Here is a 72,089-nt window from a genome sequence, read left to right as displayed (position 1 = left end):
CAAAGTCTGCTGTTACAATTTACTGGGCTTAATGTCATTCAGTTTGTCACAGAAGAGAGCTATGACATTTACTTAATTCCACACACAGATTCTCAAGTTCATCTTCCACCAATGACTGTTCTGTCCACAAGACAGCGGAGGGAAGACCCAGGAAAGGCCTGGGAGATGCCAGGTGCTCACAAACTGGTATCAGTCTGCTGGTTCTGGCTTAAAGGAAAACAGACATAGAAGAAACTAAAAGGACTCACTACATCTAATATCACAATGTTCTCAACTTTACCTTAGCGAAAAATAAAAGCGGAAAAGCAAAACTACTCCAGGGCATGATTCCAGGGCTAATCTGAAACATGAAATATTTAGAAGACAAAGCTTATTGTGAGTGCAATTAATATACACATAAAACGCTGGTTTCGCAAAACCCAGTCTTTGTGATTGCTTTTATAAAAAGTAAAATTCTCATGAGGATCACATACACTAACTGATTTTCAAATGAAGGGACTGGTAAACTTCAGGGCATATGATTTCTGCCACACACGAGGGGAGCAGTGAGAGAGAAGAGCTAGGATCAAGTGTGCTGAAGCTGTCCTAGGACTGAAATTCAGTTTCTGCCAAAACAAAAACACAGGAGGCTGTCAACTTCGATAGCAAGCTCTGCTTGAGAGCGTCAAGATGTTAAAATTGCAAAGGGGATTCTCCCTGCTATAAGCACGCATGATCCTTGCAAAAACATAGCTCAGCATCATCAAAAATCAGGAAAGAACACAAGCCTTCCAGACACGAAATCCAAGAGCAGAAGGGAGCAGAGTCCAAGCTTGCTCGGCAGAACTGTTCCCGGACAACAGCACAGAGGACGTCACAGGGAGGGCAGGGCAAGCAACAGCAGCTTCCGTGATGCCGCAAGCAGGGCCTGAGCCAGGGGAGCAGTCTCCTCCAACCTGACAAGGAGGCGCGAGGAGCCACAGAGAAGTCAATTCAGGGTCCTTTTCAGAAAGGGGCAACAATGAGAAAATCTGGTCTTACCCAACCACCCCCCACCCACGGTAACAGCTAAACTCGCACGTGCGTCTGTCACCTTCCCCACCCCCTCTTGCAGATGTTCTTCCTGCACCCGGGTGCCTGTCTCCGTGCTGCTCCTGAGGCCACACCTGTTGCCATCCAGTAGTGACCACGAATTCACCTTTGTCCGGGCGAAGCAAACGCAGAGTTCACACACTCTTGTACAGGTTTGCTGGCCGAGAATCTAACCGAGCTGTCCAATTCCAGATGTGCTGGTACCAAGGAGAACGCTCGATGTCCGGCATTTATAAACGGTATCAGTGGGTTCTCCTGGGACTCCCAGGCAGCCGCACGAGGGAGGGAGCTGTTGCCCTGTTACCCCGAGCCAAAGCAGCGCTGCGAGGCAAACACCACAGGCCACATCACACTCGAGCACCGACTCTTGACAGTTGCTCGTTTGTGTGTTCAGAGTTCAGGGTACAGGCGACAGACAGGCCTGATCTCAGCCATGGGACAGCAGTGATTGCCCACAAGTCCCGTATCTAAGCCCCGACTTGCCCATCGGCCTTCCTTCAGGAACAATGCCCACCTCACAGTGCTGCCATGAACGCTAAGTCAGCACGTATATACACAACCAGATTCATTGCAATTGTGCTTTCTACCCCAAGTTAATACAACCAGGTGCTATCATCGAGACTGAATAACCAATATTAGAACAGAAGGTCAGGCCAGCGATGGTGGCTCAGACCTGTAATCCCAGCACTTTGGGAAGCTGAGGTGGGTGGATCACTTGAGGTCAGGAGTTGCAGACCAGCCTGGCCAACATGGCAAAATCCCATCTCTACTAACAATAATTTATCCAGACATGGTGGCACACACCCTGTAACCCCAGCTACTAGGGAGGCTGAGGCATAAGAATCGCTTGAACCTGTGATGTAGAGGTTGCAGTGAATGGAGATCGTACTCCTGGGCTCCACCCTTCCAGCCTGGGTGACAGAGCAAGATTCTAATAAAACAATAAAAGGTCAAGATGAGAACTGATTGCCAAGGTCCACAGTCCATATACTTAAAACATAAAATTCATTAGCTAGTACTTGATCAAGTTGCTGCTTTCTTCATTACAATCTTGTATATCCTTCTAACACCGCTCAAAATGTTTACATTTGAACACACCTCGAGTATAACAAAAAATAAAGTGCCTGTATTTCACAAACGAGCAATTTCCAGTAAGGCTGCATCCTGTTCTAGTTAATCCTTTGACAATGTAAAACTGAGCCATCCTGACATAGCACTGACACATGGTACAAGAAGAATGACCTCCAATTAAATCGCTAGATTTAGAGAACACGTAAATATAGTTTATCACTAATTCACTAGCCATTAGCAAGATTTTAAAGGAAGAAAAATTATCAGGACTGTAACTAGGAATAAAGGCAAAAGTAAACATGAAGAAATTAGTCACGTTTAAATCAATACCCTTTCTGTGAGGCCATAACAAAGTATACACAGCAGGGGCACAAACTGTCATGCTAAAGTGTCACCAAGCTCTCTATGAAGGTGGTAAGAGCGTCCCAAGTCGCAGAGCCTCGTCTTCCTATTTAAACCCTAAACAGCCAACACCACTCAGCATGCAGTGAGAGCTCTGAAAGCTCAGAGGAACGCATGATGGGATGAAGGGCCCTAGCCCTGCCATCACCCTGCTGCTTATTAAAAATATAAAACAAACCCCTGCCTTCAAGGTGCCCAGATCTAACTAGTACAAGGTTTTGCTTTTAACAAGTTAACTACGAATGATGAAGACTCTGAACAGCTGTGTGAAAAGTTAGGCAACCTCATAAGAGGAACTTGGCTGAGACTAAACCCAGAGATGGTTTTTTAACCACAGAAGAGGAAAGAACTGAAGAACCTTACAGAAAGTTGACAGCAATTTCTATTTCTCTATGGTAGAACCTGGAATTTACCTTTGAGACAGACTGTCCTTCTATTCTGAAAAATCAGATTATTCTTGCAATCCTCCATCAGGACTGAAATTCCCAAAGGCATGGAACACCAAGTACTAATTTTAACCCCCCCCCCCCAAAAAAAACTACCTATGATCTTAGATGTGAGATTTAGTATTCTCAAATTCCAAATTTGGAAATATTTTGCACAAAGTCCTTATTTTCCCTCCTAAACATCTTCCTTCTCATCCTTCCAAACAATATCTGAAGATGAACTTACATATCGTTTTCAATGTTACAAAGAAGATACTACATTTGTCATGGACTGTTTATATTCACAACTCTAGGAGGGATTTTGCTACATCGTGAGGAATAACACGAGGCAGTTAATACGCCACGAATAAAGAACAGTAGAAAGTGGACACATTTCCTGATGAGTGCCGATTTCTCATTGAGCTGCTGACAAAGTTATAATACAGAAAGCTAGACAGCTGCTCTGTTAGTTCTACCTCACTTAAGTGACCGAGTCATTGTTGTTTCGGTTCCCTCTCTCGTCTGGGGATGAGACACACCTCACAGAGCTGTTTATGATTTCAGGAACACACACATCAATGAAGTGACTGTTCCTAAATCGTTGCAAAGGGTAGAGTAACCTGCCAAATTTCAACTAGGTTGTAACAAACAACTGTTTTCATCCTACACGCTCCGGTGCCAGCGAGATGGTGCGTTCTTGGATCCCTGCGGGAGCCCTATTCCTGGTGCCACAGAGCACACACACATTTACATCCACATAATGTACATATATGGCACACTGTAACACGTGTACCTGCATAGAGTGTACACACATCCGAATACGTAGAGTGTACATAAGTGCACTACGTGCGTACAGAGTGCACACACATCCAGATCCATGTAGGGTACATGCATAGAGTGTACACACATCCAAATATATATAGTGTACAAACAAGTTCACTACGTGTGTACAAGCATAGAGCATACACACATCCATATAGCAAATGTACATAGGTATGCTAACATGTATGTACATGCAGAGCATGTACACACGTCTATATGCATACAGTGTACACAGGTATACTATAACCTGTATGTACATGCATATGGCATACACAAGCACATCCGTATGTACACAGGTATGCTATTTGCTATATGTATACACATGCATATAACATTCTTATCCAATGTACGTAAGTGCACTACAGCATGCATACACATGCGCAGTGTACACATATGCACATGTATACAATGTACATCAGTACACTAACATATAAAACGTATACACATATGCAATAGTGTACATACATATGCAGCATGTATACGTATTGTGTACATATCCAGAAGTTTATTCAGTGTGCATAGTGTACATGCATGCTTGTGTGCACATATGTATATATACATCTGCAGAAATAATGTGCACATACCCACATGGTGCACGTACACAGGTAGGTATGTGGCATTAAATACATGCATGTATGTACACATGTAGAACAGATAGGTGTCCAACTAGTGTGCATATAATCATCCCCATACACACATATACACATGTACATGCATGCCTACAGCATGCACGTGTGTAGGACACAAATGTAGTGTACATACCTATACATTGTAAATACATGCACAGTGGAAATACACGTAGTATGTGTACACCACATACACACATGTACATTTATACAGTACACATATACCGAGACCCAGAACGGGTCATGAGTATTAACACGGCGCAAACGCTTCCAGTTCTACCTAAGTGAATTTTTTTCAAACTATAATAGAACTCATATAAAAAGGGTTTTAAGGAAATCAATACAGCTAGTGACAAAAACAGTGGGAAGGGCACAACCACTTTTCCCTCAGAGTTCTGGGCCTGACCGTGGAAGTTCAGAGGTTTCCTAATGCAGTACACGTCAGAACTGACTCACAATGAAGCACTCCTTAAAAATTAAAAATGTGTCCTCATATTTTGGCCTTTGAGACAAAGCCTCTTATTTAATCGAGTTCTGACTGAATTTGACTCACAGTACTCTGGCAGATTCTTCATTTTCTGGTGAGACAGACGAATGTCCCAGGGTGAGGACAATGCCAGCCGTTTCAGGGTCAGCTTTTCGAGGAGCGATATCTGGCAGAACACAATCCAACACCATAGGAGGATCCCCCACCCAGCCACTTAGACGCTTTCTGGTACTTACACTGTCTGCTTGTTTCCCTTTCTTGAATTCAGCTGGGGGGAGAAAAAAAACCAAAAAAATCAAAACCAAAAACAAACAGCCCATGTGTTTGTGTGTCTGAAAAGTGAATACATCCACATCCAACTTTCTAAATGATACACGGCAGGTGTGATGGTCACCAACCAGTGGCCACTGTTGACAAAATACAAAGTCATCTGCAAACATGAACGAGTTTCTAGGAATACAAAAGTCAAGGGAATTTACTTCACATATTAAAGCTCTCAAGGGTGCTCATCAAAAATATATTTAGAGGTTTTCCTTTAAAGATATTTTTGGGCCGGGCGCGGTGGCTCACGCCTGTAATCCCTGCACTTTGGGAGGCCGAGGCGGGCGGATCACAAGGTCAGGAGATCGAGACCACGGTGAAACCCCGTCTCTACTAAAAATACAAAAAATTAGCCGGGCGCGGTTGTGGGCGCCTGTAGTCCCAGCTACTCGGGAGGCTGAGGCAGGAGAATGGCGGGAACCCGGGAGGCGGAGCTTGCAGTGAGCCGAGATCGCGCCACTGCACTCCAGCCTGGGCGACAGAGCGAGACTCCGTCTCAAAAAAAAAAAAAAAAAAAAAAAAAAAAGATATTTTTGAAGATTTTTAAGTTGCAATACTTAAAAGCCTCTGGGAAAAGAAAGGATACAGGTATCTGGAAGATTTATACTAAATGATTTTCATGTCTTTTTGATAAAGTTAAATAAGGTCAGCCTTGAAGTAATGGGTTCCACTACTCTGAGGCTGTGGATGGAATCCACACCACCACCAGACAATTGAATGAACAGCAAGGCTGCACACACAGGACACAGGCAGTGAGCCAGCCTGACTAGTTGTCAGCTTCTGGGTCAGTTCTACCCAGTTCTGGCCAGGCCCCACTGGAGATGAAAACCTGCCCTTTAGAAGCCTTCAAACCCCACCTTTCAAAATCTAATCCTCTTCAACTGAGGCCCGAGTCCAAAAATCTACTGACATCTTAGCCCGCGTTAGGCCAGCTGTCCCCCAGCCTTTTTGGCACCAGGGATGGGTTTCATGGAAGACAGTTTTTCTGGGGGGTGGTTTTGAATTGCAACTGTTCCACCTCAGGTCAGGCAGCGGATCCTCATAAGGAGCACCTCCGAGATCTCTCACAAGCAGTTTACGATAGGGTCCCAGCGCCTAGCAGAACACACAGCTAATGATAGGGTCACAACACCTAGGAGAACATGCGGCTTATGATAGGGCTCCAGCACCTAGGAGAACAGGCGGCTTAGGAGAGGGTCCCAGCACCTAGGAGAACAGGCGGCTTAGGAGAGGGTCCCAGCACCTAGGAGAACAGGTATTAAAATGAGTTGTCAAAGCCAAAATCCACCGGATCTACCACTCCAAAGCAAACATACACCACTGCCCAATATTGATGTGAGCCAAAAACAGGGAAGTCCTGAGGGCCCACACTGACCACAGCCAGACACCACTTCTGCAAGAAGCAAGCACGCACCTAGAGATCACCAGTGATGACCCAGGAGAGCAGCTTTGAGCAGAGACAAAGGTGAAGGAGAGGCACATGGGCCAGGGTGCTGGGTGTGCCCGTCTTTGTGACCTCACTGAGATTGCTGACCTCTGGCCCTTGGTGTCCTTCCTGTGGAGGAGGTAGCCCCCAAATCCCTGCCTCCCTTCAGCACTGACTGAGGCGGCCATGAAGTCTCCCCAGGGCTGAGACTGCTTCTAAATCCTGTTAACTGCACACCCACATGAAAAACAAAAAACACAATATCAAGTATGCAGACAGGAAAATAAAAATACGTGAATCCTCCCTTATTCAACAGGCATTTAAAAAGTAACAGGAAAATTGTGATAGTCTTTAAACAACCACCAGCTATCACGTCCTCTTGAAATGTTTTAGCTAATCAGGAACATCTTTACCAAGCACTTGCGTGTTCAGGAAATCAGTTGACAGGTCCCAAATAACCTCGGAGCCTGCGACCTGACCCCCACTCACGCACATCACCTCTCCAGAGAAACGTGTCCTGGACACCTTTCAAATGGTGAGGAACAGGAACAAGGGTAGCTTTCCCTCAACACCACAAAACAAGCTCGACCCCGAGGAGCCCGGAGAACAGCGACGTTTGTTTAGATGCTTTCCCACTGTCCTTGTCAGAGCAAACATTCCCATCCCACACCGCCCAGTGTTTAACTCTCCCTGGGATACCAGCAGCCGTCAACCCTCAACAAGCTGGAAACAGAGGCCAAGCTGGTAGGAGGCCTCTCTCCATTCCTTACTGAATTCGCTCAGGACACGGATGTTCCCAAACACATATGGCCCCGAGTATTCCACACCTGGGGAACATTCAAACAGCAGACTCTGCAAAGACGTTCCCCTCAAGAGAAACTCAGTTTCTAACTTCCCTTAGGGAAAAACAGGAGACCCAGAACTTTCCAGAAAATCAAGTGTGAGAGGAAGCCACTCACCTCTGGCACTTCCTAAACCTGCCTTCCCGCGGGTGCTCAGGGATGTCCCCGCGACAGCCCCGTCCACCCAGGACGGCAGCAGGTCTCAGGCAGCCAGCACCTGGGCAGCTGGCGAAGCAACCCCAGGGTGAAAACGCCATCCCAGGCACCACTTCCCGGAGCCCCTCAGCAAGAAAAACAGAGGTGGGACAGAACCGAGGGCTGACTCGAGGCTGGGGAGCCACAGACCCGCACAGCTCAATCATCGGACATGCTCTTCTGTGGACAGAGCCCAGGGAGAGGCCAGCACAGAGACCCTCGTGCCGGCTCCACAGGCCAGCGTCCTCCAGGGCTGCAAGTTTGTGATCACAGCTTCAGAATTTGGTTCCAGAATCTTCCAGAATCAAAGACGCACCAAACTGTAAAGCTGCCAGGACAGCAGGGCCCAGGAGCAGGCTCAGGGGAGGACCACTTAGAAACCCCACACACAGCATACACGTGTGCATGCTTACTCCACACATGCCACCGCTTCACCCAATAGTATACACGCAAACGCATGTATGTACTCCATACACACCCTCAAATACACTCACCAAATATGATTCGTGTACACACTCCACACACACCCTCAAATACATACGACACACATGAACATGCTCACTCCACCCACACCTGCTAAATACACTCAACCACACATGCACAAACGTGACACACGTGCACACTCATTCCGGACGTCACACCCCTCACCAAGTACACAGGTGCACACACCTCCAAGTTCAGAACCTGTAGACTCCACAAGCTTTGGTTTCCCCCACTGTTTCTCTCATCACATGAGATCCACACACAGGTGTCATTTACTGACATCTAACACCCGGGGAGGCCCTTAGACAGAACTGCAGTCACAAGTCGGCTTCATTCAGGCACTCATCACCAGCCTCCTGAAGCCACCTCCTGTCCCCACGGGGAGCGGGGGCCGAGACCGGAGACGTCACTGGGCTCACAGATCCCCAGGCTGGCAACCCAGCGAAATGAGGAGGGCTGGGCCACGGCCCTGGAGGGAGACGGGTACTGGCTCAAGTATGCGGAACATGAGTCCTCATTTCCAGACAGTGTCACCTACGACAGCGTCAGGTGAAAGCCAGTGGTTTGGCATTCCTGGGATAGACAGTTCTGGAAATACAAGGGAAGCTTTTTACTCCTCCCCTCTGAACACATGAGGTCCATGGTCCCCTCACATCTAACACTGGGAATCCGAATCGGTGACTCCTTGTCCACCTGAGGACCACCCAAGAGGATCCACACACCTGCTACAACAGCAGCACCGCACCTGGTCTGCAGGGGAGCAAAGCAAATCCCACCTTTATGACTAAAACTGGATTACCCTGACACTGGCAGCCTGCAGTGTGTGTATCGTCAAGCCCCCACGTCTGTGCCACCTGCAAGAGGAACACAAGCCCTTAGTCCCAGGTTCTCAGGACGGCCTGTGAGGTGGATGCTGGCACCTTCCCATCTCCCAGGGGAGAGGAGAGAAGGCCACGGTCAGGGCTTGCATATCAGGAGGGTCGGGATTCAAACCCCATCTGCCTCACAAAGCAGCCCTTACCATTCAAGTGACTTCTATCATCAGCCTTAAAATGTACCACAGTTACCAGCAATTCTGAGTGCTGTTCCTTGGGACATCATAAGCAAACATTTTGTTAGAAAGGTTTTGCCAAATCTGCTTTCAAAATCCTATGGTATGAAATGACTAATGAAAATTTGAGCTATGAAATAAAGCACATAGTTAAATGAATCCCAAAATGACTATCGCGAAGGAAGTTTTAACTTGAAGTGAAAAATATCCTCCAAATGACATCAGCCAGAATTATCTTCAATCATTACTGATCCCATACGCTTCAGGAATTATACAGCATCATCTCAGATATGAACTTAAAACCATTAGCTGAATGCACATTTCAGCACAACCAAAGTTCTGCTATAATAAGCAGCACAGGCGTCTCTGGAGAGGATTTTAATTGGGACTACAAACGATGTGCACGATCGTGGTAAGAGGTTTCATGCTGGCTGTTCGCCAAGGTGCGACACAGAGAAACACCACTAACCTCAAAGACACCTGCTGCTTTGTAATGAGATGAGAGACGATGTGGACGGACTACTGTAGATATTCGAAAAGGAGAAACAATGCAAGGAAAGAATCGTATCAGTTACCCTTTACATTCTTAGAAAAAAACGATTTTTCTTTTGGGATGATTTTAAAAGAAAATGACATTTCTGGATTTTTTTTAACTTTTCTTTCTGAGACAGGGTCTTGGCTCTGTCGCCAAGATTGGAGTACAGTGGAGCAATAGCAGCTCACTGTAGCCTTAAGTGATCTTCCCACCTCAGCCTCCAGAGTACCAGGGACCACAGGCACGCACCACCACACTCAGCTAACTTCTGTTATACAGATGGGGTCTTGCTATGATGTCCAGGCTGGTCTTCAACCCCTTGGCCTCAAGTGATCCTCCTGTCTTGACCTCACAAAGATTTAGCCTAAGCGACCATGTCTTATCGGAAAACAGACATTAGAGCAAATGCATTTCTGTAAGATTTTCTACCTCTTTTCACTGGGGATAAAGGTAACTTGCCTCCAAGGGTCGGAGACAAAGACGTTACTGCAGACAAGAGCGCTGTGCATCCCGGGAACCGCTACACCACGAGGCACGGCCGTGCACACTGGACGCAGGAGTAACAAACGAGGCTAGCACAGGCCGATGCTGGCCCTCTCCAGAAGCTGGCCTATCCTTCCTCCTCTCATCAGCCCCCTCTCCCTTCAGGCCTCAGTGGCTGCTGACAGCGGAGAGGCCACAACTAGAGGAGGCTCTCAACTCCACCAGGGACAGGAGTCCCGGACGCTGGGGACTCAACTGCTGTCCTCCGCATCCACCTCCTTCTGGTCCAGCCTTCTCAGGAGCCAGGCGTGGCCACTTTGACCCTCTTTTCCCTTCTGTGGCTCCTACAAAAAACCAGTTCAGAGAGCCCAGGCTGCCTCACACTCCAGGGACACCCGGCACAGGCCCCCTCCATGTCCTTATCCAAGCTCCTGGGGCCAGAAGGGTCTTGCAATATTTCACTTTCCAGTTGACCATCCCCAGCCTGAAATCCAAAGTGCTCTAAAGAGCATTTCCTTCGAGTGTCATGAGGAAGCTCAGAATGTTTCAGGTTTTGGAGCATTTTGGAGTAGGGACTCTCAGCCTTAATTTGAACCTCTTCAAGGAAGCCACACACTGAAGCCCCCGATGTCCACCCTACACAATCCCAGCACACCATCTGAAGTCCTCAGCAACAGATTTTCTTTCTTCAAAAATAACCACAAGTCACAAACTCACATGCAATCACAGAAGGGGGTTGTGGACACCCACACAGATGATGAAATTTAACTGTCACATTTTTACCTAGGTAATTTAAAGTCATTCCGCAAAACACACCTGTTTTACTGAGTTGCATTTTAAGGTGAACACACACAAATCATTTCAGGGAAACAAACGTCACTTTGGGCTGCGTGTGGTTTCTTGACTCCCGTGAATAACTCAGCGTTCACCCTCACTTCTGGATAAGGGAGATGATGCAAAGAAAACTGTTAAAACAAAGACATGAAAACAAGTTTAAGAAGGGTTTGAAAGGTTCCTCCTGTCCTCCTGGAGGGGAGACAAGGATGCCTGGAAAGCTCACGGGGGACAGGAGCACAGCCTCCTCGGTGTGTCATGGACGCTGCCTCACCAAGGGGAGAGGATGACGCCTGGAAGGCTCACAGGGGTGGGAGCACAGCCTCCTCAGTGCTTTCTACACTCAGCAGCTTCAGAAATTCCTGCAGAAGCAGAACACATCATGAGAACTGAGACTGGAACACCCCAAAGAAAGGGATGAGGGGTCAAAAAAAGCATTCGATCATTACCAAGGAGCGCGGGCATGAAGCCGCTTCAAAGACCGTGTGAGAAGTCACTCATAGGCGTTTCAGAAAATAAGGGTAGTGCGAGATTGCTCGATCAGCTCAAACAGGCTGCCGTCCCTCAGGCCATGAAGTCCCTGAGATGAGCCTCTCACTGAGCAGAAGTCACTCGCATCTCTGCCAGAGAAAGTACTACAAGCTGACACATAACCTCATGAAACCTAGGCTTCAGCCGGTCAACAGTGAGTCTGACATGGTACATCCCTCCAGATAGTTAAAGACCCCAGGGGTTCATCAGACAACCTCGAAGGGCTGTGTCTGTCCAGCTCCTTTTCCAAGTTCTGGATGATTTTTCCTAATGCACTATAAGCAGCATGTTCCAATAGAGATGTAATTAACTGGATGGGTGTCCTCTTAATTTTGAAATTAGAAACACACTTGGCCAGGCACGGTGGCTCATGCCTGTGATCTCAGTACTTTGGGTGGCTGAGACAGCTGGACTGCTTAAGTCCAGGAGTTCAAGTCCAGCCTGGGCAACATTGCAAAACTCCATCTCTACAAAAAATACAAAACTAAGTCAGGCATGGGGACACATGGAACATGTGCCTGTGGGTCCTGGCTACTCAGGAGACTGAGGCAGGAAGATCACTTGAGCCTGGGAGGTTGAGGCTGTAGTAAGCTGTGCTCACACCACTGCCTGGGCAACAAAAAGGTTTTTTTGCCTGTCTCAAAAAAACCAAAGAGAAAAAGAATTTTATACCTGACTAGGCCAAAATAAAAGAGGCCTTCGCTGCCTACATAAAGGGCTTTCAGAATTCACTTCCATCCTTAGGAAAGGCGGCCAACACCAGGCTGTGTCCCTTAAGATGCCCTGTCTCATATGGGAAAAAAAATCAAGAGAAATCAAATAAAGGCCATAAAATACATCAGTTTCAACACTAAAATTTAATAGTATGCTTTAAATTGAAGATGAGTTAAGTCACATTTCCAAACCTCTGAAAGCACGGTTACTGGGAGGGAATGGTTTGCAACACACAAACGCAGCTCTGTAAAAGTGCCCAGGCTGGATGAAGGCTCAAACGTCAGTGCAAGGAGAAAGTCTGAACAAACTCTCTCCTGCCCTGCTGCTGTCCTCTTCCAAAACACACTGTTTATCTGTCAGTTTAGAACAAGGCCTAGGGAGGTGGGAGGCAGGCCTGGGAGGGTCACCTAGCATCCAAGCTCCTCAGCCACACAACTGCACGAGGCTGAGCTGAGCAGTACACACAAACACAACTAATTCTCCCCAAAAAGAAGACGGAAGGCAGCACACTGCCATGCCAGGCACCCTGCAGATGAGAAGATTGAGGGGAGCCAGAGGTACCTTTAATCTTGCTTGCATGGTGGAGGGAGAGGAATAACGCCACTCACTTGAGTGTTGCACAATTCTTTCTAGCACTGAGTGGCAGAAAACAAAAATTATAGATGCTTCCTCAGATAAATGTTTCTGAAGAACTGAACATAAATTACGTTCAGGAAATAGCATTATGAATGCCTCAAGTGCTTCTGTTTTCAATAATCCCAGAGTAATTCTATAAACCCGGGAATCAGTCTCACCCAACTCCAGGATCACGGCCCAGGTGACGTGGGCACACATATCCTGAAGCTCCAATACTCAACTAAAGTGGCGCGAGTGAAAATGATCCTGGGTATAATTTACACGGACACAGGAAGGTGGCTGAGCCCCAAACCCCTAAACCAGGAAGACCAGTGTCCTTCAGGGGCCTCACCTCTGTCCTTTCGCAGCCTCTGGGAACCACCACTCTGCTCTCTACTGACACAAACGCCCCTCCCAAGGTACAACACCAGGAAGATCATCATTCAAAACTGAGGAACGTGGCAGAACAAAGCTGTCAGGAGATTTTAATCACCAACACCACTTGTTACATGACCCAAAGATGATTAAAATCCCAGGCCCTTCAAGACTGAATGCTATCTATACTTAAATGCATTTCATCACCATATTGGGGGGTTATTCCTTTGTTTTGCTGCAAATATATCCAACTGCTGTAAAAGGAAAAGGCAATTTGTTAACGAAGCTTCTTGGAGTGTCTCAACAGGCCTCGAGGTAGGATAAAAGGCAGGACTTCCTGGCAGAAACGCTCAGCTCTGAGGTCAGGTGGAGTTCTTGAGCACCAACCAAGGCAAAATAAGGTCGAAGACCACACCACACTTTCCTCAATCACATCTTCATTCCACCTTTCCTTCTATTTCTCACGACTTCACTGGGAGAAATTGTGCTGAAAGAAAATGGAAACACACACATACATAGGAGACCCTACAGATGCTGAGAATGGGTGCAGCCATCACAGTCCGAATGTCCTTTCAGGGCCATCTGACCTGGCTGGGATCCAAGTATCCGAGGGCAGGATTGTATGTCAGACCCGTGAAGCCAAGATTACAGCCACTGAACGGCAGTTTTCCATCCCACGGAAACCGGCCTTGGTAGGGGCTTCCTCGGGGACCACCGACCTCAAGCCACCACCCGTCAACTACTTCAACTAACCTACATCATGGCAGACGCCTCCCTAGGCAGACCAGCCCTGCCCAAGTCCTGCTTCATGGCAAACCCTCCAGACAAACCCTCCAGAGGTCCTTGGCCTCTTCCGGGAGGCTGTGCTCGGAAGGTGCCCTCATTTACTTCTGTGGCTCTGAGACATTTAACTAGAGCCCAACACATTTCTTCCTGTTCACATAGTATTGAGTTAAAAGACTTTTATGAGTAAACTTTCACTGGGAAAAATACCATTTCCGGAGCCCCAGTGACCACAATGAAAATGTTTTTACCTTCCCTTACATGACATCGGCAACGCCAGGTCCAGGAAACGTTCTGGATCTCAGATAATGGCAAATCCACTCATAGTAAGTCTTGGTCTTGTTTCACAAGCTATCAAATGCTGCCCAGAAGCAGGAAAATCCCCACAACGTGGCAGGGAGGGGCGACCAGCGTGAGTTCTAAGGCCAGACCACCCGGGTCTGCCGACAGCGTGGTGAGGGGCAAACAGTGCAGGGTCTAAGGCCAGACCGCCCGAGTCCCGCTGACAGTGTGGCTTCAGGAGTTTCCTAAACCCTCTGCTCTCCAAGTTTCATGTCAGAAAAATGCAGTGATAACCGTGTCCACCTCGTTTAAATATGTATATATATACACACACATATATATATACTCCAAACCTACAGCCCTATAAAGGTCATTAATCCTAGTTATCCTCAAGGCATTGAGCGATCAATAATGAGCCATCCCCCTGGCTGCTGACCTGCCACAGCCCCACCCTCCGGAAACCCCGCATCCACACCAGCCACACAGGATGAGGCCAGGGAAGGAGCAGGACTGTGTCTTGGGAACTTAAACTCTGGAAGCTGAGTTAAATCAGTGCCGCTCAAATCTTGTCACCAACTATCTTGTTAAATTGGGAGATTCCATCTCTGGGGATCTTGAAGGAACCTGAGGTTCTACATTGAGTGAGATGAGCACTCGTGCTGCAATGAGACGGCAGGGAAAGCAACCGAATCTGGGGTCGCAGCTGCCTGAGGCTTGGGTCCCACCGGGAAAGTGGCACCAGGGCCCTCAGGACAGTGGCGGAGGTCCCAGGAGGCAAGTCCCGGTGCAGAGACTCATGGACCCAAAGATTGCTCCAGGGCCAGGAGGGGTTGCTGCGCTGACAGCCACGAGGCAGGCAGCCTTCGAGCTCCTCCAGCTGCCATCCTGCAGGCAGGGAGGACAGTGCCCAGACCACCCTGGGGCTCCCCCCAGCCTGCCAGGCTGGTACTCTTACTCCAGCCACTGACAAGAGTCCCCATGTTGCAAGCTAGGTTGAAACAGTGCCTCAGGCCTCGGGGCACATGCACCCCCCTGCAGGGCTGGGATGGCTATTCCCACACATCCCCAACTCACAGCAAAACTTAAAAATGAAAGTCGGAAGATACAGCCAGGAAACCAATGCTCAAGAAGCAACTCCAGGGTGACTCTTCCTAGAGCTATTGCTATTGAACATCTTTAAAAACATTTCCAGGGTGACTTCCTAGAGCAATTGCTGTTGAAAATCTTTAAAATTCTTCATTTCAAAATTAGCTTTTATTACACTGTCTTCCCTATTCTACCAAGACTCTAGAAAACAAAACCATTACAATTTCCAATTCTATCTTATAGCAAGTTAGAAATACACGTTTCCTCAAAGGATTCTACATGTTTCCTTGGCAATATCCTTTCCACGCCCCATACTACTGCCCACAACAGAGAAGGCTTTTCCAACTCAACCCAACCCAACCCAACCCAACCCAACCCAAGGGCCCTGAGATAGGCCCCTAACGAATCGTCTACAAACTCTTGAGACAGGCTTGCCCTGACAAATCATCTGCAAACTCCATCTTCCATTAAAAACAGTACCGAAAATGAGCATATTACCACTTTTTAAAAATTACTGTAAAGTGGACAGTGTTCAGTTCTGTGAATTTCGGCACAAATATTCCCATAATCATCATCACACAAGCAGAACAGTCCAACAGCCCCAAACCCACTCACGGGGCCTCATAAGCATACCCTCCCATTCTCAGCAACCACCCCCTCCGTGTCCTCCCATGACTCGGGTCTATCTTTTGCGAGCGTTGTGGCAAAACACTCGCAAAATCACAATTTCCTGGGCATCGTGCTTGGAGGTGCACCCAGGGTGTCCTGTGATCAACAGCCAGGCCTCGGGACTGCTGGGTATTTATTATTCCACATATGGCTGTGGCACATTGTAACCTGTTTTGGACAACTATAGACAGCGCTATTAACATCTGGGCACAGTTTTTCTTAAACATCAGATTCTGTTTCTCTAGGGTAAATACCCAGGATTGGGGTCACCGGGCCCCACGTTTGTGTGAGTTCAGTTTTGTAAGAAACCGCCAAGCTGTCTGCACCGTGCTGAACCCCAGCATCGCACAGGAGTCCCGACTGCCGGTCCTCACCAGCACCTGGGGCTGTCGGAAGACCTTAGTCAGGCGCTCCAGCAGGGGTGTGAACAAATTCACTGCGGCTTCGGTGCACATCTCGGTGCAACCAGTCACGCTGAAGGTCATTTCAGATGCTTTCGGGCCATCCTCCCGTCCTTCTCAGCGAAGCATCTGTTCAGGTCCCTTCCGCTTTTAAGTCAGGTGGTTTGTTCTCTGTCATGAGCCGTGGGAGTCCTGTGCATTCTGGATACGAGTCCTTTGCCGGCTGCATGGTTCGTAGACATCTTCTCCCCATCTATCGAAAATGTGTCTCTTCAATTCCCTAGGGGTGTCTTTTATATTAGAAGTTTAATTTTGATGAGTCTTACCTACTTGTTTTCTTCCTTGATTATGGATCATGGTATGGCTAAGAGCTCTCACCCTAGGTCTCCACAATTTCCCTTTCTTCTGCAGGTTTTGTAGTTTGGTATTTTACATTCAGGGCTATGATCCACCTTAATTTTCATACAGAAATTTCTCCCTGTTTTCACTCTTTTGCATATGGCTGTCCCATAATTCCAGCACCATTTGTTGAAAAGACTCAAATTCCACTGAACTGCTTTTGCATCTTTGGATCTGTTCTGGACTCCACTCTGTCAGCTGACCCGTGTGTGTGCATCCTCAGCATAATTTATGACTTTAGTGGCTGTCTCTGTGAAAAAAAGTAACTCTGTCTGGAAGCAAAAACTACATTAGAAGTGCTCTAAATAAGATTCTTCCTGTTGTCAGGAGAGCAAAGCCACTGCCCTAAAGCAGAGGTGAGGCCTCAACAGCTCCCAGGCACAACCTTAACACACAATGGGGAAGGGAATTCATTTCAAGGGCCACAACATGAGACCAGCATAGCCATGAAAACTGCAATAATTTCACAACAGAATGAAATTCATAAAGAATTGCTCAGAAGCGTGTGATAAGTTACATAAATCACTGTTCCTTAAATTCTGACGGTTGACTAGAACAGAAATAGCTTCACGGTACAGTTCAAACAGGAGAAAGGTAGGTAGGGGTGGTTTCCACACCACACAGGGCCTGCAGGAAAGGGACACTCTTCCTCTAAATGGGAGATCCCGGGAGTGATGTGATAAACCATGGTGAGAGTCACAGAACTGTGCAAGCCGGAGTCGCGGCCTTTGCCCCACCACGGAGCCTGTGTCCATGAACGACGAGGCTCAAATGTCAGGCCGGGGCAACCGAGGCAGTTATCAGGGGACAAGAAAACGAGCGCACGGTGGAGGCAAAGGTCTGAAATCGCGCGGCAACTTCGAGTCAAGTGGGACAAACTGACTCAAAATACAGGTTCCAAAAACCACCACAGAGAGCTGCTCCTCGGCTCTGGAAAGGCTAAGTGACTAATGCCCACACTGAGCATCTGCTCCCAGAGACGACCCTGGTGACCTAAGGCCCAGCTGCTCCGAACCCGCGCCGAACCTCAGTGAGGAACTTTGTTGGTATCTTAGAGCACATTGACATGTTCCCTTAAAATCTGGTATTTCATCAACAATGCAGGCGCCAGCTTGGACTCATACACATTTCGATTAAACAAGATAATTTACACCCTGACCGTGCCAGGTAAGAGGTTTACTACAATCTTTAAACAGAGCCAGAGGCTACAGTCTGCTCCTACACAACACCATGTCTCTACAAGTTCGATGGGTTTTTACTTTCCATGTCTTCACTTGCCTAGTGCTAGAAAGCAGATAAAAACAGAAGGAACCCAGAAACACTATTGAATGAGACTCAAATATCTTGCAGTCATCATCGAGATGAGATGTTTATTAAACAGAAATGTTCTCCCCTGTAGAAAGCAGCACACATCAACACGCACCGATAACTGTCGCCAGCATTCCAGATCATCTTCCCTTCCATGGCCACAGTGCAGGGCAATGGACCACGCACACCTGCAGACCCACGGAAAGCGGGGTGACACGGCCGATTCTTGTAGCGAGCAGGCCAGGGTGCACTCAAAGAGCATCTCTTTCCAGAGGTCTGCCATGGAAAGTTACACATTTATTCCACGAGTTAATGGCACTGCACCGAACATTTCTGTAAGAGTCTCTAAGCAAGTATTTCCTTCTGCCTACAATGGCCCGACACAAACTGAAAAAGCTCTTGGAGCTGCCAAAGACTTCAATATCCCCTTAACTATTGTCATGCACATCCATGTGAAGAGACCACCAAACAGGCTTTGTGAGCGCAACATGGCTGTTTATTTAACCTGGGTGCAGGCGGGCTGAGTCCAAAGAGTCAGCGAAGGGAGCTAAGTGTGGGGCCGTTTTATAGGATTTGGTTAGGTAAAGGAATATTACAGTCAAATGGGGGTTGTTCTCTGGCGGGCAGGAGTGGGGGTCACAAGGTGCTCAGTGGGGGAGCTTTTTGAGCCAGGATGAGCCTGGAAAAAGAATTTCACACACACAAAAAAAAACCATCGCTTAAGGCAAGGACTGGCCATTTTCACTTATTTCTGGTAGAATGTTATCAGTTAAGTCCAGGCAGGGCATTTGCACTTTTGTGATTCTTCAGTTACTTCAGGCCATCTGGGCGTATATACGTGCAAGTCACAGGGGACGCGATGGCTTGGCTTGGGCTCAGACGCCTGACAACTACAGTCTTTACTTTTAAGGTGTGGGGTAAGATCATATAATCCCCAACTAAGCTCCTGATGCTGTGTGTGGCATCCAGCAACAGCACGTTCCATTCCTGGATTACATTTGACTCAAGAGTCCACAGTGAGAACGATTTCTGGTGAATGAAACACCAGGCAGGAGGGTGATTCCGCTGGGCAGCTCTTCACACACAGGTGATTCCGCTGGGCAGCTCTTCACACACAGCCCAGGAGCTGAGGGGAGAGGAAGAGGCCCACACGCGTCCACCGTGCTCACGCCCCCTTGGAATGCGCCCCACTCCTAGAGACCCGGACCCAAGGGAAATCTGACCTGAAAATGGGCAAACCCTCACTTTGCAGAGGGACAGGGACTCGGGGCCACAACTTGACCTCAGAGCAACACAAGTGCAGACAGCACCCCAGGACACCCTCTCCACCCAAATTCAAGGAGGAAAACCAACGCCCCGCCCCCTTGCGGAAACCCCCGGCTGCTGGAGAAGACGCCTGCCGGCGTGTGCAGCCTCTCCCGTCCCACGTTCCGGGCTCAGCACCTGTGCTTCAGCCCTGGCACTGCTCGCCACACCCACAGGTGTGCCAGGAGGGGCAGGTCCTAAGGTCTCCACTGCACCAAAGCCTGCAAGGCAAAGGGGCAGCTCCCTCCAGCAGGAGTCCAGAAGCACACACTGCACCAGCGTCAAGGCATGAGAATTCTCCCCTCGGTCTCCGAGTCTCCAGTCTGTTGCCCGCCACGGTCTTCTGCCAACGGCGAGGCCCAAGCTGGGCGGCACATTTGGTTCTCACCATTTCCCTTGTCAAATCAATACTGCAAACATATCCAATTCATCCTGTCACTAAAAATGAAATAATCCGCCATCTCCATCACAGATGATGCAATCAGGTTTTCATTACTTGGGTTTTTGTTTTGTTTAGTTTTTTGGTTTTTTTCTATTTTGAGATGGTGTTTCTGCTCTGTCGCCCAGGGTGGAGTGCAGTGGTGCGATCTTGGCTCCCTGCAACCTCTGCCTCCCGGGTACAAGTGATTCTCCTGCCTCAGCCTCCCAAGTAGCTGGGATTACAGGTGCCTGCCACCATGCCCGGCTAATTTTCATCTTTTCAGTACAGACGGGGTTTCACCATGTTCACCAGTCTGGTCTCGAACTCCTAACCTCAGGGGATCCACCTGCCTCCTTCTCTCAAAGTGCTGGAATTACAGGCATAAGCCACCACTCCCGACCATTACTGGTGTAATTTCTAAGCCACTCTCTCACACCCACTCCCTTTTTTTTTTTTTTTTTTTTTAAGAACCAGCTTTATGCCTATATTTTTTCCAAGAGAACCAGTTACCCCATTTCAAGTACAAATAAGACACGGTGTTTAAAAACCAAAAATGCCCATTTGCACAGAAGTCTCCAAATACCCAGTCGATTTAAGCCTTGAGAATAAGATCAAGCTGTTGGCTGAATACAACTTCCCTTTCCATCTGTCTGCCTGTGAGTTAGACACAAGGATGAAGCCACGAGCTAGGGACATAAAGGCAGGAACCAAGGTAGCGGAGATTCCAAATAAAAGCTGGAAGACCAACACAAATGCACCACACCCTGCACACCCTCCTCTCCTTCCTTTTCAGAATTTCCAGAGGATGAAACAGGGACCTTCTCAGACGTCCCACGATGCAGGCGGCCAGAGGGGAAGGCGGCGGCAGCCTGAATGAGGCGACCGGGAAATCACATTCCACAAACAGAAATTCTCCATGTGCTTTACATCCTCTGTCTCTGAAGAACTATGCCAGGCTAACAGTCGCTAGAAAACCGCATTCAAGTGTCATTTCCCATTTCAAGCAAAGAAAACAGTGGTGGGGCATGAGGGAAAAACATAGCCATGTGTTCTGGGCTATTAAATAAGGTTTTTTCTGTTATAAACGTATAATTTTACATTCTCAGATTTCTGTATAATTGATATGCTTCCTAATTAGCAGACATAGTAATAAAAAGTGAATTCCAAGTGTAAGATCGGAGGAACCGTTCACATGGCTTCAGGTTCTGCTACTGTGTTTCAACTTAAGAAAATGGTTCTGTGTGTTGGTAACAAGGCCTGAGAGTCTGTGTGAGAGTCTGTGTGGCTGTAATCAGGGTTCGTGTTGGCTCCCTAGCAGAGGATGTTACACTGTTACATTATCTTCTACAAAAAATCCTGAAAAAATGAAGGCTGAATAGACATACACACCCACCCAAAATAATCCAAATGTCCACCGATATGAAAAACAGATGAATTACGGCTTCCATCGTGGAATATTCTTCAGCAGTGAAAACAAACTATAGCCACAGGTGCCAACTAGGATAAAGACAACCTTTTAAACACGCTTAAAGTGAACTGACTAGGCAGAATTCCTTGATTACAGGCATCTGCTCCAAAAGGGTACTGTTATTAATCCTGTGATGTAGAATGATAGTTAGCAACCCTGTTTCGGGGCACATCTAGAAAAAAGCAAAATAATGACTACACAATTTTAAATTCTTTGTAAATTATAACTATTACTACGAAAATTCTAAAAATGTGAAAATCTTCCCAACTGTTATTGGACACGCTTCAAAATAAATACCCTGGCATTGCTTGCCACACCCACAGTTGTGCCAAAATAAATGAAAATATAGCCCAAGGTAGTAGAACTGAAACCTGAAGATGTACGAGCCGTCCCTGTCTCGCTATCTATACATCGGGTAGAAATTTAAGAGCAGGTAGTGACACTGCAATGCAAGGCTCAAACCAACTGGGTATTTGGAAACTTCTATGCAAAGTGGCATTTTCGGTTTTTAAACACGGTGTTATTTGTACTTCAAACAGGTAACTGTTTGGTTCCCTTGGAAAAAATATAGCCATAAACCTGGTTTTTTTAAAAAAATACGGGAGTGGGTATGAGAGAGAGTAGCTTAGAAATTTTAAAAGTATCAGCAGGGAGCAGTGGCTCATGCCTGTCATCCCAGCACTTTGAGAGGCAGGCCCAAGGGGCCTTTGAGGACACCGGTCTCCTCTGCTGCCTGCCTGCTGGACTGACCCCCCAGGACATTCACTGGGTTTCCACCCCTGTCTCATTCAACATCCCAAGGGTGGTCTTCATCCTCGTCTGGGGCTCAGCTCTGCCCCAATTTCCTAAATCTCTGCCTTCAGAGCCTGAAAACACCCACGCCCAGGGTCACCCTAAGTCCAAGTTTACCCCAGAGAGTCCCAATTTTATGTTTTCCAGGCATCGCCTTAGTGATAATTTATCCTGTAAATTCCCACTGCCTTCACAACTCACCCCTGCTGTCTCCCAGCAGAACCCACTCAGATGCACATGCCCCAGACCCACACCCAGGTCTGTACATGCTGCCCTGCTCTACCCATGTGGGGACCACCTCTCTTTCTTGAGGAATCAGCTGGCGATCATCTCCTTGTGGAGGGCTGCCCTGACTTTCAACTCTCTCCAGCAAAGGCAGAAGCCATCCTCGGTACTTCCCCAAAACTCAGGCCAAGTATGAAGATGGCGCAGATGCTAGCTGTGCCTGGGATGCCATGGGCAGGGTCCCCAGATGCTCTGCACATGGCCCGGGGCACCGCCTGAACACAGCAAGTGCTGAAGAAACAAAACTGACGTGCGCTGACCTCTGATAGGGCCTCCTTCACCATCCACATCTGTCTCCCCTCTGGACAGTAAAATCCACAAGACACAGAGGGCTTGTCTCGCTCATCTTCAAACTCCCAGGGTCACCCTGGTAGGTAAAGGGGACTCAAATGTCTTCTGAAGGAAGCGACTGGTTAGCTGCCAAGTTAAAGGGCCTCTGAAATTCAGAGCTCTGCATAGCAGTCCAGCACACTTTATTATGAATGACTCCAACCACAGCAGAAGTGGCCGTGGAACCAGTGCTAACCAATTCAGGGTTTGTTCACTGTTTCTCAGTTCATTATCACAACGCATTCTCACAGAGCAGCTGCGCACAGATCCTCAGACATCTACACAGAGTGGGACGATGGCGCCAAGTCACGTCAACGTCCTGTTGCAGACTGGGAGACAGCAGTCAGACACGGACCCAGGTAGAGCACAGACCTCGCGTTAAATCGGCTCCGTGTAAACAGCACTCCCTGCCAGGCCCTTTCCTATCTGCACAGCTTCTACAAATTCAACTCTCGCACCTGACACCTAAGAATACTGCACACCCCCATGTGAATCCCCTACTCACCTCCCAAAATGACCCGGCATGGCCGAGTACAAAAAATTTCAACATAAGGGAACTGGAGGGCATGTGGGGCTTTCTCGAGTCCCTGCTGCCTCCTGATGGGAGGGCCCAATGCTTCACACCCCTAGTGAAGGGCGGGTCTCTTCGGCCCCCAGGCTTTGACCTGGAGCTTAAATCAGCATTAACTAATTTCACCTTCCAGGACCAACTTCAAAGGCCTGCAAAGCCAGAGAAGGGAGAGGAGATGGAACACGCCCTCACCTCAGATCTGCTGCAAGCACACACTTCTCAGATGCGTCCCAAGGTGCACAGCGTGTCCGATGCCTGTTTCACATCCACCGACCTGCAGGTCTTCTATGTGGCATCAGCCTCCTGGGCACTGGGAACAAGAGGTATAATGGCAAGTCCCTTCTGCAGCAAAGCTGAGGCAAAGGGACCCAACACATTGGAACTGACCTTTTTCTGACAGTATCAAAACAGAAGGAAAATACTGTACAGTCAACTCCCCCTCACGCAGGTTTATTTACCTGTGACTCAGAGGCCATGACAGAGAACTTCAGGTTCTTACCGATTCCTATTTTCCCCATCCAGGAAGCCTTTGTTTTTAATATCGTACGAACTTGCCATTTTGTAGGCCAAAAACAGCAAATATTGGCAGTTTCCTACAGTTCAACTGAATAAAATATGATCATGGCCTTTTGTGAAACCATGAAGAAAAGGTGGATATCTCAATATGTGTTTGTGTTTCCAGACTGGCTTTGTTCCTGAAGCGGTAACTCTGTTCACTCAGGATATTAGACACTGAAGAATAAACATCAATATCCCACCAAGAAAACCAAAGGAATGAAATAATTTTGCATCCACCTTGGAACCTTTTTAGGACAAGGCAGGACACAAACTTCTAAAAAGCTGCAATTGTCCCTCTGTATACACAGGGACATGGATTCCAGAACACGCCCCGAGTTTACCCAAATCTACGTATCCACAGGAACCCACGGCCACCCTATGGAACCACATGTAGGAAACGTCGGCCCTCCACAAAGCCAGGTTTTTTCAGTAAGGGTTTGGTTGGAAAAAAAATTAACATAAGTGATCCTTCGAAGCTCAAAACCCAAGTTGTTCAGGGTCAGCTGCATTTATTACTTGTGTCATATCTGAGGCCTGAAAGCCATCTTTCTCGATACCTTAATGTGACGGTTAACAAACTAACTGTTCCGATTAGAAAGAGGAAAAAGCTTATTTTTAAGCTGACAATGAGAGTGGATGCGGCTACGGTGAACGGAGAACAGACCTAAGCAAGCACCAAGGCTGGGGTGACTGCCTGTGCTCAGACCCACCAGGGCCTGTTCTTCCATCTCCCTCTGCTGAAAGGGATAACCTCCTTCTCCCCCACGACTAAAGGGCCTTTTTAAAATATTCACACGAGAAGTGCTATGAAAAGCTGAAAGGTCACAGATAACATTTTTAAAAATAAACATTAACGTAAGCATTTAATTTTCGTATAAGGAGTAAGGAAAGGATCCAGTTTCAGCTTTCTACTTATGGCTAGCCAATTTTCCCAGCACCATTTATTAAATAGGGAATCCTTTCCCCATTTCTTGTTTCTCTCAGGTTTGTCAAAGATCAGATGGCTGTAGATGTGTGGTATTATTTCTGAGGACTCTGTTCTGTTCCATTGGTCTATATCTCTGTTTTGGTACCAGTACCATGCTGTTTTGGTTACTGTAGCCTTGTAGTAGAGTTTGAAGTCAGGTAGCGTGATGCCTCCAGCTTTGTTCTTTTGACTTAGGATTGTCTTGGAGATGCGGGCTCTTTTTTGGTTCCATATGAACTTTAAAGCAGTTTTTTCATACGAAAATTAATTCAAGATGGATTAGAGACTTAAATGTTAGACCTAGTACCATAAAAATCCTAGAGGAAAACCTAGGTAGTACCATTCAGGACATAGGCATGGGCAAAGATTTCATGTCTAAAACACCAAAAGCAACGGCAGCAAAAGCCAAAATTGACAAATGGGATCTCATTAAACTAAAGAGCTTCTGCACAGCAAAAGAAACTACCATCAGAGTGAACAGGCAACCTACAGAATGGGAGAAAATTTTTGCAATCTACTCATCTGACAAAGGGCTAATATCCAGAACCTACAAAGAACTCAAATTTACAAGAAAAAAACAAACAACCCCATCAAAAAGTGGGCAAAGGATATGAACAGACATTTCTCAAAAGAAGACATTCATACAGCCAACAGACACATGAAAAAATGCTCATCATCACTGGCCATCAGAGAAATGCAAATCAAAACCACAATGAGATACCATCTCACACCAGTTAGAATGGCGATCATTAAAAAGTCAGGAAACAACAGGTGCTGGAGAGGATGTGGAGAAATAGGAACACTTTTATACTGTTGGTGGGATTGTAAACCAGTTCAACCATTATGGAAAACAGTATGGCGATTCCTCAAGGATCTAGAACTAGAAGTACCATATGACCCAGCCATCCCATTACTGGGTATATACCCAAAGGATTATAAATTATGCTGCTATAAAGACACATGCACACGTATGTTTATTGCGGCACTATTCACAATAGCAAAGACTTGGAATCAACCCAAATGTCCATCAGTGACAGACTGGATTAAGAAAATGTGGCACATATGCACCATGGAATACTATGCAGCCATCAAAAAGGATGAGTTTGTGTCCTTTGTAGGGACATGGATGCAGCTGGAAACCATCCTTCTTAGCAAACTATCACAAGAAGAGAAAACCAAACACCGCATGTTCTCACTCATAGGTGGGAACAGAACAATGAGATCACTTGGACTCGGGAAGGGGAACATCACACACCGGGCCTATCGTGGGGAGGGGGGAGGGGGGAGGGATTGCATTGGGAGTTATACCCGATGTAAATGACGAGTTGATGGGTGCTGACGAGTTGATGGGTGCAGCACACCAACAAGGCACAAGTATACATATGTAACAAACCTGCACGTTATGCACATGTACCCTAGAACTTAAAGTATAATAATAAATTAAAAAAAAAAAACAAAAAAAAAACGTAAGCATTTAACAAGCCCATTACGATTTAAAAGAAAAAAAAAACGGTATTAAGTTCCTGGGTGCAGGGGCTCATGGCCGTAATCCCAGCACTTTGGGTGGCCGAGGTGGGCGCATCACCTGAGGTCAAGAGTTTAAGACCAGCCTGGCCAACATGGTGAAACCCCTTCTCTAACGAAAATACGAAAATTAGCCAGGCATGGTGGCGGAAGCCTGTAGCCCCAGTTACTTGGGAGGCTGAGGGAGGAGAATCACTTGAACCCGGGAGGGAGAGTTTGCAATGAGCCAAGATCGTGCCATTGCACGTCAGCCTGGGCGTTGAGTGTGAAACTCCATCCCAAAAAGAAAAAAAAATATAAAGTTTTCCTTCCAATGAACCTATCATTCAGCCACCGAGGTATCCTATAGCTACTTATTCAGCCATGAGATACACCACAGGCGATATAGGCGAACAGGACACAGTTCTTCCCTGAAAGAAGGCTGCACCCTCAACAGAAGGGAGGCACATACTCCGAATGGAATCGGCATAGGAAACAGATGCTGCTGCAGGTTGAACTGGCTGCACAGAGCACCCACTCAGGTGTCTGAGAAACAAGGAGCCGCTGGTGCCATCACCTTCCATACCTGAGCTGGGACAGTGGGGAGCCTCTCATCACCAGGGACAAAGAGCCCCAGAACCACACAACGAGCTTACAAACTCACCAAGGCGATGACTGAGCAATGTGTGTGGAGTGATGCGAACACGCAGATGTCAGGGCCACGCGCGGCATTGGTTTTGTGCATCAACCTGAGCATGCCCGGGGTGCCCAGATGGCTGGTTCTGCATTATTCCTGTGTGAGATGCATGTTTGCCTCTGGACTGAGTGGAGACCCATCCTCGCCGGTGTGGGGGGCACCACCCTATCCCCCCAGGGCCCGAGTAAAACAGCAAGGCGGGGAAAACTGGGTTCACTCCACCTCTCTGGCTGATGGGCCAGTGACATCTGTCTTCTGCAGCCCGTGCTCCTGGGTCTCAGCTCCTCAGACCCTGGTCGGATCTGCAACCTCCGCTTCTCAAGTCTTCAAGCCACACCCTCTCAGGACTATAGCTTGCAGGCTGTGGGTCCTGGGGCTTCTTGGACTCTGTAGCCCCTGCAGCAGGCCTCGCCCTGGAGACACACGCACACCCGGCTGGCTGTCTCTCTGGAAGCCCTGACTAAAAGTCGCCCCTAAAAGTGGTCTTCAGGGTTTCTTTCTAGCCCTAAGATCCCAGCGCCCCTCCTACAATTCTAGGCGGAAAGGTGAACGGAGACCAATGGACAGAGGTGTGTGCGAGGACACGCCAGGCAGCAGCACTGGGCAGGAGGGCACTAACGCTCACTAAGCAAAGAATCAATGCTGCTTGCCACAAAAATGAGAGCAGTAAAGATTTCTTCAAACAGAAATGAGTTTGTTTCATGATTTGCTCTTAATACATAAGAAAGCATAAAAGTAGGCCTATTAACAATTACGTAAGTCTTTACAGGCCCTTGAACTACTTCTGTCCCTTTGTGTTTTTATAGAAAATAAGCCTGAGGTTAAAGAGAATAACGTCACTGGCCACAGCTGGGGCCACGCGAGGACACAGCTTATACCCCTGAGGTCCCTGGGTGCCCCATATCCTTCCCTTGCTATTTATGGAAATATGGGAGAAACCAGGAGGTCTGAGCGTGGACATGGCCGTGCTCCCAGGGGCCGAGGAAAGCACCCATCTGTCCAGTCTTCCCTCCACCCCGCGGTTTCCTCTTACTCAGACTCTTGGGCTGACGTGGCTCATGCACTCAGCAGCGCCATCATTAAACGTTTAGCTTCGCATCACGAGGGCCTCCTCTGGCCTCCTCTGACCACTCCTGAACCTCCAGTCAGCACTAGTCTGCAGGACACGCGTGGACAAAGTTGATGGATCACGGCCCCCAACGAGGAAGGTGCCAGGCAAGGAGTCGGAGAGCCGGGGATGGAGCAGCCCTCACCCAGGGAGGCGAAGGCCAACAGCGGCCACCACCGAGGGCCTCCCTTCCCACCCTGAGGGCAGCTCACCCAGGGAAGCGAAGGCCGACACCGGCCACCACTGATGGCCTCGAGGGCTCTCCCCACCCAGAAGGCAGCTTCGATCACATTTCCCATAGCACCAAGAGACCTCTGTATTGAGCACAAACCTTTCCAACCTTCGAATCAATAAGGAATCACAACACAGACATTCCCTCAATCCAAATGGCCAGCCCACAAAACAGACACGCAATTATACACATTTCTTGTGGGAAAATCAGTCAGTCCCTGGGGCCTCGCGCCAGGGGTGGGGGAACATCATGGGGAGACGCCCCAGCCCCAGCCTGGTTCCTCCCTCTACAGCTCCTTTTCCCTCCTCTTCCCCCCAACCCCTTCCCACCCCCTCCTAGCCTCAGAGGCTCCTTCCTCAAATTCTTTCCCCTTGATGAAGTCATTCATGCCCAAAATACAAGGCAAAGTCATGGGGGCTCAAGAGAAAATCCATACCGTGGCTCGCGTTTTAGATTCTCTTAAGTTTGAGAATAACCAAGCAAGAATCTTTGGCATGTGAATGTGGTCTGAAGGCATCTGAGCACAATGCCCGGCACTGGCCCGGAGTGGATCATGGGTGTCTCGGACATCTTCGCAACTCTACACCAATTATTTTGAAACACACCAGCAGAATAGAACCATGTGAATAGCTGCTTCTTAGTTAAAAGTAGGAAGAGACTCCAAAAGCTGCCCTCAAGGAACATCCTTCCCACCAGGAGTTTTCTGCATCGGGCCCTTCAGGCACAGGCAAGGCCCCCGGGCCCAACTCCCTCATCCCTGCGTCACAAAGCAGCAAAGACGGTGGGGAATAAAGCAAATGAAGGAGTCAGTCCCGCCCAAAACGGGCTCCAGAAGCCACAGCCACTCTCCCAGTGTGGGAGCCAAGTTCAGAGACCTGGAAACACCAGCGTTCCCAGGGAGGAGTGCAGAACAATGCCATTTCCCTCTAGTTTAGGGAGACACCACCCCACGTCCTCTAGCCTTGATAGAAGAGAGACTTCACATAAATGATTTCAATGACTCCACCACACACAGAAAGTGTGCTAGGGGCTAACACACCCATATAAATGCCTGGCAAAAACACACTAAATGAACACACAGATAAGCAAGGTTCTCCTGTTATCCACCAAATATTCAGAAACAAATCCAGTAAGCAATCTCTTTGCAATCAAAAGACCAATTCAGAGGTGCAGATTAAAAATAAACATACAACTGAACCCTTAATACACCAAGAACCAATTTCCACGGAAGTGTTATCACATCACCACCTCCCAGCTGAAGGAAGCAGCACTGGCCGCTGACCAGCTGTTCACTCATGGGTCAGTGAACGAAAGGCAGTGCTGTCCAGGACAACGATGAGATGTTAACCTGAAAAGGGCAAAATTGCAGAGGCTGGAGGGACCTCCCAGGTAACCTGGCCCCCTCAGTGGACAGAGGACCCCCGTGGGGCCACAGAGCCCAGAGCTCCAGTGTGTTCGGGGAAAGCACTCAACTGCAAACCTGATGATGTCCGAATGCCTTCTGCCCTTCTGCGTCTCTGCCCCACTAACAGGGAATCCGTGAATGCTAAGGAAATGTAACTCATTTTACAATATATGTAGATTTTTAGCAAATTAAAGATAAACAGTGACAAACTTTGAGAATTAACCAAAATATAGTTCAGTGAATGCCCAAACTCATAGCTAGTCTCCAAGAGGTGATAAGCTGTGTGTGGTGGTTAACGCCTGTAAATCCCAGCAGTTGGGGAGGCTGAGGCAGGAGAATCACTTGAGCCTAGAAGGTTGGGGTTGCAGAGAGCTGTCATTGTACTACTGCACCCAGCCTGAGAAAGAGAGTGAGACTGTCAAAAACAAACAAACAAAAACAAATTAAAGGAGTTCAAATGAACTCGCCCATACCCTTTAAATTTTCATTTGGGTACATGGGGTGATCTAGTTCCTTTTTCCCTTGCAATACATGAATAATCTAATAATTAAATATAATCTAACAATTATATGGGAAAATTTAATTATTTTCCCATTTCATTATTCCCTATCTCAGGGAAAAAGTTAAAAGTATTCCCTATTTCAGGGAAAAAGCTAAAAATCATTTTAAACCTTCCTTCCACAAAACAGTATACTCAGTCATCTCTATCTGCTTTATCATGTGGAATTCAGCTTCACATGCTTACAATGCAGTTTTTGTTAAACAGCGTTTCTGTAGACAGGCAAGAGAAAGAAACACTTGGTCTATGTAGAAGCAGCAGAAGACACGTTTTAACAGAAAAGGGAGAAGATACCACCGTGTGAATCTGGAAATTCTGTCCTCATCTTGTCCACACACACAGAAAACACCCAAGCACGTGCCTAGTGTCCAACAAGAGCACAGAAAGGATAGGGATCCCTCCAGTTGTTTAATGACCAGCCCCACTTGTCACCGCCACATAACAAAATCCGCACGGCAACTTCAGCACGTTTCATTCACGATTCCACGGAAATCAGGCTGAAGAACATACAGATGTTTTGCCCACATTTAAAAATCCAAGTGTGGGACTCATAGAAATAAAACACATTATGGGTTCACTTCACTTTTCCAAATTTTTACTTGGAGAAATCTATAAAGTTCTTGTCAGTTACATCCTTAAGGTTTTCAATAATTTTTCAATGCAAAGATCGGGCAAGACTTGTAAAGAGGTACACACATACGGCCCAGCGCGGTGGCTCACACCTATGATCCCAGCACTTTGGGAGGCCGAAGTGGACAGATCAAGAGATCAGGAAACCGAGACCATCCTGGCTAACACGGTGAAACCCCGTCTCTACTAAAAATACAAACAATTAGCCAGGCGTGGTGGCGGGTGCCTGTAGTCCCAGCTACTTGGGAGGCTGAGGCTGGAGAATTGCATGAACCCGGGAGGCAGAGCTTGCAGTGAGCTGAGATTGCACCACCGCACTCCAGCCTGGGTGACAGAGGGAAACTGTCTCAAAAAAAACAAAGGAGGTACACACATTCATGCCACATTCTTCTCTCAAAGAGACAGGCCCTTTCTTAAGATTCCAGAAGTAAATGTGGTTGTCACCCTGCTTTTGAGAGGATGGGCTGTGTTTTTTTTTTCTTTTTTTTTTTTGAGACAGAGTCTCACTCTGTCGCCCAGGCTGGAGTGCAGTGGCCGGATCTCAGCTCACTGCAAGCTCCGCCTCCCGGGCTTACGCCATTCTCCTGCCTCAGCCTCCCGAGTAGCTGGGACTACAGGCGCCCGCCACCTCGCCCGGCTAAACAGACTTTCCTCCATGCACCAAGGATGCACCATGGGGGCAGTGCTGCCCCCGCCTCCCCAGTCTCTGCTCAGGGTGGGGCAAGGGGAGCTCCGTTGTCTCCCGTATACACCGTCAACAGGCCAGGTGCTCAGAAGGAGGCTTCCAGGACTCGCTGTAGGCATTCGTCAGCAGGGCAGGCAGTGCCTCGTGCTGGTGGGCATCCAGCAGTAAGGGAGTCTTGCACTTCACTCCCTGGGCCCAGCCCCTGAAAGAGGGGAAAGAGACACCTGTATCGTAACTCATGTGTATTTATAGACACACAGAGACTCTGCAGTGCAAGGTGCAGAACTAGAAGGAATCATGGAAATAAGAGGGAAGACATTTGGTGACGACTGGCAGAGCCACCTCAAGCCTCAGCACTTCCTGCCGGAGCCCTCACTGACCAGACTCCTCCAGGGTCACTGCCACTGCCTTGCCCAGCTCATGACAGGGCAGACAGTGACAGAGCCTCAGAACAACCTCCCACTCTTTCCTCACCAGCCCAGGGTACGAGCTGTTCATGAGTGTCCCAAAGCCTGAATGCGGGAACACAGAGGTGACTGAGCAGAAAGGGGGACAGCCACAATGGCCGCGGGTGTGCAGACATTGCGGGGCACCCCAGCAGCCCTTTCCGTCTTAAAGAGGACGGCCACTGGTGTGCGGATGCTCCCGCGTGACCCAGCCGTCCTTTCCATCTTATAGGGGAATGGCCACGGGTGTGCAGATATTCCCAGGTGCTCCAGAGACCTTTTCACCTTGAGGAGATTTTCACAGTCTCATATCAGTCTCCAAACTATTCAGTGAGGTTGGAGGAGTATCACTGTGGACCAACACTGATTGGCACCAAGTAAGGGCAATTTTATAACCATGTCTCAACCATGAAACAATCAGGTCTTTGGCCATCTGGTCTAAGCTTTTTCTGTAACAAAGTTGGATAATTAAGTTGAACTTTGGTTTTCCAAAGCTTGTTACAGAAACCACATCTTCCTAGGTGTGGCTCTGTGGTGTCACGAGGGCTCTGGCGTGCTCTGAAATGAATTTGCCACTTCAGCCTACACTCTACTCCCTTGTTTGATTAAAGAAACCCAAAAAGCAGAATTTGTTTTGGCCAATCGCGTGCTGACCCATCATTGCATCATAGAAAGCAAAGTCATATAGATCAATTCATTATTACCACTCCAAAGGTTTAGTAAATCTCCAGATAATCAGGCAAACATTTTAAGAAGCTACATTAAGGTTTACAATACTCAAAATTTTAAACTACATCCATGCTTCAAAAAACCACCATTCCCATTTTAGATGGCCAAATGCATATGAGAAAGAAAGAAACGTGCTGAGCGCATTTTTTGGGTAATCTTATGGAGAAACTGCCACTTTAAAAATGGCTCTAGTCCCTGGCTCCAGATGGGTGTGGTGGGTTGCCTCACTCAATTTCAACTCCACCTGAAGCTGGGACACTAGAAATCCATTCCCACACTCCAGGGCACCAGAATTCCCACTTCTGGAAACAGCCAGGAATGCAGACCTGTAGCAGAGAATTCTTTCCTGCCCACCCTAACTGTCCTCTGTGGAAGGCGACAGTCAAAGACAAGTCCATCCCCCTAGGCGCAAATGCACCACGAAGAACCATTTCAAGGTGGGAAGTGATTGATCAGTGGGAACAGGCAGTTTAGCTAATCACTTATAAGGCAGAGAAGGGGGGTTTGAAGGCCTGTACCTGGTCTTGTCCTCGGTAAATGGTCATCCCACCAGCCAGCCTAAGCCACATGGGAACGGGCTTCTTGAAGTAAAAGTGGGGGCGCAGTTGTGGGGAAGGGGAATGTCTTAACCATCACTGTTTTGAAGGATCACAGGGCTCAGGCAATGTTCAGTATTATCACACACCAAGGTTTTTACAGTCTGAAGAAAACTACAGTCCTAAGGTGTCAGTTCTCAAAGTCCTTAAGTTCCTCCTGCTAAGATTCCCAGAGGGTCTCCACTTCTTGCACCGAACCCCAACTTGCACAGGCACCTGCGTCCTTCTCCTGCAGCAAATGCAGATAAGAAGCTGTGGCTCTGCTGCAGTAATGATGCCATGCAGCCCTAACACCCCAGCAGAGCAATGGCTCTGGCCTGAATGTCCCCAAAACCTCATGCTGAAACCATCTCCGAAGGGATACATTAAGAGGTGTGGCCTTTGGGAGGTCCTGCTCTCAGGACTAGGGTTGGTGTCCTTCTTGGGAGGCCTGGAGGAGCCCTCCTGCTCCTCCACCACGTGAGTTCTGACGAGATGACCGCTGCCACGCAAGACCCGGCGAGATGCTGCCGTCTGTGAGCCACAGGCCCTGGGGCACCAGATGTGCAGGTGCCTTGACCTTGGACTGCCTTGACCTTGGACTTTCCAGCTTCCAGAGCTGTGAGCAATAAATGTCTCTTTACAAATCACCCAATCGACAGCAGCCGGACAGAGACAGTAATGTCACAACATGAGTCACTTTCTCAGTGGGCCAGAGGACTCCCCATGAGCCACCACTGTAAAGCAAGAACTCCCTGGAGGATGGAAAGGGGTTCACAAGGAATTCTACCCAGCACCAGGGTGTCTGTCCTTTCTTGCAGGAAGACAGCTGAGCCATGGCAGGAAACTACAGGGTGGGTGGGGCTGGACAGTAATGTGTCACCTGCTCATCTAAGCCTCAGTCTCCTGCCTCTCATCACGACAGTGGGGGTAACACCCCCCTCACCTGAGCTGTTGGGGGAGGTAAGAGTGCTGGGTGATTAACAATTGTTAGTTCCACAGAAATAAGGCAAAGAATCTGCCCCATGTCTTATAAAACCAAATCAGCCCAGGAATTCCACATCACTACTAATTTGCATGGGAAAATACCACATTCTCCTAAGTTCTGGCATGTCATTTGTATTAATACAGTTTGCAGAGTTTTCACATACTAAGTATATAAAACAGGAAAATAAATCATGCAATTTGGAGGCTGAAGCAGGAGACTCACTTGAGCACAGGCGGCGGAGTTTGCAGTGAGCCGAGGCCTCGCCACTGTACTCCAGTCTGGGTGATAGAACGAGACTCCATCTCAAAAAATAAAAATAAAAAAAAGATTTTGCTTCTTCATACTAGTAAAGTGGGCAGACTCTACATGCCAACTCTTATTCAAAGGTCGCCTAACACTGACTCAGGAACTCTGGCCCTGATGTGCTTGGAGTTTTAATCCTAGCAGTGTTAAAGACCACTCCCCCAGGAGCTCTGAACAAGTACTCCAGGTATACGCTGAACAAGACCACACACTCTGACCGAAATCTAACTTCCCAGACCCAAACTACAGAACCACAGAAGACACTGCTTCTGTCCAACTTTTTGTTCTGCCATCGTTTGTGTCCATTATTTCCTACAAACCATCTCATTAGAATTTAGGGCACACAAAAGGCCAATACAACAGGGTTACTTTTCAAAGGTTTGGAGGTGAAGAACAGATACAATGCATTAGCTTCCTATTGCTGCTGCAACAAATTACCACAAATGCAAACCTCCTCTCAGCCCTGGGAGTCAGGAGTCCCAGGGCTGAAGTCAAGGGCTCAGTAGCTTGTATTCCTGCCTGGAGTCTCCCAATTCATAGAAGCCACCATGCAGCTTGGCTCACAGCCCCACACCCCTCCTACCACTGCCCCGGCCTCAGCCCTGCACCCCTCCGGACCCTGCCCCTGCCCCACACTCGCCCTCACCCCCACAGCCCTCTGGCCTCTATCTCGTCCTCAGGTCTCCTCCTCTGAGGCAGACCCTCGTACTGCCTTCTCAAAAGGCACATGTGAAGACACTGGACCCGCCTGGACAACCCAGGGTCCTCCGCCATCTCACTGTCCGTTACACTCACATCTGCAAAGCCTCTTTTGCCATGGAAACTTCATTATACTAACAATCATTTAACAAGTCCATTATAATGATGTGAAAATTGGCATTGTTTTCCTCCTAATGAACAGATCAGTCACCCATGTAACCTATAAATATTTGACTATTAAATATACAATACTGTAGGAGACAGAGATGAGGAAGACGGTTCCTCCCTGAAAGACGACTGGACCCTAGACGGAGGGATAAACATTCTGAACAGAATCAACATAACTCAACATTTGAGTCGGAGAGGTCAAGCAATAAGACGTTCAAAAAAGCAACCAGAAAGTATGTACTGTGCCTGTAGTTCACATCTGCGCCTGGCGTCATGAGCACGAGCATGCGGACACGCACACAGGGCCCAAGTGTAAGATCAAATATAAGGAGCTTTCCACTGTAGTATTTAACTAGATCTTATGACAAAATAGCCTCCTGATTTTTATCCAAAAAGTTCTCTGTAATTAAGGAAATTAATTTTCCCCTAAAAGGCATTTCTCTAGCTATCATTCCATATAAACTAAATGGGCATATTAAAGAAAAAAGACAAATGTTTGACTTCGGGGGTTTGCCTACGACTTGAATAAGCATGATTTTCTTCTGGCCAAGCAGGGAGCAGCTGGACCAGACTGGAGGGAAGGAAGAACAAATTTCCACTCTGACCTCAGTTGGGCACCAGAGTCTTCCCTGTCAGAATGTGGGTGTGGTGCTTCCCACACACCAGCCTCTGAGGAAACTCAGCCCAAGGGTGTGGGAAAAGGCTGTCTACTTCTGAAAAATCTACAAAGTGCAGACACATCAAAAGCTTCAGAAGACTGTAAAGGGCCAAGGAGACCACTACACCCTTGGAGTTTACAGAAAATGGTCAGCATCACACGTGCCTGAGGTCCAGGGTCAGCTCCCGGCTGCCGCGACGCCGTGAACGCAGCCCTGGCTTCCCCTCTGATGCAGAGAGCTGGTCACTCTGCCGGCAGCACTCAGAGCTCAGAACATTCTAGAGGAAAGCAACGTGTCCCTTTTAAAATGGGGAACCGGGGCAGCACGACTGAAGCTCTACGACTGTCTCAACTACTGGGTTTCGGGGTAGCATTAGGAAATCGTGAGAATCCAAATCTCAATTTCATACAGATTCCAGATTCACTGCAGGTTCCAGAATTTCCTGAGACATTCTTCCAATTTATCACTCAGGATTCCCTTGCCAAAGCTAATAAAGTCTACATTCCTTACGGAAAACCCACCATAAGCACCACCACAAATAAGATCAACTGACTGACGCCCGCCCTTCGCACCAAACATAGAAACTGTTACTCACACAAGACTGTGCTGGAGGCAGCTCTCAGCTGAAGCCGAATCTGTGAGACTTCATTATCCCCCATTTTGGATCGAGTGTGAAGACTGTCAGCAAACCAGGGCCCCAGTGTAAAGCAGAGAACAGATCCTCTGATGCCTGCCTGAACATTTCCTTCCCACCTCTGTCTTGGATATTGAACACCCTCAGAGCTACTGAGTCACCCACATTTGCAGGTCATTTATCCAGCCACCAGGATAACACAATTATGCGATAAAAATGCCTTCTCAGGGCTTTGTCATACTCAACAAAGAAGCTCAGAAGGCTAGGTAAGCGCAAGAAAGGGGGAAGCATCCTCCAAACAGACAAAAACCAAGGAAAACCGTGCAGAGACTCGAGAGAGAGAGCAGAAACACAGCCCGCTGTAGCCTTTCAGGTCCTGCTGGCCGCAGCCCTGCGTTAGGTGGCACGATTTCCACAGATGCATCCTGCTGGGCCCACTTGAAAGGTCCCGCTTGCGAGACACTCACCCCCACTTCCAGCTCCTGCAAGACCCGCTGCAGCCCCACTCCATCCTGGGGGCCGACTGTGCAAGTCTTCCCGGCGAGACCCCTCAGAGCCTACTCAGTGTCTGAGACTGGGAAGCACCAAGGATCCAGAAAGGCACAATCCCGTTCTCCTCGTGCTGCTTTCTGGGTTCCACGTTGTCTAACGAGTCCTGCATAAACCCCGGGCTGGGGAGCCAGCCAGGGCCCAGCAGCACCCAGCTCATGCGCTCCACTCACCCCACAGAGGACCACGGAGGCCCCAGCACGCTCTGTCCACGGGGCAAGACACCAGAAACAGCCACAGTTCAGGGTTCTGCCACCCGCCCCGCTGCCGTCATTACCTCCTGGGATCTGAATTCTCATTGGTTGCAAAGGTGATCCCACAGCTCCGCTGCCTTAATTACCTGCTGGGATCTGAAATTGTATTGGTTGGAAAGGGGATCTCATTGCTCAAGCACTCCCTGCTGCCTCCTTGCAAACAACATAAAAATTCCAAAACCCCTCGTAAAGAACGTTTACTATAACCTCAAAACAAGACACATCCCGAGACCAAGGAAGATACACACGCACATCTGACACCCGGTGGACGTCAGTGACCGACGCCACGGCTTCCGTGTGGCGTGTGAAGCAGGAGGCCTGTCACGGTGACTCAGGCTGGGGTCTGAATGGGGGTCTTCCAAGCAACTAGGCAACCAGGACGCACACCCCAAAACCCAAGTCCCCGCACTCATGTACCTGGCAGAAATGCTGCGTGGCCATCGACACCAGTTGTGAACCAAGACCGATCTGTGTCCTGTGGCCCTCACAACGTCCGTACATGCCTGGGCCCAGCAGAGGCCCGCACGGCACCCTGCTCGCCTCCAGTGGGGCTCTCTCCTGCCAAAGGGGATGGCCCTGAAGTCCGTTGAGATTTCCAAAGCTCTACAAAGTCGTGCTTCCTCCTGCTTGTTCAGAAGGCCTAAAGCCGTGAAGACACCAGTGAGAATTGACCTAGCCTCTTAAGGCGGCTCAAATACCTAAACACAGGAACGCTGGACCTCTCTGCCCTCGAGAGCAGCCGATAACACACTGGGCTAAGCAGAAGGTACAGATGTCACATCCAGAAGCCAGTGGCGCTCAAGTTTGCATTCCAGGAGCCGCCCATGTGAGTCCCTCCAAGGCTTCCAAGTCCCACTTGATTGTTTTCATCGTATCTCTATAACATCAGAGACATTATATCTCACGGTATCTATGAGATCGTCTCCACTTTTATGAGCACATATGCTCCCTGACTTACCATGGGATGAAACTGTTCCAATAAACCCAGCGTAAGCTGAAAATATCCTAAATAGAAAGTGCATTTGACACCATAGTTTCAACTTACAACGGGTTCATCCAGAGGTAGCCCATCTTGGGCCAAACAATGCACTGAGTGTGACTAGTTCACACCATCACAAGGTTGAAAAAAAAAATCAGATATGTAACAATTGGGAGCCAGGGACCCTCTGTATTGGGTCTCCTGTCTTCAGAGACAACAGAAACCTCTTCTTAGACAAGAATCACAATTTATAATCCTCAAAATGTTAAACTTAGTTTAACAATCTAGACGTTCAAACAAAGCCAAAGTAGGCCCACAAGGCCGTTTGTGCCCTTCACTAAGACGCACGACTCTGTAATAACCCTCACCACAGCCCCTCAGGGTGGGTCCCAGAGGCAGTTGAGGCTTGTGGCTACGGACACTAACGAAACCAAAATCAGAGTACGCAGGTGCAGTCAAGTCATATGACTTCTCCACTAGCATATGCACAAATGTTCATCAGCAAATCTCATCTTCGCTTTACCTCCCTCCCATGACCTAAAAAGGAGTCCACCACACACACCCATACACACACACACCACTTCAAAAACATAATTAGTACTTGCATTCAATTCTGGGCATTCGGAATAGACCTAATGGGTGATTAAATCTCTCCTCCAACCCATTGCTTAGTCTTCTTAGAGGATGAAGGATTTTGCATAACACAAGTCAACATATAAAACATCTGCTATAGAAACAGACTTTCAAGTGGTCCTCATTAGAGTGATTCAACTAATATACAAAGGACCCAACACACAGCACAGTGTATATTAGAAGAATGATTAATTTGTTCCCCTAAAAATCCTAATATCTACACAGAAAAAATACCCAATACACATTTTATCATTCTTTACCAGTATAGTCATACAAAGGAGTATCACAAAAGCAAAAGAACAGATTTGGTTTGACTCACAGTTCTAAGTTTAATATAAAATTGCTAAAACCACCAAGACAAACATGACTATGAAATATTTAACGATCTTCACCTAAATTCAAGTCACCATTCAACCACCAATACCTCTGCTCTCCTTACGGGAACTTTCCAAAAGTAAATTCTGGAATTAACAGGACAAAATTTTCTGGTGATAGAAATTAGGAAGAAATTGGTTGAAGGCCGTTCCTTGGCTGTCAAACTTTTTCTCAATAATATTTTGTAAAATAAAAGCGTCAAACAGATCTTTACATTAACTTACAATCTATCAAGCAATACTGGAGCAAGCTTTAAATATTAGCCACATTCTGTCAGGGCTGACTAACATTAAATCAGTATCAGTCTCATGTCTTGTAGGATCCACAGCTCATCTTCTTAAAACCACTTAAGATTTCATAATTAACTCAATTAAACAATGTAAGTCATCTCCTTGATCTTTGACATGAAGGGGTCATTTTCCCCCAAAATAGTACCTCTTTCCTTGACATGATTTAATCTGTGGTTAGAGTATTTAACAGGATTTCTTTCCTTCTTAGAAAATAAAATATACACCTTTCCAATATGAAAAACTCTAACTGATGATGCCATAGCTTACCCAGGTCAAAAGCATTTTTTTTTTTTTTTTGAGACGGAGTCTCGCTCTGTCGCCCAGCTCAGGCTGGAGTGCAGTGGCGCGATCTCGGCTCACTGCAAGCTCCGCCTCCCGGGTTCACGCCATTCTACTGCCTCAGCCTCCCGAGTAGCAGGGACTACAGGCGCCCACAACCGCGCCCGGCTAATTTTTTGTATTTTTAGTAGAGACAGGGTTTCACCGTGGTCTCGATCTCCTGACCTTGTGATCCGCCCGCCTCGGCCTCCCAAAGTGCTGGGATTACAGGCGTGAGCCACCGCGCGTTAAAAAAAGAACCTAACTGCATCTTTGGACCTTATGTGACGTAGTGTCCAGGGTCACTGGGACCCCTACTTGGCCAGTGTAGCTGGGTACCAATTAAAGACAGAAACCCAAGCATTCACTCAAAGACCCTTCCCAGCTGTTCATCCTAGTGGAAGAAGCCATGAGTACAAACGAATGCTGCATTCTACGGAGGGCTTTGGGGATAGGCTGCTTGAGAACATCAAAGTGGCTCACGTCCCCCGAGTATAAAGCCAGTGACTGCTCTCAGCTTCCATCCACAGTAGCCAAGGTCTGGAATCACCTGAGTGCCCGTCAACAGGGGATGAAGGGAACGTGGCCCGAACACACACAGGAGCAATACTCCACCACACAGCGGAGAGCCCTGTCATCCGCGGCAGCATGGATGGAGTTGGAGGACATTACGTTAAGCAAACGAGTCAAGCAAGGAAACGGAGCATGTTCTCACTCATAAGCAGGAGCTGAGAGCAGATCTCATGGAGGCCAAAAGTAGGTGGTCGACAGGGCCCAGCAGAGCCCACTCATAAGCAGGATGGGCAGAGGCTGGTAATGTGCACAAACACACAGCCTAATGGGAACACGAGACCTACTATTGATAAATCAGCAGGGGGATGGCAGTGGGTCATCTACTGTGTATTTCAAAACAGCTAGGAGAGAATAACTTAACATAACCAGCACAAGGAAAAGAAACTATTTAAAGTGAAAGACATCCCAAGTACACAGATTTCATCAATATAGGGGTGAATCAAGGTATCACATGCACTCTGAAAATATGTACATATATTATGTATCAACAGAAACAAAAACCAATGACAGAACCATTTGCGAAGCACGTGCAGGAGAAGAATGGGAAGCCTGACATGGTGTGGCTGTGTGTCCCCACCCAAATCTCATGCTGAACTCTAACCCTATGTTGGAGGTGAGCCCTGGTGGGAGGTGATTGACTCATGGGGGTGGTTTCTAATGGTTTAGCACAATCCCCCAAGTGCTGTCCTCATGATCGTTCTCCTGAGATCTGGTTGTTTGGAGGTGCATGGCACCTTCCCCTTCACTCTCTCTCCCCTTCCAGCCATGTGAAGACATGCCGGCCTCCCCTTCACCTTCCACTCTGATTGTAAGTTTCCCCAGATGTAGAAGCCTGTACAACCCACAGAACTGTATGCCGATTAAACATTTTTTTTCCTTATTACCCAGCCTCAGATAGTTCTTTATAGCAGTGGAACAACAGTACAGTCCTCAGGACCAGCAATGTTTTCCTTCTACCCAGCGGCCAACAAGGTCCTACACCGTAGCTGGTTTTCCAAAGCTTTGCCAGAATGCTGAAGCTGTTTTGGGGATACTAACTTTCCCCATCTCTGGCAAACCAGATGGGGCATCCTATTTGCCTCTTACCACCTTTCTCAGAGAAACCCCACCTCTGAAACAGCCTCCACCAGGGGCCTCCTTCAGCAGCAACAAAGCTGAGTGTTCCTTGCACTTCCCTTCTTCTGAACAAGTAAACATCTTAAGCTTGTTTTTCCATCTTCCCAGCTCATTGAAAAAATATCTTATGCTTTCTATTTTCCTAACACACACACATGGAAGAGAAGTGCCGTGAGGGCAGGGGCTCTTGTTTTCCCGGATCTGAGCCTGGCCCTCAAACACTAGCCGAATACTAACACGATATCCAGAGGCAGAAATGCAAATATCCATATGACTTCAAATACCCTAAGGACCTAACAGGCCGAGTGGCCCATGTAACTATGGTGTGCTAGGCCATTCAACTGGTGTCCAAATCCCTGTCCAAGTGAGCTCTTTAATTTCGAGACTTTTCAGACAGCTGTTTTGTTGTTGTCGTTCTGTTTTGTTTTTATTAAAGGGATATGTTACAATTATAATCAAGAATATCCCAGGCCGAGTGTGGTGGCTCGTGCCTGTAATCCCAGCACTTTGGGAGGCCAAGGTGAGCGAATCACCTGAGGTCAAGAGTTCAAGACCAGCCTGGCCAACATGTTGAAACCCCGTCTCTACTAATACAAAAATGAACCAGCCATGGTGGCAGGCACTTATAATCCCAGCTACTCAGGAGGCTGAGGCAGGAGAATGGCGTGAACCAAGAGGTGAGGCTGCAGTGAGCCAAGATCGTGCCACTGCATTCCAGCCTGGGCAACACAGCAAGACTGTCTCAAAAAAATAAAAATAAACCAATACTCCCAGTTAGTTCTTCACCAATGTCAGATACATCAGTTTAAAGAAAAATATGAAAGCATGTTTTTATATTTCAGTGTTGAATTTAACCATATCTTTTAAGAAGATATGAAGATAGAACTTCCTCAAGGATTGGGGGAGAGAAAAGCAGTTGAGAAAATCTTAAAACCTCAGGAGAAAAACAAGTATGGGTTAAGACCTCAAGGCAAAACTTTTTCTTTGCACTTTGATTTCAAAAGAACAGAGATGCCCAAATTATGAACTCTCCCATCTGCAATTTATATTCGTCTGTGTCCTTTGAAAGGCTGGAGATGGGATCCCAGGTTCCACAGTGCCTGGCCGTGGCTCACATCAGGCGGCATCTTTCACAGCCGTTTACTCCCCTGACTGTGCCTAGAGAGCTCTGTGGCCCAATTTACAAAAAAAAAAAAAAAAGTCCTAATTTACTCACGTTCATCACTTTGAGCAGAGTCTCAAGAATGAGACAAATATTGAGACTCCACAGAAGAAAGTACTCTCTTCCAAAAAGTCAAGTGTCAGGTTCCCATGAGCCAGGCAGCTTGCTTACAGAAAGCACTGGCTGACTTGCTGGTTGAATGTTAAATGCATTTAAAATGTTAAGTGATCAAACGCCCCTCCTAGTGGGTGTGCGCGTTGAGCTGGCTGCAGTAGTGATGCAGACCACGTTCTTTCCCTTGGTTTTGCTTCAAGCAGAGCACGCCACACCCAGGAAGAGGCCGAAGGATGGCATCGAGGTCTAGGACAGATTTAAGCTGCAGGTTGACTGCCTCCTCTGCAAATAGTCTCTCATTTCAGAGAAAATCACTGAACAGAGTTCATAACACGTGAATTTTTAAAATTCATAATTCTAATTTCATCCCATTAGAACTTTTGAACCTCCACCTCCCACCTAGAGAACGTCAGCTCAAGCCGATCACAGCGCAGTGCGATTTTCTATAAGTAATGTGCACGCCTGCATCTGAGCTGAGATGTGAATGTCTGGAATGTGCCTGCCAGGCCCAGGAGGAACTGCAGCAAGTGTGGGGACACAAGCCGCTAAGGAATCTGATTTGGAGGGAACTGGAGGCAACTAAAACTAGGTCCACTGGTTTTTCTTGGTAAGGTTTAACCAGACAAACTGTTATCACTGTTGCTAATTTATGGTAATTGGGATGGGGACTTAACAGTAAGTAATTAGAGCAATTACAGAATTCGCTACTCAATTACAATGGCACAGATTCCTGAGAATGGAAGAATTGTTGCCCAGGAATAGAGTTCAAGAGGTCCTCCCCATGCTCCGAGGAACATGGCATTTCCACGCACCCCTGCTTTGGTCCCTGGCCACCACCATCCTGATCTCGGCCATCTGATGGCATCAGTCCCCAAAGCTGGAAACACCTGACACCTCTTGTCACCCTCCCATCTGCCCTGCCTTCCTCCAGTCCGGGATATTCCGGGATGCCCACATACAGGACCAGGAAACCAGGGTTATCCCAAACCAGTGCCTGCATTCAAAGTCCTCCACGGCAGCACAATCACCAATGGCCAATACTCCCAGAACCTTCCACCTCAAAACGGGAGCACATCTGGATTCAAGCTGACAATGCTGCATTCTCTTTGCCATGTACACATGGAGGCATGTCAGGTTCCACCTAAAGGTATCAGGTTCCACGCTGGTCAGGAGCCCAAACCTAGTCACTCTGCATGATCTCAATTCACCATCCACAGAGAAGCCTGCAGTTTTCCTCTGGTGCACGGTGTGGATGGTGGATGGTGGATGCATTTCCCCTGAAGACTCGGAAACAGAAGCCTGGCCAAGGAGGCCAGTCACCCCATCCCCTGCAAGGCCCGGACGTGACCCTCTGCTGTCTGCACACAGTACCCAAGTCTAGCAGTGCTGGCTCTGTGGTGGGATCCATCTGGGCCTGCAGAGGACCCGGGGTACAGGAACCGTGCAGCCTGGCTGCAGCCGGAGGCCTAAGGGATCCCCACGAGGCTCTCCAGCCTAGGTGCCCTCACCACAGGCAGAGCCATGCAAGAGAGTTGCCTGCTGAACTGGAAACGCCCCAATCTGCTCAGCCAACACAGAAAGACAACAGCCACCTACAGCTGCTGAGCCCCGAAACGTGGCCACTGGGCCTGAAGGGTTGAATCTGGAATTTAATCTGTGAAGTTCTTTTCAAATGTGTTTAGCTATGTAATCAAATCTTTATTCTAATTGAATTTAAAGGAGCCTCTGGCTATGGGCTCCCTTCTCGGGCTTCACAGCTCCAGGGAGTAAGAATGGGAGAGAGAGAGAGGCCCAGAGCCTCTCTGCATTCTCCACGTTAATTCAACAAGTCATCATAAGGAAAGGCACTCCAGCAGGAGAGGTGTACACGGGAAGAACTGGGTTGGCCCTGACAAGCATGACCCCCATGGCATCACAGCTGCCTCAGGCAACAGGCAAAAGACAATGATGCCCACCTGGACAGGCCACCGGATGTGATGATGCACCCCCAACCCTAGTCCCACAGCAGCCAGAGACCACCCGCTGCTCATCCCGGCTGAAACAGGCAGAGCTACCCGAGCTATCAAAAGCAGGAAGAATTAAGGAAGCGATTCCCACGACACACGTGACACTCCTTGGAGACAGACACAGGCTTCGCTGTGAAAGTGCAGAGGACAGTGGAGTCCCTAGGCAGGCTGCTTCTTCCAACGATCGGGAAGAAACCAGATCCATTTCCTTGTAGGAGAATCATTTGTACCGTGATTAGACAGAAGACAGAAGGTGGCTGATGTTATCAAATCATCAAGCACCTCACGGCTGCTTCTCCAAGGAAGGCCTGGAAACTTGCAGCCACCCGCGTAGGGGCCGCAGTGTTTACAATGGAGATACGGGTGACCGAGGTCTGGCTTCCTCAGGGAAGCTACATTTGAACTTTCACCACTGAGGAATCGGTCATTTACAGTCACTCACCCTCAATGCAGAAGAGGGCTCAACACACTGCACCAGACTTCAACACTCAGGGTTGGGGTTAGGGTCAGGGTCAAATTTACAAGTTTTACAAGATGTATTTACTTGGGATGCCAGAAGAGATGCAGCTTCACACCCCCGACCTCCATGGTTTGCTTAGCCCCTTCACCAGTGGATCTCACCAACAGATGACACATCCACGCCTCATCCATGGCAGCACAGAAAACCACTTGGAAGACAGCCACTCCCACCAAGCTTCCTGACTTTGGTGTTTAAACTCTGCATCATTTAAAATCTGCATTTCATACGTGAGATTACACTCCTCCGAACAACGACATTGCCACTGTCATTTCACCCAAAAGGGCTTTAGGAAGTGACACGCGGTCCAGACGCCAGAGGTCGACGGCCGCCTTACTCTAGCCTAATTCCTTTGTGCCTGTATGGAGGCTTCACAGATACAGCCCATTAATGACTGTATGAGAAGCTCAGGGCATAGACGAACTCAGTGCTGAATTTTTTCCATTTATCACCCTTTGTTTTGTCCAGAAGACAGCTGAGAAAGGCGGGGGCAGATCATCTCCTCGAGTGTAATGACTCTAGCCACTTCTCTTCACCCCAGGTCACCACTCAGTCAACACCCTTTTGAGAAACCAAAGCAATTCTGTTCCCTTCACTCTGGGTTCCAAGCACTAAATTCCTCCGTTTTATCAATTAGATTATCAAGCAGCCGTTTGTAATCTGGACTGCAATCTGATACGAAATTTAAAGCTAATTTAAGTTGCGGTAATAGCTCCTATTCACATTATAGATAAGGTATGAATGAAAACTTTAATCTGTTCATAGGACCAACTTTGTAAACAAACCAATTATTCAAGCAATGATTGTCTTCAGTTAGATGCAAATTACTTTGCTCATAAAAGATTTTCCAGTAGGAATTTTTAAATCCATGGTCTGTCTTTTCTGAGCCTGTCTCTGCACCTTCCCCTGAGTGCACAGCAGGACTTCTCAGGGCATCCCATCAGCAGACCCACTGAAGAGAATAAGCCCGCAGCCCCCAGCCCAGGAATCAAGTCCGAGCCCCAGCAGCCCCTCGTCCAGCCGGGGCTTCCTCACCAGCACAGCACCCAGAGGTCTTCCAGGTTTAATGCCACGTGTGCGTGGAAAGTAGAGTGCTGGAAGGAACACAATAGACATTCAACAATGCAAATTCCCCCCTGGAACAGCCCAGCAATCCTCTACCTTCCCCAAAGTACCCATGCTAGGCAGGCGTAGAGTCCAATGGGGGTGTCTAGGAATCGGCATTTAACACTATTCTGATGAATAAAAGTTTGAGAGGTCGGTCAGCGAGAGGCTGTCGTGGCCTCCACTCATTTGCAGGCTCTGAAGAGACACAGATTCAGGTAACAGGCCAGACAGGACAGGAAAAGGATGGGGAGGTGGAGGGCAAATTCCATGGACCACCATCCGCCTCGCCATCCCCACTGAGACTCCGTGATTTAAAGAGAGGCAAAGCCAGGGAGAAAAGATGCCCGCACCACACGAGCGACTGAGATTTCACCTAAAGCACGCAGCATGTGGCTGAGGGCCAAGGTTGGGCAAGCCAGGAGCACAGAACGGGGTTCACTGGCCCAGAGGTGTCTCCCACACCCACACCCCGTGCAGACCTCCCAAGCACTGCCTGTGTCTCCTGCCTGGTTTAGTTCCTCCCCGCCTTCTACTGTGTTGGTTTCTCAGCCGCCACCCACCACCACACAACCCTCTCTACAAGCTTGGTGGACTGAAAAGAGCGGGGGCGGGTAAGATCTGGGCTCTGGGGCCAACGTCCTGCCTGAGACATTACTTCCAACCCACCTAGCTGTGATGTGAGCCCCCGAGATTTCTCAAATGTGAGATGGGAAGGTAACTGAACCCACTCACCAGGACGGCTGTGCAGACTGAGATTACATATAGCCACACCTCGGCATCCACCACACGTGGGACCCCAGTCGTGTTGCCCCTGATGGGAATCCCTCTATCTATGCCCCTTCTGCTACCAGAGCCAACTCCCAGCAGTAGCTGTGGAGGGTGCATCCTCTATTCCCACTCCACTCCCCTCCCATCGCTCCACGCAGTGACCTGCCACGCAGCGGCCACCAGCAAATCCGGCCCCACTGGATAACCGACCACCAGCCCCCCCTCACTTTGGGGCGTCTTCCACTTGCAGTTCCGAAGCAGGCCGAGAAACCGCCCTCAAGGGCAGTCACCTGTTCCTTATTGCATGTAATGACCTGCCACGCAGGACCACCAGCAAACCCAGCTCCACCATCCAGGCTCCTGTGGATTAACCGAACCCCCACCCCCCACCTTGGAGCGTCTTCCACTTGCGGTTCTGATGGGGGCCGAGAAACCGCTCTCAAGGGCACTCACCTGTTTCTTATTGCACGTAATGACCTGCCAAGCAGGGCCACCAGCAAACCCAGCTTCACCGTCCAGGTTCTGGTGGGTAACTGCCCCCGTCCCCCGCTTCCTCCTGGGGTGTCTGGGAGGCTCAGAAACTGCCCTCCACGGGCACTCATCTGTTCCTTATTGCACTAATACCTCATTTACAGAAATCCACTTTGACTTTCCAGCACTGCAGTTGTGACAATTTAGCAATCCTGCTTGCAAGCTACAAGAGCTTGAGGTCACGTCCACCTCACCAGTATCCCAGAGACCCAGCACTATCCCACTGTGTTTAAAATTCCAAAATACTCCTTCAAAATGCTACTGGCATTTGCTTTGCACATAAAATGCTAACAACCTTCAAGTGAAACAAATATCTTCAACAGTTTGATACAACGACATGTGAGTTACACATCTGCCAAGTTGTAAAGCCTCATGCATTTATAACATTTTAGGTACGGTCAAATGGTTCATTAATATAAATTATGAGAATCTCTAAGAAACAGGTTTTTTCTGGCATTAGATGACCAAAGGAAAACTGGGTTCTGGCTGGCTTGCGGGCCTGTAGAGACAGACATATCTGCTGACACAACCAAGCTCCTTCCCACTGATGTGGCCTCATCCCAGGCCCCTCACCCGGATGCCTGCAGGCCCCTGGAGGAGCAAGCTGACCTGTCCACATTTCTCAAATGCACAGCTGTTGCTCACACTGCAGATAGAGTTCAAGGCACGAGCAGGCCGCCACGCTAAAAATACCACGCAGCGTCCACGCCAGGTGACGGTGGTTTTTACTCCATCCCAAAGCCCCAGGTATGAGTTTACAGCCATGATTACCACATGGATTTTTGGACCCTCAAGACATACTTTGTTTCCTTTTATGCAACAAAGTTAAAAGACTATCACTCAGATATAGGCTCTGAAACTGTGGAATAATTATTTGGGAACAGAGCCTCTGCCAGATCAGGATTAGCACTTGGGACAACACCCCGTGACCTCGGTCCAAACCCATCCAGACCAGAAGCCTCCCGCACTGTAATTTCTGTGGAGTTCTGTAAACGAGGTATTACTGCAATAAGGAATAGATGAGTGCCCTTGGAGGGCAGTTTCTGAGCCTCCCAACCACACGGCCACGTTCAGGCTGAAGCCGCACCACCTCCAGAAACACTGTCCCTCGCCGAGGTGTGCCTGGCTTCTCCCTTTTTCCAAAACTTAACAAAACCTGAAAAGGACAGGTCTGTGTAGAAAAACACAAACTACTTGCGATTCCTCTTCCCAGTTCAGGCTGTAGGAAGCTCGTCTCGGCCCTCACCATGTTCTGACTGTGGCTTGGTTCCCATAAGAAATAAAGTCAGAATTCTAGTCCCTGTCTCCTGGGCAGTGTGGCAGGCATACATACCTTCAGTTATATGAGGAAAGGCGTGGCGAGCCCCCTTCCTTCAGTAAAACTGCAGAGTTCCCAGAACCCCGATGCCATCCCCCTCACACCACTGTGAACACCTGGACAGAGCACATTTCAATGCGTGCACCTTTGTGGGCTAGTTTTCTATTTCTCCACTAAATCACCCCAAATTTAGCGCCCTAAACACTGACTTATTTTCTCACATTTCTGGAAGCTGGAGTCCAAAACAGGTCCCACCATCTAACGTCGAAGTGGCGGCAGGGCTGGCTCTGGGGAAGCGACCGTCTCCTTGCCTCCCGCAGCCTCTAGAGGCTTCCGCATCCCCTGGTCCATATGGCATCCACTGTTTTCAGGACCCACAGCGGCCCTGACGGCCCCTCAACTGGAAGACGCAGAAACGTCAGGAGACCGGGATCTAGTGCTAGGGCCAAGCCTCCCCACCCTCCCAGCTCCTCACACACTCCCGTGTGAGCTAATATAGATTCCACTTTAACTAGTGTCACCTGTGTAAGGGGTAAGTGCCCAGCTGTGAACTGGTTAACCTCGCCCACACAAACCCCGAGAATAAACTCACAGGCCATGGACCACTCCACAAGCAATAAGTGACCACCTGCTCAGGGACCTCCATGCCCCAGCAGAGCCCTCCGGTACCTCCTTGTGAGCTCAGACTGGCGGCAGGGGTCTGCAGCGCCACAGGGCCCTGGATAAAAAAGACAGCTCCCATGTCGGGAGGCACCCGCCCGTGGTTGGGTTCCCAGTACTTTAATTGCCCAGGTGGACAAGCCGCGCCGCATGCAACCCCATCACCAGAATAACGGCTGCACGTGGCGAGTGCACGGGTGGCCACCACTCAGCCCAGCTGGCCGCGCTAAGCACATCACCACCGTGACGCCCAATCAGACTCAACTGCTGGAACAGTCCCGGCATTGGCCCCCAACAACATTCTGGATCACAATTCAGAGTAGTGATTGCGATCAGGGCCACACGTGGCTGAATGTTTTTACAGGAGGACGCCACAGCTGGACTGACGCCACAGCTGGATCTGGCTGGACTGAGAGCATTTCCCACTGGACATTCTTACAACACCATTTTATTTGCGCTTTATTAAACTTCTATGGCTTTTTTCTGCTTATCTACTTTATGGGAGTGTTTCTTGTTCTTATGACTGCGGTGATACTTCAAGCTACAACTATCAATGTGTAAATTAGTTTGGAAGTCGCCTTATCATTAAACATTTCACAAGCAAGCAGTCAGAGGCACCTAACCCGGAGGCCTCTTTTCTTCTCTGAGCCAAAGCTACCTTGGACTCAAAGAAAACGGCACATGGAGAGGGCTGGATCTCCAGCACCCATTCCTAGGGAGCCTCCTGGGGAGCAGATATGGAGGGAGAAGCCCTGGGTTATGGCACTGTCGTACTAAAGAAAAGTCTATTTGGGTAATGTAAGCACCAGACTTAAGAGATTAAGCAAACCATGAAAAGAAACCACTAACCACAGCTTCTCCAAAACAGAACTAAACTCCCTTTAGTTTGAATTGGAAAAGCAGAAGTGATGATCAGGATACAAAAAAAAAAAAAAAAAAAATGACACAGTATCTGAACACAGGAGAATACTCAAGGGCCACTGTCTCTTCCTGTGTCAGTGGGAGCCTCGCATCTAAGCTGGATTTAGAAGGTTGCTACTTTGGACTGAAAGGTATCCCCAACCCCAGTTTGTAAGCAAGTGGAGCAGAATGCTTCAATTATTTCAAGGTTTAGCGGTAAAGCTCTGCAACTCTCACAACCATTTTAATTGGTGTGAATTTTAAAGTGACTCAATCTGGTGGCTGGAGTATCTAACGGCTTAACCACGGGGTCACGTTGGAAAATTTTTCCAATTGCTTTTGTTTTTCCTACTGAAGATGCATTTGAACGTTCTTGTAGTTTGCAGTTGGCTGGTTCTGATGTTTGGTCCTGAGGAGGCCCAAGTATCCGTAGAGGAAGAATCTGAAACCTCAAGCCACTCGAGTGCTGTCTGGGCAGATGGAGACCCCAACCCGAGGGACACTGACGGACTCAGCATGGGCTCAGGGCCACCCGACGCAATGGGCCACGTATTTGCCGGTTACAAAACAACATAAGCACACACCCCCAGGTGTGCACACACGCTCTGTACACATCTGTCCCTGTCAACACCAGCACACACCCCCAGGTGTGCACACACGCTCTGTACACGCTCACGTCTGTCCATGCCAACAACAGCACACACCCCGAGGTGTGCACACACGCTCTGTACACATCTGTCCCTGCCAATGCCAGCACACATCCCCAAGGTGTGCACACACATTCCATACGCGCTCACATCTGTCCCTGCCAACGCCGGCATACACCGCCAAGGTGTGCACACACGCTCTGTACACACTCACATCCCTCCCTGCCAATATGAGCACACATTCCCAGGGGTGCACACAGGCTCTGCACATACTCATGTCTGTCCCTGCAGCCTGAGTCAAACAGTCACAGAGAGGCAGAGGAGGAGGAAGAAGGATGCGATGGGCACTAAGGTCCTGGGCCAGTTCCCCTCCCTACCTCGGGAGAGACCCCTCATGTGATCCTGCCATCACTCACCCTTCCGCCTCCATCCTCCATCCTCCCACAGGGATCAGGAGGATGCCCACTGCACAGAGCTGTGATGAGCATGAACAGAAGATGGCAGGAGCTCACGCCAAGGTGCTGAGCACGGGGTCTACGGAGTGCTTCTTTCTGCTGTGGCTGACATCATCAAAGAAGAGACTGACACAGCTTCTGCAGAGAATGTCACTTGCTGAGAAACTGAAACGTGTGACCTAGGAGCCTGTGAAGGTCTAAGAACAAACCAACAAACCAAACGGTTTTGTTTGTTTTTCAAACACCATAGCCTGTTTTTTCTTTTTTTTCATGCTCTACCTTGGGTATCATTTAGTTAAATCTCAAAGTAAGTCCAATAAATACACAAAATCACAGGACTGAGCATGGAGCATTGTTTCACTTCATGTCCTCCAGCCTTTAGGACACACTAAGGAAAGACATGATTCCAGGATTCCCATTAGAAAGGCTGCCCTGAGGCACCTGCTGGGGCAGCCAAATTGCAGCTGTTGATGCTGCCCCCAAGCTGCTTGGATGAAGCAGAAGATTCCGGAGGTCTCCTCTCTTCTGCCCCTCGCCCAGGAGAGAAGGTGGGGGGAGAAAGGTGAGAGAAGATAGGAAGAAGGAGGGGGGAAGGAGGGAGAGAGGAGGGGAGAGGGAGGGAGAGAGGAGGGGGGAGGGAGGGATAGCGAGAGGGAAGGAGGAGGGGTATGTTCCATCCACCAAGGCAGCTACACTGCAGAGAGAATGGAGGGTGTGTTGCCTCTCAGGACAGCAAGTTCAAGCTCTTTATAATTGTTAGCGTAAACAGTGACCAGCTGAGGACAGGGCTGTCATTGGAGTTGACGTTTTATTTTCATAGTTGATATTGGGGACCTGGACCTAAAGCAGCGTGCCTTGCCCTTTTGCCAGATGGGCCTATGCTTCTCTATACTTGAGTCTATTTGACTAAATACCCGATATTGACTAGGAATTATGACGTGTAGGATACCCCTTACCACAGTAACGTCAAACTCATATTCTAAATGCAATTTATTCAGGGACTGGCTTCTAACTCTGGGTGGGAATGTTAAGCTCAGTCCAGTTCAATTCAGTAAGCATTTATCAAGAAACTCCTAGACCAAGAGCTCTGTTAGACACTGGGTATGGGGTGATGGGGATACGAAGATATGGAATTAGAACTCGAGAAGCTCAAATGCTTCCATTGAATTCCCTAATGCAAGTACTAAGCTTCAACCTGATGGCTGTAATGTCTAAATTCACTTTTTCTTTATTCCAGTTCTACATAACAAAGCATAAATAATCACAGAGGAATGATTCTGTGTTGGACTATTCAGTGGACAGAGAAGAGCATTCTGACCAGTGTGAGACACTGTCTCCGTTCCCAGGGAGCCCGTGAGGTGGCTGCACAGAGCACACGCGTGAAGATTCAGGAACACGAGCATCAGGTGATGGGAGGGGCACGGAGGCAGCACCAGAAAGATGCCTGCCGAGAGGCCGCTGCAGCCAGGCTGGCCGGGAAGGTCACGGGAGTGGGCGCAGGCATCTCCCTCCAGCCGCACTTGGTTTTCATGAGGACGCGTGCACGGAAGGGGATGACACCGAAATGCTGTGGCGCTGAGGGGAGGAGGGGAGGGACACAGGGCCGACGGCTGGCCCCCACCCCTTCCGTCCCTGCCCCTATGAACGCTGCCAAAATCAGCCCCAACGGGGAGAAATGAGGTGGGTGAAAGAGGTGGACAGACTTGGCTTCCATGGAATTCACAGATTCCAGTCATTAAAAATCCCTTCTGAGTTTTCATCTGGAAAACTTTGCCAATGTACTTAGGGACAAGAGGCAGAGGATGGGCTCAAACCGCCGCCCTTCTCCTTCTCTCTTCATCCACGACCCTCCCTGGGGCCCTGAGTGCGAGAACCCAGAGCTGCACAGCCCAAGGGCGCAGCCCCTGACCAGAGGAGGGAGCCGCACGGCAGTGCCTCCAGCACGCGGATGGCAGGATCTGTGCTATGTCAGTCCCAGGGCCCCAAGCAGAGAAGGCCTGGGGCTCCCAGCTGACGTTTTGCTGTCTCCTTTCTCACCAAAGTCGAGAAGGACTGAGTGGGACTACTAACGCTGCACCTGACGGCTCCTCGGTGGCTGCCGATGTGGTCCTCAGGCTGCGGGTGAGACCCTCTAGGGAAGCCCAGACAGTGGCGAGAATCACAGCCACGAGTGCTCCAGTTGCCCCAAAACTCAAGCATAGCCTGAGGAAGGCAGCGCCCGCTCAGATCCCCGTGCAGCCTTGTGTGGCACACTGGTGAGGCACACAGCACCAGAACATGGCACTTTAAGTGGCTTTGTGGGGTGTAGGAACACAAAGTGTGGTCTGGAGTGGCTCAGAAGTTACTCCCACCAGCCTGCGGGACCCGGACGGCCCCTTTGGACGTGACTGTAGTCTCTCCAGGGCGGGCTCCAAAGTCCCAAGGATGAGGTGAGGGTCGGTCTTGCTCTGAGGAAGGCCCCTGACAAGTATCCTGAACATGCAGGTACACAGCTGGCTGACTCATCTGAAGGGACCTGCTGAGCTACGAGCCAGGGACAGCTAGAAAGAACTCGACTAACACACAAACCCTGCCCAGGCGCCCACCTGGGGCACCCACGAGAAAACTACGGAAGCTGTGAAGATGGAGGTGTGCACGGGGCTGGGAGAATCCTGGGAGGAGCCGCACTGGGGACCAGGAGGGATGGAGGGCTGGGCCCCACAAACAATCGAGGGAGGCGCTCGGTGCCCTGTAGACCCCTCTGCACCCACAGCTGCAGGCCTGGCTGGCAACACGACCTTGTCTGCAGGGGCCCAGGAGCACGTGTGTTTGGCAGGAGCTGCCCTCCTGGAGCCGCACTACGGGTACCGTCATTTTAGAGGCAGGTACCTGATATCAACGATGACAATCAACCATGCCAACCTGAATTACAGCCATGTCCTCAGCGGGTCACTCTTTATGCTGACAATCACAAAGAGCTTGAACTCGCTGTCCCAAGAGGCAACAAGCCCTTCATTATCACAGCAGCAAGCCTCTGTGCAGCCCTCCACCCACGCCGTTTCCTGTCGTGGCAACATGAAGTCCCATGACAGTGACTCAGAGCCAGCCCAGTAGTTTCAGTGCAGGAAAAATCACAAACACTCAAACACATCCTAAACGTGGGCAGTTGGTAGGAGCCAATTCCTAAATTCAGCCTGTTCGGAGGCTTTCTGGGCTAGCACAGCTCTGATCACAGGCTTGAGCTTTCTGCTCCCAGTAAAGGGCGGCGAGGAAGCCAGGCTCTGCCATTCTGCAGGCTCCCCTACGTGGAGCCTGCCCTGTGGCCTCGGTGGCCTGTGCCAGACAGCTTGACCGTCACCCTCAGTGAACACTCGGCACAGCGCAGCAGGCTTGGGGAAGAACAGAAAGTGACCTCTAAGCCCGCAGAAGATGCTAAGCCACGCATGACCTCACGTGTACTGTGTGTCAATCGCCACCGAAGCAGGAACAAGCTCTTAATAGTTCCAGTAAATGCAAAGGCCGCCCTGGAAAACTGCGTGAACCTTTCTGACTACTCACAGGTAGGTAGCTACTGCCTGAGACACAAAGGTAAAGAATTAACCTGAAACTGCATATTATAAAACTTATTTTTAAATTATGGCGCTTAATTGAAAAGACTCCCAAAGAATACTGCATTAGAAAGTGACAGAGTGAAACCGTGAGGCTGACCACAGGAGTCCCTGGAAATTTCACCAAATGTTGTGTCAAAACTGGGAAACAGAAGAACTGCACCTAATGAAACATTCGATTAATCACTCGAGTCCTCCCCACATACGAAGCTATGTAAAAAGTGTTCCCAGAAGGTAAAGTGAGCAGGAGGGCTGTGAACACACAAAGAGAGAGCCACTTCGTCCACGGACCACAACAAAAGAAACGCTAATGAGTGCTGACGACACGCTGGAGTCCAGGGCTCTGGGTGCAGCTGGGACGGGGACACTCAAGGTCCCACTGTCCAGATGGGAAACCAGGGTGGAAACACCAGGGAGCCTGTCCCAGGGTGCAGAGCTAGTGAACAGTGGTTCATACTGCGACAATCCCAGCTGCCAGGCTCTGGGGCTCCTCGGGACAGAATCCTGTTGACTTCACTCTGGGGTGCGAGAGGCAGCAGCATCCCCTAAAGGCACCTGGAGAAGTGGTGTTACCCTCCATCCCCTGTCCCCGGCGTTACCCTCCATGCCCCTGTCCCCGGCGTTACCCTCTGTCCCCCTGTCCCTGGTGTTCCCCTACGTCCTCTGTCCCCAGTGTTGCTCACCATCCTTCTCACCTCCAGGCCCCTCTCACTGTCCTCCCTCATTTTCCTGTTCAGCCAGAGCACATCACATGTCTCTTCCCTTTTCAAGAGGCTCAGCTGCACCCAGAGGCATTCCAGCCTATTCGGGATGGGGCACACACCCTGGGGAAATGCCAGCACAGGGCCGAAAGGGCCTGAGACCCTCTCACTGTCGCCCAGGAAGGATGGAACAGCCCACGGTCACACTGATTGTCAGGCAGGATGAAAACTTCTGTGTCCGAAATGTTCTTTTCACTGGAACGGTTCGGACCATTCGTGAACGAATCAGTTAAATACCAGCAAGTGCCACTCCCACTTATTCTCTGGCTACAGTTTTCCACCCACCAGCAACCACACTCCTAGGAATTATCCATAACGCAGAATCAGCGCCTTGTGCCTTTAGGAAAACCTCTTTCTCTCCAGCTTTGTCCTCCTTCCACAAAAGGTGCCTCTGACTGCCTCACTCGCCGTACCAGGATTTCACTCAGCTACGGAGGAAAATCTGCTTGGGGGTCAGAGGTGGGTGGTCCCTGCATGGGCAGCAGGTCGGTGACATCCTCCGAGGAGCCTGGCCCAGGCCTGCCTCACATGCCAGGACTCTGCCTTCTGGCCCTCGGGCCCCCGAAGCTGCTTTCCCTCCAGGTGTCCTGCCCCGGGCAAGAAGGCCGGACAAGGGCCCAGGGCTGCTGTGGGTCGGGAAAGCCTCCTGAAACCTCCCACTCCAGGACCCCCCATCAGTATCCCAGCATCTGGACCTGTGTCACCAGCCGCTCCGCCGTGCAAGAGAATTGGATTTTCAGCTGGGTGTGCTGCTTCCCTAAACAAAGCAGGGTGTTGTTACTCAGGAAAAAGGAGAAAATTGGCATCTTCTTGGCAACCCCGCGACATCCAGCCACCGGTTCTCACCACCCCAGAGATGTCCATCCAGGGCAGATAGTGTCTTCAACCAAGCGCCACTGACCCAGAAGTACAGTAATCAGTACACTTTCACCAGAATCACCCACTCCTTCACCTTTACACCCAAGAAAAACATGTTTGCCAGGCAAATTAGATGTCCAGGAGGTGTAAGGAAACCCCAAGCCTGCTTTAAGCCTCAGACTTTTGAGACCGTTGAGGGCTGTGCGCACAAGAGCAAGGCTGCACCCGAAAGCTCTGCTCCTGCCGGACATCATGGACAGACCACATGGCTTAGCCACATGGACCCTTCCAGGACTTCACGAGAGGGACCTCTGTGGTACATGCAATGATGTGCACTTCGTTCAGCCTCGAACAGACCACGCCCTCGTTACAGGGTCGGTGGTCCATCTCCTGCCATCAGCCCCCCACCTCACCGAGGGTCTGTGTCTGCATCTGAAAGAACTTTGCTGTTTTACCTGGGTACCAAAATGCGGCATCGCGATGTTTAAAGGTCTTTAAATATCAACACTCCGGGTGCAGTCCTTGTCACTTTAATGCGGTCACTCGATGCAGGCCTCACTCACAACTCTGAGGTAGCTCATACCTTCCCTACCTAACCAAGGAAGAAACGAAGGCATGGAAGGTGCAGCTCCTAAGGAGCAGATTAGGATTCAAACCAGTGATCTTCGTCACATGCTGACCTACCTCTCAGGGTGAGATAAGGTTGAAAGTTAACCAGGTAGAACAGCGTTCCATAAATCAGCTGAAAATGGTCCCTGTGGATGGGCCTGTGGTTACTCCCTGAAGAACAAGACCATTAGCCCAAAAATCCACCTGTGTCACACTCAAATGTTTACATATACAATTATTTTTAAAATAACCCAATCAAGCATGTTCACAGTCATTTAGAGCCATAAAGATTCTCTGCTTCGCTGACAATCAACCCAAGACCTCTGTCGGCAAAGGCCACGGTGCCAGGTCCAGAGAAGGTGGGACAGAGACACAAGCAGGAACCTCTCCATCCCTGGGAGCCTCGCTCTGATGAGTCCGTGAGGACACGGTACAGACCGCGTGGCACAGGCAGACGGCAGGCCAGGAGAAGGGGCTGCATTGCCGGGAGGCAGTGCTTTGAGCTCTAATGGGTGGAACACTGATAACCAGTGAAGGTGGAGAGAGGGCACCCATCTGAGAGCATGTAGAGGCAGCAAAGCACAGCCAGCCTCGGGGAACCAGAAGCCACAGGGACATCAGGTTGGGTGCTGCTGTCTGCCGGCCACCGGCTGGGGGACTGTACTAGGCCTGGAGGGACATCCCTGACACTCCCCACCAGATGCCAGGGGCACCCACAGCCCCAGGTGAGAACCACGGATCCCATGGCGAATGAGGCCAGCCTGTGAAAAGTGGGGCTGGGACAGCTCTGTACAGCTTAATAGGAAAGTTGGGTTCTATTTTGTGGGGTTTTGGTCACGCCGATGGCTAGTCACGGCAGTCCGTCAGGAAGTGATTTGAGGAGAGACTAGAGAAGGGGCTGCCAAGACCAGCGGAGCATTCACTGCCTGGGTCCAAGGAAAAGGAAATAAAGGCTGGCGATGTGACAGTGGGGGGGAGCACAGAGCGAAGGAACTGGTGGAGACACAGGGCTGGCCCCGCACAGGGCTTTGAGCAGCTACCCGGGGGTCGTCCTATCAATTCTCCTCATGGCCCCAAGAGGCTGCTGTGAGGATCCATCTCCTGAGGACAGAACTGCTCCAGAGCCACACAGCGAGGATCCACAGAACCAAGATCCGGGCCAGCTCCAAAGAGGGTGAACTTGACCCCTCAGCCATGGTCCTAAGACAGGGATCGGAGCCCCCTGGACACACAGACACAGGAACTGCAGGAAGGGGAAACGGATGCCCCGGACCAGTGGCAGGACCCAGGGTTTCAGCCCTCCAGGGCCACTGGGACCAGCCACTGCACAGGTGGACACACGGTGCTTTAACCCGCGCTGGGGGAAGGAGCCCTCACTCTCAGGGTGGAGACCGCAGCTCAATCGGGCCGGCCTCCCTGCTGGGCAGAGCCTGAGCCACACAGGATGCTGAGGTGCCTCAACGTTGGGGTCCTCAGAGCCACTCAGCTGAGATCGTGGTGCTCTCTGTAACCACCCTCGTTTCTTTATGGCATAGATCTGGACTCCATCCTTTGCAATGTGTGGGGTTCTAGGAAGAGGCTGGCCAGCCGGGGAAGTGTCCTGGGCTCTGTCCCAGTGATGACGAACTTGGCTCTCCACAAGGGCGGCCTGTTCACCACAGTGAACCCCGGGGACCACGCCCGCACCCACCTTGCTGAGGATAATTCACTTCTCGTCCGTGAAAGAATAAAGCTAGAGTAACTCAATTTCACACTCACTTCCAACTTTAACAACTTGTGTTAGGAAATCAAAGACAAGGACTCTGACCACGTCACAAACCCAGCAAGCAAAATCCGAGACTAACGGAATGATGCCACCTTCGCAGTTCCGAGCTTTACTAGTTGTTTTTCTTTTCTGGTCTGTTTTTCTCTTTTGGTTTAAATAATTAAAGACTCTCGTTGACAAGAAAAAAAATTCTCTATGAAACTAAAAAAAGTGGTTCTAATTAAACATTTAAACATTCTTCCATATGCTTTATAAACAGTTGAAATTACAGCTCTACTTACTGTTAAGTACTTTAACCAAATGAAAGGTTAATTATACAGACTGGCAATTATAAAAAATAAGGCTACATATTCATGGTATCATGAATAATTAATAAGAACCGTTTGATTTCATTCAGACCAGGGATTCTGTGCTAATAGGCTCTCAGCTGTCTTGAAATAATGGTGAAATTTTAAAATTACTTTTGTACTTAAACATGTCCCCAAAGTGAAGCACAGCGGCTAACATCCATCATGGTGCCCTGCAGAGCGACCCACCCTACTATGGCCGACACCCTGATTCCCGAGGGCTGCATCCCGGGGCTGTACTAGTGCAGAGAATGTTCAGGAAACAGACCAGGTGGAAGGAGGGGGTCTTGTCCTCAAGGAACCTCATGAGTCTTGCTACGGGGACAAACAGCGAGACAGTGAAACCGGCAGCCACGGAATCCCGACAGCGATGCTCAGGCCTCGCCATGCATACCCCCTGGCTGGCACCTCCCTGAGACCCGTCTGGCACAGGCAGTGTCAGGTTCCGGCCCTTGGAGCGCAGGGATGGCAGCGCAGGGCCATCAAAGCGGGTGGCATGCCGACAGCGGCCTCTCCGCAAGAGCTCCTGGCTCTCGGGGAGCTGAGGGCTCCTCAATGGGAATTTCTGGCTGAGCTCCAGGGGAAAGCGGGTGGGAGGCCCGTCTCCTCTGCCCCCATCTCCTCTGCCCCAACCCTGGAAGAGGGTCAGATATCAATGCTAACTCTTGTGCTGACTCAATTAATTCAAACAATTCAGAAAACAAACTTGCTTTAAGTATTAATTTCCTAAAAAGAACTAACATGAGTTCAAATGATTCACATAATTAAAATGATTTTAATTGTTAATTTAATTAAAACATCTCCATTTTCACAGCATCATGTACCTTGGTACTTTCTCCTTATTGCATTTCCCATCTTCCAGGGCAGGTTTCCTTCCACCCAGGGCAGCAGCGACTCTGGTGTCTCGGGTATTCCCAGGCTTCCGTCAGCCCCTGGGGGGCTTACAGTTCTGCAGCGGTCTCCATCCTCATTAATCTGCATAAGAACATCCGTCCGCAGGGATGTCCTGTGGCCCCGTGGCCACATCTGACGCGCAGCTAAACGCTGGGCGTGTCGCCTGGTGACAGCAGATGACACAACTGTGGGCAAGGTAGCACCTCTGGGCGCCGACACTCTCGATGAGTTTTTTACAAGACCATTCTTTAATGGGTGAACCCTGACAGGAAACACTAAACATTGTTTTTAACTATTTTTATATCGAGACAAATCTTTGTCAAACGTTCACTCAATGCTAAATGTCACTTCTCCAGCCAACCCCTTTAAGAATACCTAAAACTTAAGACTGGAATGACGCTTTCAAACACATACTCTACTCATGTATTCCCGGGAGCAGAGAGCAGCTTAATGTTTTCACGATACACAGGCATGAAGTTTGGCGAAGGCATTTTAATATTTTTACCTGAATATTTTAATTAAATCAAAAGATCATTTTCACTCTAATACTCTACTTAGAATGTAATTTTCCATTAAATAAACAGTCAATGTTCAGTAACCCACGTGCTGATAAACTTTTGAAAACTTTAGAAAGTATTAAGTATAATCAAAGATTACTTTTAATTTTCGAGCTGGTAAGAGCCTGTGTCAGGGAACAGAGTTGAGATTGAAGAGATAAAAGCACGATGATTTTCTTAAAGAAAAGCGAAATTCGTAAAAGAGACCAGGTGATTATATAAAGAAACACAGAATCCGTTTTCAGAAATGGCAAACATTGACCACAGAACACCAGCGTTGCCCGTGATGAGAGAAACAGTTAAAAGGAAGAATTCACGGTGGCCCAGCATAGATCAGGTGTGGGAGGACAGAGAGGTGATGAAATGATCCTCCTTCTAACTTCCCAGAAAGGCACAAATGGCCAGCACTGTAACTGAGGACCAAGCAGGCACCAGTGTGAACTCAGACTCCATGGCCAGCACTGTAACTGGAGACCACATGGGCAACGGTGTGAAGTCAGACCCCACGGCCCACACCGTAACTGGAGACCACACGGGCACCAGTGTGAACTCAGACCCGACGGCACCTGCCTGGGCTACTCCAGCCACCACCAGAACCTGTTCTGCAGCTGAACTGGAAGCTGATTCTGGAAGGAACTGAGGAGCATGAGGACGAGATCCTTCTACCTCAAAAGGGATCAATTTTTTAATGATTTATCCTCTGGTAAAGGGCAGAGGCTGGAGATCGAGTTGACAACAATTATGCCTACTAGATGAACACTTTGTAAAAATCCCTGAATGGTGGGATTCAAAGAGCTTCTGCATGAGTGAAGAGCCATCCACATGCTGAAAGAATGGTACATGCCAACTGCTTGGAGACAGACCTCCTAAAACTAAGACCCATCCAAAACTTGCTGTATGTAACTCTTTAGCTGGCTGTTCATTTGTAATATTTAAAATGTCCTTTGTAATAAATCAGCTAAGCAAACTGTTTTCCTGGGTTCTGTGAGCTGCTAAACCCTAGCAAATCTAACATAAAAAGGAGTTCTTGTCGGGCATGGTGGCTCATGCCTGTAATCCCAGCACTTTGGGAGGCCAAGGCGGGAGGATCACCTGAGGTCAGAAGTTCAAAACCAGCCTGGCCAACATGGTGAAACCCCCTCTCTACTAAAAATATAAAAGTTAGCTGGGCGTGGTGGCAGGCACCTGTAATCCAGCTATTTGGGAAGCTGAGGTACAAGAATCGCTTGAAACTGGGAGGTGGAGGGTGCAGCGAGCCGAGATCACACCACTGCACTCCAGTCTGGGTGACAGAGCAAGAGTCTGCCTTGCGGGAGGTGGCGGGGAAGGAGTTCTTAGGAACCTCCAATTTTTAGCAAAGTCAGACAGAGGTTCTTCACTTTTTAAAAGATTCTTTTTCTTTTTGCTCTTCTGATTGAATAATTTCAAATAACCGGTCTTTGAGTTCACTGGTTATTCCTTCTGCTTGATCAAGTCAGCTCTTGAAACCCTGTATTGATCTAGTTCAGTTACTGTGTTCTTCAGCCCCAGAATCTACATTTCTTTTATTATGGTTTCTCTTTGTTGATATACTCATGTTGTTCATGTATTCTTTTCCAGATTTTACTTGTCTATCAGTGTTGTCTCACAGCTCATTGAGCTCCTTTAAGGCAATTTATCTTTAATTCTTGTCAGGAAATTCAGAAACCTCCATTTCTTTTTCTTTTCTTTCTTTTTTTTTTTTTTTTTTTTTAGCGGAGTTTCACTCTTGTTGTCCAGGCTGTAGTGCAATAGCACAATACCAGCTCTCTGCAACCTCCATCTCCTGGGTTCAAGCAATTCTCCTGCTTCAGCCTCCTGAGTAGCTGGGATTACAGGTGCCCATCACCATGCCCAGCTAATTTTTTTTTCTTGTATTTTTAGTGGAGCTGGGGTTTCACCATGTTGGCAAAGCTGATTTTGAACTCCTGGCCTCAAGTGATCTGCCTACCTCGTCCTCCCAAAGTGCTTTGATTACAAGTGTGAGCCACTGCACCTAGCCAAAAACCTGTATTTCTTTATGGTCAATTATTGTAGATTTATTTTGTTCCTTCAGTAGGGTCACATCTCCTTGATTTTTCAAGGTTGTTCAATATCTCCCAGTCTCACAGAGCTGTGCCAGTTGCCATAAGACACCCTGTATTTCTCCTTAGAGCTGTGCAATGATAGCCTGGGATGCTAAATGCATACTTCATTACTCTCCTTTCCTCCACTAGTCTCACATATTCCTCTGGGGGAGAAGTCTAAGGGGTCTGTGCCTTCTACCAGTCTCACAGAACCATGGGGGTCACCATAAACCTCCATACAAGCCTCCTCAAAATTCTCTACCTTGGCTTAGGAGTATGGGAGTCACACTGCAGACAATGGAGGAATAAGAAAGACATCAAAGACCCCTGTGAGCTTCTAAATCTCTACAGGCATCAGTAAAGATGGGTGCTAGACTGTGAGGCATGCCCATCCTCATGGGCAATCTCAGGATTCTCTAAGTCCTCCAAGGAGCCCAGCAATGGCTTATGTGGGCCTGGGCCACCCTTGCCAGCAGGGAGTAGTACTAAGGATGAGATCCACCAATGGCCACTGCTGAGTTATGCCAAATGAGATGTCCAGACCTCACAGTGCCTAGGAGGACAGATGGCAGAAGCTCAGCCAGGCCACGGAGATTAAAACAGTGCTAGGGGCTTAATGTATGTTTTTAGTGGGTCTGCTACATGTCGAGTTTGGATCTGGAGTCCAGCCTATAATCCTAGCAAAAATTAAACACCAAATATGATATTCAAAAAAGTGTATGTGGCTAAAAACATATGTTGGAAATACACATGACTAGAAACGTCTGGATTCAAAGAGAAATTGCTAATTCCATAAATATGATAGAGGAATTTAATAACAAGATCACACTTACATAAATAATAAATATCAACTCTATATTTATCTGAGTTGTAAAGACTTTTTTTCCCCATCTCAGTACACTAGTGGGTATATGTCACCAGTAAAATCAAAGGAGTATTCCAATTACATTCATGATATTAGTAAGTCTGATAAATAAAAGTAGCCAGAACCATAGAATTGGGGCTACAGCTGTGATCTTCAAGGAAAGTAAAACTTTAAAAACACTCATAAACCAAGATAAAGAAAAATAAAACAGTAGTTACTTGACTTTCCAAATTGTTACAAATGCAGTACATAATAATAAAAGTTAAAAAGTTAAAAGAATTTAATAAATAATAAAATAATGTAATGAATGAACAGATTTGACAGAAATCAATAATTTTAAAGTTTTGAGAGCAAGATCATGAAACCAAAAAGACTCATGGTGGAAAGAAAAAAACACAGGTAAATAAAAGAGACTGTATTTATTTAAAAGTAGTAATTCAAAATCTAAGAAATCAGAACAATTGTATTCTAACATGAATACATGATACATTGATTAATTTCCATGAAAATAGAGTTAAAACTTTCCCTCAGTAATCAGCAGAAAAAACCTGATTAGCTAATTTTAATGTTTAAGTTATACATCAGAGTTCATGTCAAATCACTTCTACCTCCTTTGTAATGTAAATGCTTTTGAAGGAGAAAAATAAGCCTGTCCTCATTAGTTTATTATGCTAATCAAAATGAACATAAATGCAACAATAACTAGAATTTTAACCAACAATTTTCATTAATTATATTTGCAAAAATCATTAATACACTTTTAGCCATTTGGCTATTTATTTTGGTCACGTGGCCATCACTGGTATGGTTAAATAATACCAGAGCATTGTAAAGTGGAGTTAATTAAAATAATAAAAGGATAATTCCATACTAGAAAACGTATTACTTTCACATATTAATTTTAAAGATTAAAAACAATCACATCAACTGATGTTTGAAAAAACACTTTCAAATAATTTAAATCTTTAAAAATAATTTAAAATCTTTAAAAATCATATCGAATTGTGAGGACTAATTATTCTTAATCAATAAAATCTAAACTATATATTGAAGAGTTAACAAAAGAACCATTTCCACTTAAGGTAAGGCTGGAATAAGGAGGCTGGCTGGGGCTGATGCCATTCACCACTGCACATGATGCCTGAGGTGGGACCAAAACAAGACGGAAAAGGAGAGGGACTACAAAAATGGAGTCAAAGACATGAAACTGTAGTTATTCTCAGATGATGTGACTGTAAACTTGAAAAAGTAGAATCCATTCTAATTATCAATACTAATAAGAACATTTAAAAAGTGGGCAAAACTATTCTGAATAAGCTGAAATCAGTATTTCCTGTTTAGTAACATTAATCTTTAAACAAAGCAAACACACAAAATCAGTCTCTATTTACAATAGCAAAATATTATGAGGAACATTTGAAATAAATTTGTAGGCCCATGTAAAGAAATTTTAAAACTTAATGAGGACATTGAAATGACATGAATATAGCCTGAAAATAATATTATTAGATTGGAGGACACAGTGACATAAAACCCCGGTGACTGCAGACTCAGGGCAACCTAGACTTAAAAGTCACATGTAGTCTTTCACATGTAAAAAATGAGAATTAGTCTAAAAGCCAATTTTGTCTAAATTTTGATTTTTGGTGAGGATATAGTCAAAATAGTTGTGAAAAGAAAAAAATAAAGATGTCAAATTTCATGTAAATCTATGTTAGTTGGAAATTTAAAATAAGTCATGTAAATATTCATAATATTAAACAATATCATAAGTGGACTCAATAAAACATAATATTTTATCATATAAAATAGGTCCTGCCTTCCTGAGGAAAACATAAAGTCAAACGGCATGAAGGAAGGATTTTGGTTTCGCTACAGAAACATAATAAGACCCCTAAGTGTGTATTTGTGTGTGTGTACATACAATTAAACTACAAAATATAAAATATCATCTAAAATACATCAAAAATGAGTCACGCAGAAAAATTCATTTTACACATACATCTATAAAATAATAAAATGTATTCAGCCTCACAATTACTTTGTGAACTGGAAATAATAATGAATTGTCATTTTATCCAAATCTACAAAAGCATACATACAGTATCAAGTTCTGGTTAAAGCAGTAGATGAACTTTATGTGGTAGTTAAGAGTATCTACAGTTTGTGGGCTGCATCTTGCTATATTACAATATAAAATGTACCATTTATTTACTCTGCGATCAAACCCCCAAGTTACCCAAGTGGAGGAACCCTCAGACATTTGCAGATAAGTCAGTGTGCTAGTAAGCAGCATTCTTTACAAATCTATGAACATCAAGGTCTCCTTGGAACAGACGTGCTGTGAACAATTTCTAAAATACCCTCCTGTTAGACACTTACGTTGATTCCATTCTTAAAGCAATTACTGAATAAACAAACTCCATCGTGTGGATGAAATGCTACTTTAATTTGTCATAGCTATCATTTTCTAAAGTCTTCCTTCTAATCCAAATCATTAATATTTTGAGGCTAGATCAATACTGATTCATTGTTTTAAGCTTCAAATGCATTATACAATTGGGCAGAACAAATTTCCTCTCATTAATCTTCTTTTCCAGGATTTGTCAGGTATTCCCAGCATTAATTCACTACTAATATGCACAGTGTTTCTAATCATGGTCAACAAGATCTGACAGTGCACCATCCCTAAACGATCCATACTTGCCTCACTGACATTATGTGGCCCACTTCCACACCATGTCTGGGTGTGAAGGCCTTCCCATATGATCCCCCGAATGGAACTTCACAAGTTAGAAATCACTGGGTCACAGTGTGATACTGTGAAGATGGGATGAAGTTAAGGGAAGGCTATGAGTGAGTTAGGAAATGTGTTAGGCAGGGTCAGATATTACGAAATCCTAAAAACAACATTTAAGGAGGGAGATGACAAAACAATCAGTGAATAATATGACTTTTTCCAGTGAAAATGTCATATCTAATTGTTCTCCATTTTTCTTCTCTGAGCTTCTTTCTAAGGCAAGATGTGTCTTGAGAAGTCCCTGCTGAATGTTAGGAACATGCATTTCAGGACTTCCCATCGACATACCCTCTTTCTTTACCACAACCACATATATGGGGGCATAACTCAACATGTGAAAAAGACAATCTTCTGCTTTTCACTGAACCTCCAGGAATTCGGGACAATAAACTTCTACCTGGAGACCAACAGGTGAGTTTTTCTGCCCCTTCCTTCATAACACCCTTCTTCCCTAGTAAAGTCCACACACATCCTTACATGGCAGCTGTGGGTATATGAACTGGTCTGATCCCTTTTAGTCACAGAGCCTGAAGTATCTGCTAGTACCTGCTGAACACAGTGTCATGGGTGTGAATGGGCAATGCTTTTTCTTTCTCTGGTTCCTGCTGAAGTCTCTGCTAGTACCTGCTGAGCACAGGGTCATGGGTGAGAATGGGCAATGCTTTTTCTTTCTCCGGTTCCTGAGCTTCCCAAGCTCTCTCTCACTTCTGGATCCTGAATACCCAAATCTTATTGCCCCTTCTCCTCCAAGCTTCCTTCCCGGAACCAACAGCTCCTCCTCATTAGAAAGACACCTTTGTTCTGTGCTTACTTTAAAAAGTCTAGCTCTTTCCCTATCCACTGCCTTATGTCACTATGTGTATGTCTTGGGGCAGGTGGAAAGGTGAACAGAAGCCAGTAGACAGTAACCGGCACCAGCTTAACAGGAATGACATGATCTGGATGCGACAGTGGCAGTTTTCCCTTAACATCCCTGCCCCCTAAAGATTTGAGATCAAATTTCCCACTCTTAAGTAACAGCAATTTGTCTTTCACGGTTTTAATCATATTGACTAAAAACATTTGTCTTTTCCAGAACATCACATTAAGTCATCCAAAAATATAAAAATTAAAAAGATGTAATTATTGGCAATAAAAAACATAAAAGGTGAGCTTTCGAAATATCTTTGAGCAATTTATTCATTATGAACACATGGAATCTGTTGGAACAAAGTTCTAGGACAATTCAGCCCATCCTTCAATAATTTCAGAAAACAGCACAAAGAAAACTTGATATTTATACTTAGTTGGAAATTTTATCCTACAGTCATTAAATACAGAGATCATATAAAGGAATAGAGGAAGATGTTGAAAACTAAACTAACTCAAATCATCAATATTCTTACAAAGTGCACACTGAATTAATGTAAAAGTATTTACCAAACAAAAAGTATTTTCAATACATAATTAAGACTGAAAAGTGGCCGGGCGCGGTGGCTCAAGCCTGTAATCCCAGCACTTTGGGAGGCCGAGGCGGGCGGATCACGAGGTCAGGAGATCGAGACCATCCTGGCTGACACGGTGAAACCCCCGTCTCTACTAAAAAATACAAAAAAACTAGCCGGGCGAGGTGGTGGGCGCCTGTAGTCCCAGCTACTGGGGAGGCTGAGGCAGGAGAATTGCGTGAACCCGGGAGGCGGAGCCTGCAGTGAGCTGAGATCCGGCCACTGCACTCCAGCCTGGGCGGCAGAGCGAGACTCCGTCTCAAAAAAAAAAAAAAAAAAAAAAAAGACTGAAAAGTATTGAGGCCTCATAAACTGAACCTGATACAAGAAATTTAAAAGGGAAACTAATTTGGAAATCAGAAAATCATCTAAGGAATTTGAGAATTAGGCTTCTGTTGCCCCCTCTGCTACTGACAGTCAGGGCCTCCTCATTGTATTCTGTCCTCCACATCTCTGCTGATTGCCGTTTTGTCTATTTCCATTTACCCCACTACTACTTGCTCAGGTCACTCTCCTTCATTCTCAGTGTTTGTTCAAATTCCTCACACCCATCCACTTCCCATCTAAATTTCCCTCCCCTTTTGTCCCTCACTGGCCCTACCTCCCTCTTCTCTTGTTTTCTCCTCACGATCCTGCCCCACCTCGACATCCACAGCGATACAGTGAAGAAGCCCCTGCCAAGGAAGAGCCCACTTCTCAGTGGGGCACCGGGAAGGTCACCGCTAGTGGGAGGTGACTGTCAGAAGGACGCGGGCTGTCACAGGATTGGGCAGGTCCCTTACCCCAGGCCCGGACTCAGCTTCCTGTCTGAAGCGGTCACCCCGAAGCGGGGGGTTTGCGGAGACGTAGGGCCTGGCGGAGGAAAGGATGGGGAGGCATCTCAGGGAGGACTGGCGTCTGCCAAATCCCAGGGCTGCCCTGAGCTGCCAAGAGGGGCAAGGGTGGGGACGACGGGAGACAAGCCATGTGCCGAATGGGGACCTGACGCGGCGCGCGATAGGATGGGCGGACAGTGAAGAGAACTAGGGTAGAAGGGCTGGACGGGGCGACCTCAGTGATGGAACCGGACACAGACGCAGATCTGGCAGCTGAGCGACAGGCTTCGGAGCATTTCAGGGCGTCGCGGGGCTCCCCGCCGACAGTGGGGCTGTTGCCGAGCCTGTGACGTCCGTGGAGACCCACAGACCCCGGGTATGGAGGATGGCGCAGGAAGGGGACTGCGTGGCTGGGTTTGGCCACAAAAAGCGGAGGGCACTCACCCGAGCGGACCTTGGCTCCGGAGAATCCGTTTCCGGGTCAACAAAAAACGCCGCGCGAAGGGCGGGGCCAGTACGTGCCGGGCGGGGAGGGGTGAGGCAGACAAAAAGGCGGGACCGGGCCGGGGCGGGGTCTCGGGCCGGGGCAGGGCGCATTCTGAGCTCCCGCACGCGCTGCTTGCTTTTCCGACCCTGCCAGTGTTTCCCCTGGGCTGAAAGCGTGTGTCTGCGTCCGGTTCTGTTTGAGTGCGTTCAGTGCACCGTGGGGGCGCGCTGCTTCCAACTTCCTGTTAGGTAAGAGGCGCGTGAGCCTCTTGTGCCGGGGGCGGTGCTGCTGCCTAGTCGGCGCCCGGCGGGGACGCGAGTCCGTACGTGCCGGCGGGAGCGAGAGGCGGGTGGGCACCCTCGCGATCCCGCACTCCGCCTCTGGGTAGCAGCCTCCCCGGCCCCACACGTTGTGACGCGCGCTCGGGCTCCGCGTTAGCGTGGAGTCAGAGGCGTAGCAGTCGTCGGGCCCAGGGCCGGAGGGGCCTGGACCGGGCAGGGTCTTGCCCTGGACACCGCGCTGGCCGCTGCTCCGCACGGGTTCATTGCGTTCCTATTTTCAACCTGTCCTGCACCGCATCTGAGATGATTTATAAATTCGGTACCTTTGGGACAGGCGTGGATGATCTCCCATAATTTGCTTCCGTTATTAATTTCTAAATGTATTGTAATACCACTATCTAAAAGTATTTTTTATTTGAAATATATTTTTATATATATACATGCATATATTTATTTCTGAATCTTGTTTCCAGTACGTATAATGAGGCTTGTAAAGTGGATACTGTTCAGGAGATAGGTGGATTTTGCTTTTAAGTAGTAAAGACTTGGTGACTATTACTGGGGCTATTTGATAAAGATGTCTTTTTTTTTTTTAATGAACATTAAAAGCAGTAAGATTGGATTTCTGGATTTCATTATCTTGATTTATATCTTAATTTGTGAAAAATGTAAGTTAACTCATTTTTATTTCCTTTGCAGAATCTGAAGTTTGTGCTACCGATGATTATTTCCAAAAAAGGCACACTTCTGGTTTTCCCAGAACTAATGTTATCTTTTCCATCTTTTGAGTTTACTTGATATTAATGTTTGACCTCAAACACTCATGTTACATTTTGGAAGAAAACTTTCTCTTAGCCAATGGAACATAAACCACCCTGGAGTTCATATAAAGGAGGCGTTAAATGCCTCTGACAGTGTCATGTGTTAAAACTCATGACCAAACCCAAGGTCACATAGTTTTATGTGTTTTATTCTAGAATTTGTATAGTTTTGTCACCGGAAAAGGGATCTTGTCCCAGACCCCAAGAATGGGTTTTTGGATCTCACATTGGAAAGAATTTATGGCGAATCACAGAGTATAGTGAAGTTAAGGTAGTTTATTAGCGACTACTCAGCTACATAGCAGGGCGTCCTCAGAAAGCAAGAGGAGGAATGCACCTGTTTTAAAAAAATTATTTTTTGAGGCGGAGTTTCACTCCTGTCACAATGGCATGATCTCGGCTCACTGCAGCCTCTGCTTCCTTGGTTCAAGGTTTCTCCTGCCTCAGCCTACCAAGTAGCTGGGATTACAGGCGCGTGCCAACACATCCGGCTAATTTTTTGTATTTTTGGTAGAAACTGGGTTTCACATGTTGGTCAGGCTGGTCTGGAACTCCTGGTCTCAAGTGATCTTCCCGCTTCAGCCTCCCAAAGTGCTGGGATAACAGGCATGTGCCACCGCGCCCGGGCTTAATGTTTGTTTATATAGGTTATTATAAATAGTGTTGTCTTTTATAAAGGCTTGTGATCAGTTTGTGACAGGCTATTAGTATTGTTACTTGTCTATGTTACTGTGGATTTTAACAAGAATTTATGAGTGTATTATTACCTTTAAAGTAAAACTTATTTTTAAAGTAAGAATGCTTTTTTGTTCTTAAAGTCCTGGTACATTTTTATAAGTTTTATGTCT

General features: G+C 47.9%; 2 long non-coding RNA genes across 3 annotated transcripts; both read right to left on the bottom strand.

Annotated features, from left to right (window-relative positions):
* Window positions 1–18,699: 18,699 nt before the first annotated feature.
* LOC139361291 (uncharacterized) lies at window positions 18,700–51,135 on the bottom strand. Of its 2 annotated transcripts, XR_011618836.1 has the most exons (4): window positions 49,786–51,135; window positions 23,602–23,719; window positions 19,681–19,952; window positions 18,701–19,363 (listed from the first exon to the last, which is right to left on the bottom strand). It is a non-coding gene; the product is annotated as an uncharacterized lncRNA (long non-coding RNA). The 2 variants fall into 2 exon arrangements; XR_011618835.1 differs by having other exon boundaries at window positions 18,700–19,952.
* Window positions 51,136–60,908: 9,773 nt separating this feature from the next.
* On the bottom strand, window positions 60,909–70,179 carry LOC139361289 (uncharacterized). Its single transcript, XR_011618832.1, has 3 exons — window positions 70,097–70,179; window positions 69,439–69,689; window positions 60,909–61,210 (listed from the first exon to the last, which is right to left on the bottom strand). It is a non-coding gene; the product is annotated as an uncharacterized lncRNA (long non-coding RNA).
* Window positions 70,180–72,089: the final 1,910 nt, after the last annotated feature.

Source organism: Macaca nemestrina, unplaced genomic scaffold (assembly GCF_043159975.1).
Source record: "Macaca nemestrina isolate mMacNem1 unplaced genomic scaffold, mMacNem.hap1 Scaffold_138, whole genome shotgun sequence".
In the NCBI taxonomy this organism is placed as follows: Eukaryota; Metazoa; Chordata; class Mammalia; order Primates; family Cercopithecidae; genus Macaca; species Macaca nemestrina.
This window is presented reverse-complemented; position numbering and strand designations above follow the sequence as displayed.